This window comes from Protopterus annectens, chromosome 2.part1 (assembly GCF_019279795.1).
Source record: "Protopterus annectens isolate FY-2018-M chromosome 2.part1, PAN1.0, whole genome shotgun sequence".
NCBI lineage: Eukaryota > Metazoa > Chordata > Ceratodontiformes > Protopteridae > Protopterus > Protopterus annectens.
Window position 1 is genome coordinate 321814501 of NC_056729.1, and position 72089 is coordinate 321886589.

Sequence of the window (72089 nt, forward strand, 5' to 3'; positions counted from 1 at the left end):
CGGTCGCGGTGGTGCAGTGGTTAGCATTGCCACCTCACAGCAACAGGTTCTCTGGTTCAATCCTCGGCTGGAGTGCCTTCTGTGTGGAGTTTGCATGTCCTCCCCGTGGTCGCTTGGGTTTCCTCCAGGTGCTCCGGTTTCCTCCCACATCCCAAAGACATGCTGTAGGTGGATTGGACACTCTAAATTGGCCCTAGGTGTGAGTGTGTGTGTGTGTGTGTACCTTCTGTGGAAGGTTGGCAGTGGAGTTTTACGGTGTTGAGTTGCCAGCCTGGTGCCCAATCATGAGCGGACAGGTGATCCGCTGTGGCGACCCCCTAACTGGGAAAAGCCGAAAGAAGAAGAAGTTTTGAGGCCAGAGTTAATGGCTAGAATTTACATGTATAATTTCTTTTATTGCTCTGGCTTCCTGACCAGCTGCAAGATCAAAAGGGCTATTAACCTCCGAGTTTCTGTTAGCCTGGGAACCAGAAAGAAATGAATCACTGGTACCGTGTTATCAATTTAAGGACAGAATGAATGAGGGCATTGAGCATTTGTCTTGAGAACATCTAACTCACCAGCACTTTGCCTGTGTTCTATATGTAAGTTTATTTTTGAACTGTGTTTTCTGTTAGGTATAGCTAGGAACTAGGAAGATTAGATTTCTTTTTTCTGTATTGATGTCAGAACTTTTCTACTGTATTTGAAGCATTTCTCTGTGATCTCTGAACTCTTGACTAGCACTGTGTAGTAAGAAGTATTGTCTTGTGTTTTTATTATTTATTATTAAATATTTTTAAACTTTTCAACTGTGGCTGTTTTGTGTAGAGATAATTTAAGCTCTAAGAGTACACTGCATGATTTAGTGATACTGGCCAAGCCACTCCAATAAGCCTTGACTGTTCAGTTGCACTTACCATTTGGATAACAATATTGCACAGTAATAATTGGACACCCTTTGTTAAGGGCCTTTTTAGTAGCTGATAAATATTAGTGGCTGGTGGCAAGTGGTACTACCGTACAATTTGGGTAAAAGGGGCACAGCTGGAGAACCTGTGCCAGCCTTCCCCAGGAATGTCTGTGTGGTTGTATATAACTCTTATCTCAAAGTGTGTGTGTGTCAGCTACTTGGGCTGGGACACGATGCACTGGTTGGACAGAGAGGGTGCTGGAGGCTTTAGCTTACCGAATAGGCTGAGATCTGGACCCTATAGCTGTGCCAGTTGGGAGTCTTATTGGGGACCTGGAGAGAAAGGAAGAAACCAGCCCCAGACTGACTGTGATCTCTGTGTGCTCTTAAGGGGAATTGTACTTTACTGTGTGTGTATTTATTATCCTTTCCATATATGGACGTCCCTCAATGGTGTTAGTGGTGCGGATTGAGGCTCCTTGATTGCTGGGCCAGTGCATGGGCATCACAATTGACACCACAATGATGACAGTTAACAATAGGACTTGACTTGGGTTTTGCTGGCTCACCCTGATACTGTACTGAGTATGCCCTTTTTACTGAGCTAGTCTTGGAACTTGTTAGAAAGCTAGAAGGTTTCCTTGTCAGTTCCGCAGGGGTTGCAGCTGCTTAGGCCTGTTTCTGCTTGCCACATGTTGCATGCTGTCTACGTTTGCTCTAGAGGCTACTGAAAGTATGCTCTTATCACTTGTAAGCATACTGGTGTGCCTTTCTGTGAGCTCATGCATTTGACACATTTCTATGGCTTTACTTAACATTAAGTCACTGTCATGAAGCAAAATCTTTCTCACTGCAGCACTATTAACACCACACTCAAGCCTGTACTTTATTAGCTCATCTTTCAAGTCACCAGATCTGCACATTATATCTTTATTTCTCAAGTCAGTGACATAAGCTGCGAAAGTTTATCTGGCTTTTGGTCTCTTGTATAAAATAAGTGTCTCTCTAATGTAACATTTGTCTGGGGGTTGGACGTTTCTCTAAATTTATATTTTAAGCACTCAGGGTCCTCCCTTGACTTAGCTGGTATCATAATGTGGTGGTTTTCTCCCTCTCCTGCGTATACTGCTGGAGCATAGACAAATGAACTTTCTCTTTCAATGGCCTCTGACACAGTTAAGCAAAATTAATGCCATTGTATGTGCATCTTTGTCAGAAAAAGCTGATTGTATGAAAATATATTCCTGCTCAAATATTCCCCAATTCTCTGCTATATTATGATCAATCACAAGTGGACTTGGTCTGAGAAATGCCTCTGCCATAGCAACACACAGCAGTGAAGGTGCTTGAAATTATGTATGAACATACACACACAAATATATATATATATATATATATATATATGCCAGAACTTTATGCCAGTTCTTGTAATTATGCTGAGTAGCACAACAAACTCTTTGAAATAACTGCACTTTGCCAAATAAATCTCAGTAGCGCAAGAACACTCTGAAATCACTGTACTTTGTGAAAGCACTCCTTATCAGTGTAAGAAATACTTCAAAATGACTTTACTTTGCGAATAAGCTGTACACAACAGAAGAAACTCAGCGTAAGAAACACTTTGAGATGAATGCACTTTGCAAATAAACTGTACACAGCACAAAAACTCTTCAAAATGGCTGTACTTTGTGAAATAACTCTGCACAGTGTAAGAAACACTCTGAAATGGTGGCACTCTATGAATAAATGCACACAGCACAATAAACTTTTCAAAATGGCTGTACTTTGACTGCACTTTGTAATATAACTCTACTTTGCACATAGCAAACTCTTTGAAATAATTGCACTTTAATATAAAGTACTCACTCTGCAAACACTTTGCACACTCTGAGATACTTCAAACTCTAGTTATGCTTTGAATGACTTTGGTCAATGTGAAATAGTAGTTTGTGCCCAAACACGTTCTTTTACTAAAATCATGCAGCTGCCTTGCTCTAAGCTTATTTTGCCCTTTTATTGTACTTATTATGCCCTTTTAATCTCTTATTATGATCATTATACTTTTCTTGGCCCGTTTTACTTCAAACATGCTTGTTATGTAAGCCAAAGGTAATTCTGAGCCCCATATGAATATCTCTGCTAGTTTTATCACATATCACGGTATCAAACATTAACTGTGGTGGTGGTGCTGCAGTAGCTTTGTCGCCTTGCAGCAAGACATTGTCCTGTTCGATTCTCAGCTAGAGCATCTTCGTGTGGAGACATGCGTGAGTGGGCATACCTTCGGTGACGGTTGTGCATCAGGGCCAGCAACTCGGCATGTAAAAATATACTACCAATCATTAGCGGACCAGAGTTCCGCTGTGGCGACCCCTAACCGGGAAAAGCCAAAAGACACAACAACGGTATCAAACATTTCATTTAATTAATAATGAACTTTGTGCCCCTCATTTGATTAATAATACGTTCTGTGCTACTTGTTTGATTAATAATACGTTTTGTGCCTTATAAATGCTATATTCCATTTTCTTTTCCAAACAAGTCATTTGTGCAGTTTTTCATTCCTTAAGTTAATTTCTGGCCCTTTTTTGTTTGTCTGAGCTCCGTTTCACTCAACCAGCTTAATATGCCTTCACCTTCAACTCTACACCTCATGGCCTGAAGAAATTGCTCTCTTAATCCCGGTTCTGACACCATGTCACTCATCTGGTCAGGATAAAACAGACGAACATCAGTGGGTTCAGTTCAAGCAGCTTTATTACACAGAAACACATCAGGAATGAGACTTTGTAACTTAAACTTAAATAAACTTATAAACAGACTACCACACTCACACGTGTTAACACTCTGGTTGTTCTTTCAAAATGGCACAGCTGTCTGCACGTGCTCACTATTTATATGCACGTGCTTACATCAGGAAATGTTTTTAAAGGTACATATACATGCTCTGATCTACAGAAGGTGCCAGCCATACTCAAATGGAAGTAATAGCCAACCTGCTAGATGACAGATTTAGAACCCCCCCATCCCCTCCAGGCATCCCCCAAAGTATACCTGCCACCATTCCTCAGCCTATTATTTCAAAAGAGCAGGTCATCTTGACACTCTCCCAGGCCAAAAACATGGCATCAATGGAACCAGACAACATCCCAGGTTGTCTTGTAAACAACTTAAACCATGACCTAGCAGACCCACTTGGACCCCTGTTTAACCAGAACCTGCGAAATGGCTATGTTCTAACAGAATGGAAGACAGCAACAGTAATCCCTCTGCACAAATGGGGACCATCAACTGACCCCGTGAATTATAGGCCCATAAGCTTGACTAGCCTCATCTGCAAGGCCATGGAAAGAATCATTATGGACTTTATTAGCAAGTACATAGGTAATCTCCAAACTCTGGACCCAACCCAGCTTGGATTCATTAAAGGTAAATCGTGCCTGTTAAACATGGTTGACTTCTTTGAGAAGGTCACCAAGGCCCTGGAAGAGGGAAAGACAGTGCTTACCCCCTATCTTGACCTAGCCAAGGCATTTGACACAACCCCTACTCAGGTATTATAGAGAAACTCTCCCAGTTGTGACTTAACCCCTACATTACCAGATGGGTAGCCAATAGGCTCACCAACAGGACACATGCTGTCAAATTGGGTGACTTCACCTCTAGCAAAAGACCAGTCATCAGTGGCATACCACAGCATTCTGTGCTGGACCCCTTACCATTCGTAATTTATTTCTCAGAAGTCCAGGCAAACTTGGACAGCCTGTGGTTGACCAATTTTTCTGACAATTGCAAATTGGGAGCAATCATTGAGTCACCCAATGATGTTAATATACTGCAGACAGGGTTAATACAGACAAATTATTGGTGCCAAAGCCACAGATTAAATTGAAATGCAAAAAAATGCATTATTATTCCCTCTGGGAAAGCTGACATCCCTGCTAATTGTATTATAGACAGTCCCCCAAGTGTAGACCCAATGGTACATGATCTGGGTATTCAGGTTGATAGCAAACTGTGACCAATACATACCCATAGTAGTAAGGAAATCATTCCGTGTGGCACATCTTATAAGTAAAGGTATTACATCTAAATCTAAGGATGTTATAATTCCATTATACTTGGCCCTTATCAGTCCAGTAATTGAGTACAATGCTCCCTTTTGAGTATACCTCACCAGACACCTGCAACAATTGGAGAGACCACATAGGTTTCTCACCAAGAAATTACAGGGTACACAAAACAAGTATTATGCAGAAAGACGGAAAGCCCTGTCACTGTATTCTGTCTCCTACAGGTTGCTAAGGGGTGACCTGTGCCTGCCTTACAGGGCTGTCTCTGATGCATCCCTGATGCAAATGCTCCACATTCGTAAATCAAACTGCTGGAAGGTGACTAGCTCCAGGGTCTTAACCTAGCCTTTGACATGAACAGGTAGGTCATGCTGGAGAGATAGATACATCTCCCAGAGACTGCAAGTTATCTGGAACAATCTTACAATTCACATGCAACAGAGCCACTTCCTGACCCTCTTCAAACGCAAACAAGATCAATGGATGAGTGACCGCAAATTTACTCCTGGGATGGTGCCCATGTTTCTCCTAGACAAGTTAAATCGGTATTGACTGCCATAGACTCTTACCTCTGTGAACTTCACTCACCTAACCACAAACAATTGGGGCACCTTGGGATAAATATGGCTAGGCTTGTAAGGGATCTAGAGCTGTTAGCCTAGTAACTTCCTATGAACCTATGAACCTAGTATAGGAAATGCCATTATTAAAGGACATAGCAACCTGGAGGGATGTGTAAGGGAATTAAAATTCCTCTCTTGGACTAAGTCTGAAAATGGACAGAGCATATCATTAGGACTGTGGGAATAGTTAGATATAATTTCGTCTTTGGGGAAAATTGACATTAGATAACTGAAAAAAGAGGGATTATAGAATCACAGGATAAGTTTGTGAAATTGGTGAGAAATCATAGTAGCATTTATAATAACTTTCATGAACTACTAATAATCTGTGGAGTATGTGAAATTAGATTACTTCATTATATTAAACTCAAGTGATAGCTGAAAAAAGTTTGGAAGTACACTTGCAGAGATGTAAGATTATAAAACTGTGCTAGCTTTGACATATCCAATAGGTTAACCAGTATCTTATATAATACATAATACGTTTAAATACTTTACTGGCAAACATTTAAGTTGGCATTCAATAAGATACTTTAAGATGCAGAGAAAACAGGATAATTAGTAAGGTAAATGCCAACACAACAAAATGTGGGAGTGGAAAGGCAGGGCAGAAAATAGGAAAGGGTAATGGCAAACATATGGGAATGGGGCAAAAAGTGAAAAAGCATACATGTATGGGAATGGGGCAAAAGGGATACATGTGTAAAGTAACAAGTTCATCAGTGACTGTTTTCTGGGTAATGTGTTTGCAGAGGTACTGGAAACGGTATGTCTTGATGCTATGATGGTCACAGAAAAGAGGTACTCAAAAAAAATCATGAAAGGGGCATCAGTGACCCAGACTACATACTGTAATCTGCAGAATGGGAAAGAGTGGGAATGAATTACATAAGTGAAAAAGGATAAAGGGAACAGATATATGAAAAAAGGTAAAAAATAGAAAGAGAAGTGAGAGAAACAAAGGAGGAATTGTATGCCACCATAAAAATTGATAATGGTACCTCAGTTCACAGCATACCTCCAAATCCACATCTCAGGGGGAGAAATGGTTAAAAATGACAGAAGACATCTGCAGAGAAAGGGGAAATGTAACAAAATACATCAGTAGGCTACATTGTATTTGGAACATCTTGGCTACAGCATACAAAAGCAGGATCATTGCTGATTATAGGGCCATGACTGAAACAGGCAGCATTTGCATTTAGTTTGGACAGAACAGTATTCTGCATTTTTATGTCAGAATGAAGTAGCATTAGTCTAGAAAGGGGTAGCCATCTAGAAACAAAATATTGTCTATGGCATGTGCTACAATAAGTATAATGTGGAGAGTGAATATATACAAGGGTGAGCCTTTATCATGACTGACTTTACAAAAAATGGATATGCTAAAGTTAAATGTGTACTATAAAAGTATAATATAGTACAATAATTGGAAATACACAAAGGGCTCCCGAGGTGAACGGACTGAATGGGAACCTGTAAATGTAAGTGTCCCCTTTTACTTTGTGCCACTATTAAAGGAAAAAGAGAATGGAATTGGTAGTTGTAGTGCAAGTGAATTTGTTAATAAATTAAGCAGAAGGAATGACCAGGCATTCTCTTTGTACTCAGTGGTTGTATTCATTTTGCTCTTAAGGTTTGAACACATTTTGCACCTGTTTTCATTGGGAACTGCATTTTGGTGCCATTGGATTGTTTGAGCCATTTACAGGTTCCTGTTCAGTCCGTTCACCTCGGGAGTCCTTTGTGTATTTTCTGGTTTGCTTGTTTTTCATTTTTTGGCATAGTACAATAATTAGTACTTTGTGAGCTATACCCTGTACCACACGCTCCCACCCCTCTTAATGTCTTTGCACAAGAATTCTGAGATCAAGCCAAGAACGCTGTTTGTTGGGGGAGAGCCTAGGCCCAAAATCAGGGACAATTTTTAAATATTAGGCTAATTCACATAAAAAAAGTTAACAGAGCAACATGTTTTGCATCAACATATATTTTTTGAACAATAAAAAGTATGGAACTCTAATGAGTGGCATTACTGATTGACTATAATCCTTGGTGATTTACCAGAAAATCAACAATGTTATGAGGGACAGGGAAAAATATGATGCACAATCAGGAACATTCTGCAAAATCAGACAGCCGAGAGGAATGCACACTCCCCTGAATTAATTAATGTTACGTCCAGGCTCTTGCAGTCTTGAAGTAAATACAAGTTGGAGGAAGCTAGCTTGCTCACTAAGAGTTCTGATTGAACTAATGCCCCCTAAACAGCTTGGAGAAATGAGCTTCTCAACTAGCAGCTCACTGAAGCAAGTGTACAGCGTCATTGCAAAGCAGATGACATGCATATGTTTCCTTTGCATCTTGGCAGCTGAACTTTACCTGTTTTGCTAATAACAGAAACATTAGACTCTAGACTGGACTAACACAGACTGATTATCACTAATTCCTACTAAAACACACACATATATATTTTTGGTCTGCCACCACTGATTTCAGGCTTCCTGTATTACTCATCACCCATTGTGGCTACCCTTGGTTTTTTGAACCCTGGCACCACCATGTGGCCCACACCTGGGAGATGTCCCTACTGGGAGGGACTATACAAATCCCCATGTGCAGCTTCTAAAGGGTACATGATGCCAGTTTCTGAGAGTGGAACAAGTTGAGCAAGTTACTATGAAACTGCAGCTAGTAAGAGCTTTCTGATAGCCCTAAGTCCCTCCTCTCTGTGATGACATAATTGTCAGGCTGGGAACGCAACAGGGTATAGCCTGATCATATACTGTGCCCTGGATTCATAAGGCAACCACTACTGCTCTTATTCTCCTGCCCCCAATCTGGTGTCCACTCTCTGAACTCCACTAAAGGGACAGTCAGAATGCTTCTTCTTTCAGGATAGGCACAGCCATCCTCCCTGTTTGTGCCATTACGTGTCTAAGCTACTAATACAGTTCATCTCGCCTTAGCTGTAGTCAGGGGTTTATGTCTCTATGCCACCCTTAAAATTCCTGTTAAGATAGATGTGATGCAAGTGCACTAAGCTATAGAAAGATCACTGTCTCCCACGACACCACAGTATCATTCTGTGATGAGCTAGACCAAGGAATATGAAATTAGTTTATCACCTGGCGATGTTTTTAGATACTCAAGTGACTTTTTCAGATCAAGTGGCAATGATTTTCAAGTATTCTTTCTATAATTTGAGAAATACTCTTGCAGACCAAACACATTATTTTCTGTAACCTTATTTGCCAACAACTCTTCATTTTTTGTTTACTTTCATTGTGATTATTGCAACGATCTCTATTTCAGAGTACCTGGGATGGAAGTCTGATGTCTAATTGCTGCCTTGTGTTAGGGATGTTGTATTTGGTTTGGATGATGGATATTCAGAAATAAGCTGATACTATTGACAAATATGGTCCTGCATGACCGGAGTCATCTCTTTTGCATGACCTGATTTTCCATGCTTTCTGTCTAATTAGATGCATCCAACTTGCAAAAGTCTATTAGACATAGTGAGAATACATTTGCAAAATTCTGTTCTAAGAATATATATCACAGCTATTCTTTCTCTGGAGTATTCTCCTTCTTATTAGTTAAGTGAATCCCATGTTCTTTTGCCTTTGAAAGTCCAGTTGTACATTTTTTTAGTAAGGAAATTAATTTATAAGCTGCCTTACACAACTGTATCTGTGTAAATAGAGTGTATTGCACTGGATGCTTTTTTAAACATATTACTTTGCATTTATTGTTGTATTATCAGTTTAATTCTTTGGTTTACTTATGAACTATTTAAGTACTTTTTTCAATATTTTTTTTTAGTAATGTGCCATGAAACGTTTGCATGCCATATGAGGAATAAAGCTTGATGCATTTTGAATAAATTTATGAAATCTGTAGAAACACAAAACTGTAGGGCAGAGAAGTATACAACAGAACATATGGAGGGCAATCAGAATAGAAAGACCTAAACCAAGGAAAAGATAGTCTACCTGACTGAAATGCAGCCATTCATAGATGTGAAGAATGACAAAGTGTGAGGTAATTAAGAATAACAAAGGGGACAAGCATGAGCAGAGAAAGATATTAAAAATACAGAGGTATTGAATGGAAGCATCTGTGTGGGAAAAACAATGTATTTCTACAAAATCAAATAATTGTCAAATAATAGAAAAGATATATAATGTCAGTCCTGTCATAAAAACAGGATTTTGAAAGCTCTTCTGAGATTTAAGTTGAGTAAGACAATAGGAACAGCTAAGATTTAGGCCAGAGTTCAGAAACTGTCCCAGCCACAGCAGGTAAGGCTGCAGCAAAAAGTGTAATTTAGCACAATCAGAGAAATCAACAATTCAGAGGCACATTAACCACAAAAAGGAAAGACCTCATTATCAACTAATTTGCATTTCTCTGAATCACTTGATGACTATTGCAATTTTTAATTGGCCCTCTTCTGCTGCATTTGCCGTAATCACGACTGGTGACTGATGCATTGCATTAGTATAGACATCCCCCTTCATTCACTCCATAGCAGGCATACACATGTCAAAACACACACACATGACCACTATGTCTCATACCTGTTTCTGAGTTAACAGAGGGTCTCTGATGTTGACTGTCATTTTCCTGTCTCTTGTAAATCACAGATGATCACAGTCAATCAATAATACCAGTCATTAGTTTCATTGTTCTTATTGTTCAGAAAAGTATCATAATGCAAGAACTGTTGCTCTAATAATTATTTAAGTAGATTAGAGTAATATGTGGAAGACTCCCTGGTGTCATCTAGTGTTCCTCCCTGGCATTGTCTGAAAGTCCTGAACAAAAAAAAAAAAGAACATTTTCTCTCAATGGCTTTGAATGAAAGTCTTAAAAAAAAAAGTTATGTCTCCTTGCTTGTTTCCTGCCTTTTCTCTAACTAGAATAGTTCAGATCTCATATTTGCTGATTTCAGGACTATATTGTGGTTTCTGTGTTGTCCAGACCTTACTGAGATAGAAGGAAGCTTCTCTTCTTATCAGTGGGAGTGGTAAGCTCTGAGTAGCCTATCTGTCACTATAGGAGTGATTCCAGCTCAGGAATTGTATTTTTATTGGCCATTTTGGGCTTTTTCTATCCCTTTCAACTTTCTGACTTAAAATCCATGTTTGCACTGGTTTTGTGCTTGTTTAACCTCAGCAGATCCTGTTGGGTGTCCTGCAGAGTTCTACAGCAGCAGAAAGAAGAAAGAGAGACTTTACCTTACTTAAGTACCTCCATTTGCTTGCTAAATATTGCTTTTGCACTTTATTTAATTGCTTTACAATTAAATTCTACCGTATTACTGTTGTAGGCTACACACTCAAGTGCTCTAGCCATTTTGTGCTTTAAAAAGTGTATTTACTGTATTTTTGAAAAAAAAAATTTCTATCTCCGTGCTCGTTTCCCACCTTTTCTCTAACTAGAATAGTTTGGATCTCAGATTTGCTGATTTCAGGACTGTATTCTGGTTTCTGTGTTGTCCAGACCTTACTGAGATAGAAGAAAGCTTCTCTGCTTATCAGTGGGAGTAGTTAGCTCTGAGCAGGCTATCTGTCACTAGAGGAGTGGTTCCAGGTCAGGAATTGTATTTTTATTGGCCATTTTGCTTCCATCCCTTTCAACTTTCTGACTTAAAAACCCGTATTTGTGCAGGTTTGCGCAACTTGCAGCGCCGCTAAGCTAAGGTAAACCATTACCGGTGCCTTAAAGTCTGCTCTTCAAAATTTCCCTTAGATCTTGGTAGTTTTCATTTCTGAGCACTCAAATTAGACCTGCAAATCCAGCACTTGCTCAGAACATCTTGTAGCATTTATTGTAAGCACACTCACTGCTAGTAGAACTAAAAACTTTCCATAAAGGAAACAAAAAAGCCTCAGTACTTAAAAGAAAGCAAAAACAGCTTCAGTACTTAAATAACTGATCAACTATCCAGGCAATGTCTAAAGGTCAATTCCCTATGCTTTCTCCTGTAAACCTGGTGAACCTGGGCATCCTGAGGCAATGTAGCAATTGCCTCATGTACACAGACAACCCTTTCCTCCTACCTCCAAACACATCCACTTGTGAGAGATGCCCTTACATACCAAAATTGAGGCTACACTCTCTCCAACCAAGACTGGTTCAGCCAGTCAGGAGGAGAAGGTTAATACATGCATTACAACACATAGAACACATAGCTCCTCTGATCACACACCACCACAACTATCACATAGTAACACAAAACACACACCCACTTTCGTGGAGGCTCTCATAAAAAATCTTCCCAAACAACAAAGACCTCCAAGGCAGAAACACAAGCAACCATCTCATCCAAACATAACCCTCAAGACACATATCCCTCACAAACAGTGTGCCACTCAGGCTAAGCCCCTAAGGCAAAACAATTTACCCAATACATTAGTCATAGGTGACTCAATAGTATGGCACACTAACGTACTGCTCACCAGGCTGAATATGGAGAAAGTTATGGTCAGCTGCCTGTCAGGTGCCAGGATTTGCCACATAATGCATGCACTTCGGTATCTCCACAAGTACAAATATGACTCTGTCATTGTACATGTTGGTGTAACCGACCTAAGATGTACCACTCTGGACTACATGAAAAGAGACATGGAGGAGCTCTCGGATCTTGTAGCCCAGGCAGGTATGATCCTAGCCTTGAGTAGCATCCTACCGTCACCCAGAATGATGCCACAGTACAAGCAGAAAATGATTGACTTCAATAATTAGCTAAGTTTCTGGTGCCACTCAAAGGGGATCCAGTATCTGTCTGCCTGGGATGACATGATCGACAGACCTTGATGCTTTGCCAGAGATGGTGTGCATCTGTCTCCCCTGGGATTCTGGATACTGGCCAAGGCTCTTGCCACCCCTACAGTGCCTTTTTTAGGCAATGGCCTGAAGACAAATTTACCACCGTAACAACGGCAAGCAACTCAATGCCAGAAGTCTAAATCTCAAAATGCACTCACTTGAGTTAGTCCTTAAACTGGAGAGCATCAACATCTGTGCAGTAACAGAGACATGGTTCAAGGCTCCTGAAAGCACCCCTGCGCTACTAGGCTACAATGTATATCACACCTTTCAGCCCCTAAATCTGGACCAAAGCTCAAAAGAATGTGTTGACAGAATCCCCAAAGGTGGAGGTGTGCTGCCCGCCATAACACATCAGAAATACTTCAGGTACAACTAACACTGAATAAAACTGCAATCCATGTTGCAGCCTGCTATAGATCCCCCACAATGTCCCAAGACTCCTACTTTGCATTCCTGAACACTCTTCAAAACATCAAGGTTCAACCTAATACCCTTATACTGGGAGACTTTAACTACCCCTCCATTAGCTGGGACAACTACTCCTTTTCCAGCTCATTTACCTAACGTTTTCTGGAATTCATTAATTGCAGCTGCTTTTTTAAATGGATTTTGCTTTAAGTGATCTCATAGTGTTTGCGTATAGCGTAATACACATTATGACGCTGAGTTGGATTGCATTTTTTCCATTAATCAAATGCACATGTGAACAAATTAAATATGTAAGTATAAATTTTTTTTGTCATTTTATTTGTATGGCCTGATGAAGCCACTTGTCCGGTGCTGAAAGCGCTAACCTTATTAAATGCAACTTATTTTATTTGGAGATCTAAGCGTGCTGTTTATGAATGAAAGAGCCATTCTTCATTTCACTGTTGGCATTTTATCTTTTTGGATTGTTTTCCTGTTTTTGTGGAGTGGTTCGTTCATCCGTTGGGGGATTTGTTTGTTTTACTATTCTTTAGTTATGTCAAGAATCTGCATAACAATACACAGATTTGCTCCAAGATACTGCACAACTCCATTTATACTGAACCAACTGATATTGCCAATATCTTGGCAGAGAGGTTTAGTGCAAACATTACCCCCCTTCACCCCCTAAATGGCCCATCTCAATACCCGAGGAATGCCAAATACCTATTATCATGACTGCATAAATAGAAACCGCACTGGCCAAAGCCAAGAATACAGCTACAGCTTCCATGGGACCAGATAATATACCTGGATGTGTCCTACACGATTTACAAAAGGAACTGGGACCACATCTGAGTGCCCTGTTCAACTACAGCCTCACTTCAGGCTTTGTTCCTACCGAATGGCGCACCACTACAGTCATCCCACTCCACAAAGGGGGAGCGACTACTGACCCTGGTAACTACTGCCCCATCAGCCAAATGAGCTTGATCTGTAAGGCTATGGAGTGCATTATGGATCTTATAAACAGGGATATAGGGAACCTTTAAACCCTGGACCCCATGCAGTTTGGGTTTCTGAAGGGCAGATCATGTCTGCTCAGTCTGACAGACTTCTTCGAATCTGTCACAGAGCGGTGGATGAAGGCAAGGCTGTCCACATAGCCTACCTAGATCTAGCCAAAGCCTTCAACACCATCCCCCACTCTGGAATCATTGATAGACTCACTAATCTGGGCATTAACCCCTACGTCACAAGATGGGTCGCCAACTGACTCACTGACAGAACCCACACGGTGAAAGTAGCGGGTCTATATTATATTCTTGAATGTCGACAATGTTGAATCTGACATTAAACTTGTCCAGCAGGAAAAAGTACACAAGGCGAAGCTATAATATGTCCTGTTTAATATGAATAACTCAACCCAACAAACATGAAGGTACAAAACCACTGGTTCAAGAAAAAATAGTAAACGGATCAAGCGCTTTCATCCACCAACATGTGGACTTCATCAGAATCAATTAGTTAATTAACTAAGACCTTTTTAAACACTTTTTGGCGCCAACACAGCACTTCCATTTAAAGAAATACATCACTAAAAAATGTATCAAAACATCCATCCTATTTAAAGTGCAAAACGTGCTCTAAATATATAAGCTACAGCACTTTTTACATAAAAATGACATGAAATAACAAGATATACAAAGATAAAAATAAAAATAAAAACTATAGCAAAAACATTGTATGTACATATTAATCAAATATTAATATGTCTATTGTTCGCTGATTCTGATTCGAGTAAAAACCAATGCAATTTTCATAATTAGCTGTCATAGACACAATAAATAAACAATATTCCTATAAATATATTCCATATTAATTACCCAATAAGTGTATATATGGGTATACATAAGTACAATCATGTATAGCAGCAATGAATGAACATTAATAATAAATATTATAAATACTAAAAATGCAAAAAATCTTAAATATAAAATCAATTTAAAAAGGAATTTCAATATTATTGTAAGTAAATTGATCTGTGGCAACCATAGTTATATGGAACCACTAATCCACCTAGACATGTATAGGTAACTATAATAAATATAGTACTACTGTGTCCTCATCACTGTTTATGGAATGTATATGGAAGATATCGTCAGGGATGTATATACAATAAATAACAGACACCGAAAACACATATTTAAATATTTAGTAAACACTTGTATTTGTGCATTCTTGTATTTATACTTAACTACCATAGAAAGGAAACCTTGTAGGTGATATGTCTTATAATAAATAACTACCTTCCACTAAAAAGATATATAAAATTGGTAAACAGCCAAATACATAAAAAGATAAAAAATGTAAATATATATATATATATATAGCTTCCAAATTTTATAAATACCAACATGACTTATATGCTATTGTACTTTTTGTAAAAAAGGCTTGATAGTAATATAGTCATTTAGTCCAGGCATTGTGGAAGCATCAGTTAAAATTTGCCATCTCACCTCTTTCTCTACTAAATGTATGCTGATGTTACCTCCTCTATAATTCTCAGTAACATGTTCCAAGATGGCAAATTTAAAATTATGGTTACTGACAGTATTCATTACATGCCGATAAAGTGCATTAGTGCTATCTTTTTTCTTTATTGCGTATAAGTGTTCATATATACGCTTCTTGAACATACGTTCAGTCTCTCCTATGTAATAGCAAGTGCACTTTAAACATTTTGCCATGTAAATGACATTTTTTGTGTTGCAATTACCTCTCCTAAACGTTATTCTCATCCTATTAATGTTATCCAATACTACTCCTTCATCTTCTAATATGACCTGACAATACCTGCAGCTTCCACATTTTCTAGTTCCTTTATATTGTGTATTCATGCTCACTATCCTGTTGTTTCTTTCAAACATACTTTTTAAATTTGTACCCATTTTGTAAACAAATATGGGTGTATCCCCTACAATCTTCTTCAGTCCGCTATCTAAAGTCAGGATGTTCCAATATCTTTTTAATATTTCTTTAATATGTATGACTTGCAGAGTATATTCCAGAATACATGCTCTTTTATATTCTGTTACTGTATTATGTGCAATATTCCTATTGGTTAATGGTTTCCCCAATACTGGGAAATACTTTTCCCCCCATTCTCCTATAACATAAGTTTTGACTTCATTAATTAAATGGGGGGGGTATCCCCTATTTCTAAACAAACTACTAATAAAATCAATCTCTTCTATCATCTCATTATAATTAGAGGTCATACGAGCTGCACGTATGCATTGACCTTTGAAAATACTCCTTTTGGTTTTATAAGGATGATTACTTGTAAACTCTAAATAATTGTAAAAGAATGTATTCTTCCTATGGATATGGGAAAGAAAACCATCTTTACTATTAGATATAAATGTATCTAGGTATGCTATACCTTCCTTACTACAATTATACATAAATTTCAGGAAATGACTGGTACTGTTGAGATAACTGATAAATGTTTCTATGCTCTCTTCCTGTCCCTCCCATAAAATAAAAATGTCATCTAGGTATCTGGTATAGTATCTTATATATTTAAAGTAATCACTTTTAAAGATTTTTTCCATTTCCCAATCCAGCATGACTAAATTGGCGTATATTGGGGCACAGGCAGCCCCCATGGCCACTCCACGGGTCTGCCTGTAATACTCGCCTTCGAAATAAATAAAGTTGTAATCCAAAATAATACCCATTAATTCAATAATAACATTAGTATGTTCCCAGTCAAGACTAGAATACTGTTTGATACTATTATAAAAATTGTCCAGACCCTCTTCATTAGGGATACAGGAAAATAGATCAATAACATCTATCGTTATAAAAAACAGTCCTTCTTTCCATATTAATGATGTTAAATTCCCCAGAAACATCCAAGAATCTTTGATCAAGAGTGGTACCTTACTATAAATGTGTTTCAACCAGGTGTCGATAACCACTCCCATAGGGAATGTCTTAGAGTGACTTCCTGAAATTATAGGCCTAAATGGAGGATCTGTAAGATTTTTATGTACCTTAGGCACCCCCACAATAGTAGCAAGTGTGGGATGATCCACCATCATAAAATTATATAAATCTACATTGATCCTTCCATCTAGTAGCACGTCTTCTAAAAACATATTGATACGTCTGTATCCTATGTTGATTTCATTCAATGATACTGAAACATAGTTCTCAGATTGTACTAATATATCAAACATCTTGTTGATGTATTCATTATAATCATATAGTACAATCCCACCCCCTTTATCCGGCTTCATAATTTTCACAGATCTGTCTTCAATTAATCGTTGTAACAAAATTAGTTCTCTCTTATTTAAGTTACTACTATCTTTATTTACACGAATGTCATTCTTTAACATATATATTTCTTTAGTAACTAATTTTTCATATAAAGCTACATTTGGATGAGAAGGTGGAATAAAAATACTTTTTTCTTCAGTTTGCTATTCTCTCCTGTGTTGGACATGCTATTAAAATGTATAGCCAAATTTATTTTCCTAAGATATTTTTTTATTTCAGTTATACAATCCACTACCCTAAATTTCTTTCTAGGAATGAATTTCATTCCCTTAGAAAAAAAGGGTAAAAAACTCATCACTTATATCCATACCAGTATGATTGAATATATTAAATTCATTTTGTTGAAACACTATATTTTCGTTATCATTAATGTAAGTGCTACTAGTACTATTCTCTTCACTAAAATCAATACATAAATTTGATGCTTCTTTATAATCAGCTGTTAATATTCCTTCCATTCTTGGTTGTGGGGGTATCTCTGACAGCTAATTATGAAAATTGCATTGGTTTTTACTCGAATCAGAATCAGCGAACAATAGACATATTAATATTTGATTAATATGTACATACAATGTTTTTGCTATAGTTTTTATTTTTATTTTTATCTTTGTATATCTTGTTATTTCATGTCATTTTTTATGTAAAAAGTGCTGTAGCTTATATATTTAGAGCATGTTTTGCACTTTAAATAGGATGGACATAATATATGTTTTGATACATTTTTTAGTGATGTATTTCTTTAAATGGAAGTGCTGTGTTGGCGCCACAAAGTGTTTAAAAAGGTCTTAGTTAATTAACTAATTGATTCTGATGAAGTCCACATGTTGGTGGATGAAAGTGCTTGATCCGTTTACTATTTTTTCTTGAACCAGTGGTTTTGTACCTTCATGTTTGTCGGGTTGAGTTATTCATATTAAACAGGACATATTATAGCTTCGCCTTGTGTGCTTTTTCCTGCTGGACAAGTTTAGTGTTGGAGATTCCTTGTGGGCTTTACACTATCCTTTCGTTTGAATTTAATCTGACATTGTCGACATGAGAATATCGAATGCTCAGAATCTCGAGCATGTAAACGGAAATCTGTGTAAGGGGAGATTTCCATTTACTGCAGTGTAGTGCAGTCTCCGAGTTGGTATATTTAAGTAGTCAGAGGTGTGGGGGTGCAGGGGAGCTTGGCCCCCTTCTTAAACCCGTTAGGGTACTTTTTTCTTTTTTTTTTTTTTTTTTTTTAAACGCTCGAGATTCTGAGCGTTCGATATTCTCATGTCGACAATGTTAGATTCGACATTGTCGACATTTGAGAATATAATATAGACCCAAAGTAGCAGACTCCAAATCTGACTACCGGGTAGTTACAAGTGGAGTCCCACAGGGATCAGTTCTGGGTCCTCTCCTGTTTGGCATCTACGTCTCTGAAGTTCAAGCCAACACAAAGGGACTCTGGATAACCAAATTCATGGACGACTGCAAACTGGGAGCTATTATTGATTCTCAAGCTGATGTAGACATCCACAAAAAGGCCTCACGGAGACCAACGAAAGAAGTCATAATCCCTCTCTACTCATCCCTCATTAGACCCATTATAGAGTACAATGTCCCATTTGGCATGTACCTTGCTAGACACCTCCAACAGCTGGAGAGGCCACAAAAGTTCCTCACAAAGAGGATCTTAGGACTCAAAATACGTACCTTATACAGAAAGACTTAAAAAACTCCAGCTTTACTCCATCTCATATCGCCTACTTAGAGGTGATCTCTGCTTGACATACAAAGCCATGTCTGACCCAGTGTTGCTAGACATGCTTCATCTGAAAAAGTCACAATCCCTCCACTCCACAATCTCCAAAGTCCTCAACCTCATCACCACATTAAACAAAACCTGCTGGAGGGACAGGTGCCTAACCCAGAGACTTCCCATACTCTGGAATAAGCTCCTCATTCATGTCAAGCAGAGCACCTCACTAGCCCTATTCAAGAAAAATCTTGACGAGTGGATGGGTAATAGGAAATTCACCCTGGGGATCACTTCAATAGCCTTACTTGATAGGGGCACAAGGAACTAATGTCTGGCAGCCAGATGACTGGGAATAATCTTGGGCTAGGCTTGCATTGGCTCCAGGGCCGTTAGCCTAGTACCCAGTACCTATGAACATGGCCGCCTCCTTATATGATGGACAGTTACATTCAGTCACTAATGTCAGATATTAGAGTTTTATATTTCTTGGCATTCCATTCTTCATGCTCCAAAACCCATGTTCTACTAACTTTGCAAGTGAATTAGGGTATCATTCAAGAGTGCCCCTGGTGCCTACTGCCACCCCCCATGTCTTTTGTGCAGCAAAACCTGTTTTTCTGTTAATTTTTGAAGTGAGGGAAGCCATATTTCAAATATTTCTCTGGAGTGTAGTGCTCCCCCTCCGTATTACATCCAATGCTTTAGTCTAGGGCAAGTTAAGAGGTATGGAATCACACACACACACACACACACACACACACACACACACACACACACACACAAGCAAACAATCATTCACAGACACTCTCCATGTATCAAGCACACATCTCCACCTGATAGCACTCATTCACACACACATTTTCACAGACATTTTCCATGCATTAAGCACACCCCACCTGATAGCGTGCATGCGTATATATACATACACACACACACACACACACACACACACACACACACACACACACACACACACATAAAATCACACCTGACACCACTCACACCTCTTCACACATGGACACATGCAACTACATACAAAGACATATGCACATACCCTCCAAAACTACCTGCACAATAAGCTCCCCAACAGTTACCTCTGACATGATCTCATCCACTGAAAGTAATGGGGGAACGTGAGCTTTTGCAAGTTAATTACCACAGCTGGTGGTAATGACTTACACATACAAGCAGTTCTATGAATCACTGAGCTGTGTAAAGCACTTACTGGTGGCATTTCTGGGAGAGAGAGCATGGCTTGTTAGCATACTGTTCTTCCCTGAAATGCCTCATTAACATTTAAAGTAGGCCAGCAATATAGTCTGCCATAGTGTTGCACGTCTTCCAGGTAAACACTGTGGTTGGGCTGTCTAAGTATTGGAAATGGCTACTGCCAGCAGTAAAACAGACTTTCTACTAGTAGTAACATTTCTGAATCCCAGCGTTATACCATAATTCTAAATGAAGCAAGTGCAAAATAAAGACACCACTGACTACCCTTCCATACAAATCATGGGAGGAAAGTAATTTGTCTAATAACTTATTTATTTATTTGTCTTTATTGCCCAGGAAAGTCTGACTGGACAAATCCCTTTTTCAGCAGAGGCCCAGAGAGAATAGCTGCACCAATGTTACATGGTTCAGTTACATATTCAAAATTATATGGATCAGTTACATAAGAGAAGTGAATGTAATTTGTTTTCACAAAACTAGGACCAAGACCACGGCACTGATTTCCGGACCTGTTATTTTGGTATCAGTATGGTAAAGAAACTCATACAATCCATTATGAACTGTTGTCCGTAGGGATGTGAGTGGGACACAAAACTAAGGGAGTATGGTTCCAAAAAGAGGATGCATGCTCATTGAATCAACACAGCACAATGACTGGGTCACACTAATAGAAGATAAGATATATACAGACTTCAGTAAGGCATATGGCATAGTACAACACAGAAGGTTAATGAATAAATTAACCTAAGAAGAGGCTCTAGTTCCTGAATGTGTAAAGTACTAATTAGATGACAGATCACAACTGGTAACAGTAAATAGGATCAAAAGTAATACCGGGGTTTCAGTGGCATGCCTATTCCCATATAAGTTTAATATGGGTTATATTGCATGGATTGTAAGATAAAAGTATGTTTATAGATGATGTAAATATCTATAATAAGTGGGTTACAAAGTAAGAAACAAATCTTTAAAAAGGACACAGTAATGTCTAGAACTATATCATCTTAGTTTCAGTGCAAATAAGTGCAAAGTAATTTATCACAGAAAACAGAACAAACGATCAAGAAGCATGTTACTCAAAAATAAAGTAAAAAAATTGGAGAACAAAAGGATGTCTTGTCAGGGGAGGGGGTATACTGTTTACTAATGAAGTACAGTGATGGTCAGCAGGTTTATCTCCAAATTGTAAAATGTTTGTTTGTTGACCAAAACACACAGTAATTAATCAACTCTGGACTGTAACTTAATTAAAGCAGTCCATGCATGCATTTACAACACTTTTGTTTCACTGTAGTTATATGTAGTATCGCTTGGAATAAATGCCTGCAGGCTGCATAAAGGAGATATCTGGGGAATGCAGCAAATACATGGTAGAGAGAGCGATGGTATTTCAGAGCACATTTTTGTCTAACAAGGCTGAATGAACCTCTGAAATCTGATAAACCATTACAGGAAGAAAGAGAGAGAGCTTTTTTGGCAGTTGAATCTGAACTGGAAATCCACAAAAAGCAGGAAATGTATGCCTCAGTCAATGGAAATGGAGTTATATATTAGAAAATGCTCTCAAAAAACCTGTCTTTTCCTCAGTTAGCATATCATAAATGAAGAATGCAGACATTTAATTCCTGAATGGTTTTTCTCTCTCTCTCTATCTCTGTTATATTGCTTGCCACTAATATGCTGCTGTACAGCAGAAAATATTCAACAAATAGAACTAGGAAGTAAAGCAAAAAAGGCTTGCATCCCACTGCAATTAAATTTCTCTTTCTCACTTTTGACTGATAAGCTATCATCTCTTTCATGCATTAGCATAATTCATGGAAACAAAGCCTCTGTGACTTGAATTCAGAAAAAAAATCTGTGAAGGCTTCCTTCAAAGTACAGCAAATGTGTAACTTAAACTAATTAATTTTGCCAGACCTGATGCTAGAAATTATTAATTAAAAAATGATCAATAGAAACAGTATTCAGAAATGCCCCAAAGGTAATATCTATTTATTCCTGATGCAAAGGATCGTCCTGGCCTTTCTCTTATAATGCAAAGCTTATCCAAGCAAATAACGATAAAACAAGCCTAAACCTCCAGTGGGTCTAATGAAGACTAATCAAGTTGCAGTTTTGCAACCTATTTTGCTCAGACCCAGGATATCTCTATAAAACCTTCTGTCCTTACCAACCGAATACAAGTGTGATGGAGGAAAAAGTTTGCTGCAACACTTAAGATATAGAAGATAAGAACCAACAAATTTATTTGAAATTTAACTACAAAGTTATATGAATTTATGGACACCATTAAAAATTATAGATTTTATGCAGGCCAATCAGTGCTTAAAGATCAAACAGCCTTTCGCAAAAAGGCTTGGTATGGAAGACATGAATTCAGTTGTAGGAACTCAAAGAGAGAATTTACATATTAACTTCCAAGGTATATAACTGGGCTAGACTAGACAGAAATTATATGACACACGAATGTGCATTTAATTGAATACTTTGGCACACATCCAATCACTATTTTATATCATGCAACAACAATTAATAAGATAAAATGCATGGTAATTGTTAAAAAAAGAGGAATTTAAGGAAAGGGTAGTGGAAATTATTTGGGAATTATTAGGGAAGATAGAAAGTACTCCAAAAGTTATAACTAGTAAATTAGATAAAATGAAAGTAGAGCTTAAAAACAGAAAAAAAGAAAAAGAGATATGGTTAAGAAGTAACAAGAACTATTCATAGGGGCTAGCAAAAGTTAAAAGTATTGCAGAATAAGGGAATATTGCAGAATATAAAGTCACAGAACAAGAACAGGTGCAAATGCAGAGTGCTAAAAAAAAGGGAGCACCTGGATATACAGCTGGATCATGGTCAAATAGGACCCTAGGCAAGGTAATGGATCAGCCACACAGCAGCCCCCTCCCCAGCCATTCCAGTTACTTGGCTATTTCTCCTAAGTTACCATAAACACTGTTCAAACCTGTCAGTGGGCATACTACTTTCTTCAATACTACTACAATGATTAGATATATTTAAAACTTTTATTTCAAATTCTGCATTTATCAACAGACTGTAAGCTGTGTAGGTCTATTATAATCTTCTCTCTGTGATACTCCTACTGATTCTTCTGCTGTGCACACTACTGCCTCCCCCCCTTTTTCCTCCCCTTTACTGTAACAAATATATAAATTTTTCCAAAGCTTTGCATTTATTTTATATTCTTATATTTTATTTATTTTGTATATCACATTTCTTTTATATTCTTATATTTTATTCTCCCATTTATTGTAACAAATCTATTCAGTTTCCCAAAACTTTATATTTATTTTATATTCCACTTCCCTGATGCTCTACTAAATCTGCTTTTGAATTCACACAGTTAAACAGACACCTTTAGCTACTTACCTGGGCTAGCTGGTTGATTGTTTTTCTCATCTCACAGCTTTCTCCAAGTCCTGGACCATAGTCCCCCTCCCCCTTTTTGTGTTCTCCTAACATAATTCTAGTTGAAGTTTCCTAGCCCTGTCAAACTGGTTTTCTCACAGCTTTCACCAAGCCCTGGCTCTTAGCCCCCCCCCCTTCTCTTGGTCTCCTAACATAATCTTATTGTAAGCTTCGCAGTCCTGTCAATCCTGTCTATTCCCTCCCTTTTCCTCTTGAGAGTTTACTTATTCACCCCCTGAGCTGCGGCGCCATCTTTAAATACTAAAAACCTCTGCCTGACTACACTCTGTTTCTGTCTGTCCCTCGGGCATCCCTCAGTAGTGTGCACAACTGTAAGTACCATTTGTAATGTAGAAGAGTCAATGGAATCTGTTTCTGTTTAATTTATTTTAAGAGGCTATGCACTGGTGTGTTAAAACTTCTGCTTTGCGACTTGCTTAAGTGTATAACCCCACCTGTACAATTTCTATGCGGTCTCGGTCATTTCCTAATTAGAGTGCAGTTGTAGGTTTGCTTACTTTAAGGAAGTAATCACCTTTTACTGATATAAACTTGCTGCATTTCACTGTTTACAATTTGGAAATACACTGTTTCAGCTTGACTTAGTCTGATTTTATTAGCTTACTAGAACACATTGCTCTCACTGCTTTTAAATTGTTTAAGTGTACAACCTCACCTGTAAAATACCTATACTGTCTTGGTCATCTCCTATTTAGTGTGCAGCTGTAGGTTTAATTACTTTAAGAAAGTAATGACCTTTTACTGCTAAACTTGCTGCATTTTACTGTTAAACCTGTTGCATTTTACTGTTTACAGTTTGGAAATGCACTGTTTCAGATTGACTTAGTCTGATTTTGTTAAAAAGCTTACTAGAACACATTGCTGTTACTGCTTTTAAATTGGTACTGAGTGCTCTGCTGTCATCAGTATTCGGCTGCTGTGCTGTTTCAACCTGTGTTAGATTTTACTACTTAGCTTATTTTGAGTGCCTATACTGTTACTGTATCATGTGTAAATTGAGTGATTTTAATGTAATTTTATGTCCTGCCACCATGTTGCTCAGTTCTGTTGGCATGCATTACCAAGTAGCAACAAATAACCGGAAAAGTGTACTGGCAATGAATTACTCTGCATTTTGTGAAATTAAGGTGGCAATAGACTGAATTTCATATTACTGAACAGTGTGACTTATTAATTATCACTGCTTGTTCCTTATCTAATTCATTTGATTAAGTACTGCTTAGCTGAACTACTTAAATTGTGGTATTTCCTTGCCTCTCTATTTCCACTTATTTACTTCACCTACCCCCGTTTCTGGCTTGAAATTAACATCTCTCTCTCTCTCCTTACAGTCCCTTAAACACATTCAAAGGTCCAACAACAAAAAAAACCTGAAGCAACTGCCTGCATACAAGAACATTAAGAGCGAAACCCCATACAAACCTGTAAAAGCCACTACAAGTTTTACTTTTATCAACAGACTGTCAGCAGTGTAGGTCTATTATAATCTTCTCTCTGTGATACTCCTACTGATTCTTCTGCTGTGCACACTACTGGACCCCCCCCTTTTTTTCCTTCCATTTACTGTAACAAATATTTGCATTTTTCCAAAGCTTTGCATTTATTTTATATTCTTATATTTTATTTATCTTGCATATCACATTTCTTTTATATTCTTATATTTTATTCTCCCATTTATTGTAACAAATTTATTAATTTTCCCAAAACTTTACATTTATTTTATATTCTACTTCCCTGATGCTCTACTAAATCAGCTTTTGAATTCACACAGATACACAGACACCTTTAGCTACTGACCTGGGCTAGCTGGTTGATTGTTTTTCTCTTCTCACAGATTTCTCCAAGTCCTGGTCCATAGCCCCCCCCCTTTCTTGTTCTCCTAACATAATTCTAGTGGAAGTTTCCTACCCCTGTCAAACCTATTTTCTCACAGCCTTCTCCAAGCCCTGGCTCTTAGCCCCCCCTTCTCTCTGCCTCCTAACATAATCTTATTGTAAGCTTCTTGGCCCAGTCAATCCTGCCTATTCCCTCCTTCTTCCTCTTGAGAGATTACTTATTCCTCCCCTGAGCTGCGTCACCATCTTTAAATACTAAAAATCTCTGACTGACTACACTTCGTTTCTGCCCTTCCCACAGGCATCCCTCAGTAGTGTATACAACTGTAAGTACCATTTGTACTTATGACTGTACTTACATATTGAATTAAAAAACTGAAGTGTAAAGGCACTATCTTTTGACTTAGCTTTTCTGCCCTTGCTTCATAGGAATCCCCAGTAGTATACTTGCTTATACCATATTCCATTCTTTTTTAATTAGTACTCTATTGAGTCATAATTTGCTGCATGTCCCTTTCTAAAACTCCTGGCATAACAACATTATTTTCCTATTTCTCAGTGTACTGCAGCTCCCCACTGGTGCATAAATGATAAAAACAAACAGAAAGGTAACATCCAAACCAAAATGATAGGCTTCCATATTTCTATAGTTGCTAATCTTCTCACTGATTGTTTTCTGTTTGGTGACTGCTGCTCCTCCCAGAAGGTGTAACTCGCTCTGTTCACCTTTCAGGTTCACTCTGCTCTCCTACCTTGCCCCCAAATACCACCCGCCCCAATACCTGTACTTTTATACATCCCCTGACTCTTCCTCACCCAACACCTCTTCAATCACAATATACCTAAGCCAAACCCCACCTACCTGTAGCTCTACATCACCCCAAACATCTACCCCTTCTATAATGCTCTACATAACATCTCTCCCTATAACCCCATTTGCTCTACTAATCTATCTCTCCTCTCTTACCTATCTCACACTTTTTCCCAACCCTTGTCATAACTCTCACACACACTCCACTACATCTTACCTTCAACCTCACTTCCCATCCTACTCATCCATCTCACATGAACTCTTTACCTCTAACCCAATCTATTTTTTTAAACCAAAACTGCTCCCGACCCAACACCCCCTCTACTCCTCTCTTAAATGTGGTACAAAAAAATCACTACTCTCACACAACCCAAGCTACCCTTGCCCAACACACTGCCTCACTCTTCTACTCTACCACATCTCTCTCTCACTAGATAGCGACATCCACCCCAACCCCAAACCCATCCCTAACATCAATCTCACCAAACCCACATACTCAAAGCCCATTTGCCTTACAACACAATGCACAAAGCCTAAAAAAACAAAATCCCTAACCTCCATGCCTGGCTCTCCCATAACCACCCCATTACCACCATTTCTGAAACCTGGCTGAAAACCTATATAAAAGATAGCAAAATCCTACCAGCAGGTTTCCAAATCATTCACAATAACTGAGCCCACAAAAACGAGGTGGAGTAGCAATAATCTATGCCACCTCCCATACCATAACTCCCTACTTCAATAAAATACCAACCTTTGCCAATGCTGAAATTATAATAGGTTTACTAAAAAATAAACAACCACAAGTCCATATGTATCGCTGCCCTCTATATTCCCCATGGTGATAATATCAAATCTCTTGAAAACATCTTGTACTGGTTGTCCTCTAATATAAAAAAATGAAACCTATATACTCGGTGATACCAACATCAACTGGAATACTATTAACTCTAAAGCCCCATCCCACACAATCAACCTGTACAACTTCTCCCAACTAATATAATCTCCAACCAGACCAAATAAAGATGGTACCTCTGGTACTATCATTGACTGGATCCTAACAACTCACCCAAACCTTATCACCAAAGCCGGAACATTACTTGATCCTCTCATCAATCACCTACCAGCTTCGCTGACCGTCTCGCATTTCCACTGCATAAACAACACCACTACATCCAAACCTACAACCTCTCCTCTTTCAACCCTCTAACTTTCTCCAAAGGCTTAAAGCATACTGACTGGTCCCCCCTCTAAAAACTCTTCCTCTAGATGATGCCATTTCCTACTTTAACCACTCATTCCTAACCCTTCTCAATCAGCAAGCCCCTCCTTAAACCAAACGCATCAAAACCAATCCCTGCCCATGGTTATCAAAAGATACTAAACTAGCCTTGCACCAAAGGGATAAAAGATGAAACAATATCAAAAACATAAAAACCCTAACACCCTCCTAGAGTAAAAGCAACTATGAAACTCTGCAAAAAAACTAATAATTAAAGACTGCAAAGCCCACTACTCCAAACTCCAATCCTTGCACTCAACAAATCCCAAAAAATTCTGGGACTACATCTCATCCATGCTGTATCCTGGCAACAAAGAAAACCCCTGCCCAGACCCCAACCTCTCCATCCTTGAAAAAGCCAGCCAGTTCAACTCATTCTTCATAGATTGCATAGCTAAACTATTGTACTATACTCTCCAATCTCAATTATACTATTACCCTCTCCATGCATAATATTTTCCTAACCTACTTATGGCTAGAAGCTATATATTTTGAAATGTTAAACCTACAATTGAGTTTATAACAAAAAATATTCACATTATGTAAATGTTGAAATTTCTATATTGAATTATGTCTTTTTATTTTAATAACACTGTGACAAGTCATTGCAAATATCATGGAGCTTAGCTGTAAATGTTTAATTAGCTGTATGAACTATGTCCTTTTGTAACATATGAAATGTAACTTGCAATTATTGTGGAGCTTTTCTCCCTAGGCCTCCACTGAAAACGGGCTCTTCTTGGCCCAGTGGACTTCCTCGGTCATCAAACTTAAATAAAATAAATAAAAAATAAATAAATAAATTTTATAGCACAAACACTGATAGACATTTGTTAAACAAAACAATACAGTCTCACAATGAAAATAGACTTAGCATGAACAGTAAGCATCTCTGCCCTTGAAACTCACATTCATTGAAATGACATTGAAACCCACATTCAAAGAAAATGCATCCGCCAGTGGGGGATTAAGTTTATCTTTGGGCTGTTTTAAAACCATAAGCCCCTTGCACACTTTTTAGGATCACGCATGCATGCATGCTTGTTTCTTAGATGCACCTTCCTGGCTGTTTTAAATTATATTCCTTGTATAATACACAACCACTTGTTAAAGTGTGTTTTAAATTTGTAGTTTTTTTGGAACATTTTTCAAGTAGGCAATGAAACAAAACTTATAAACCGATAATGACAAAACTGCCCATTTTGGAACATTTCAACCACAAAAGGGCATTCAAACGTTTATTATTACAATTGACCAGTATCAGTTAATATACATAATCTCTGCAGAAGTTAAAGTCATCTGAATAATTCCATATTAAAGAGATCTCTAACTAATGAAGAGATTGTTGCTGGCAAGCAACTTTACATTTCAGTGTTTCATATGCAAATATAGTGTCTGCTGCCCTTGAAGAATAAATTGCCTATGTTACATTTAAAAAAAAGATTGGTAAGCTGGTAATATTGCAGTAGGGAGTGGCTGTCAAACCAGCAATAGGTTCATAGTTACTAGACATCTCATCCAAAGGAAGACACACTTAAGAGCCTAATACCTCATTACGCACTTAAAAGACACTGCAATATTAGAACTCCATCTTCATGGTCCGGGAGTAGAATCTACAGCCTGCTGTACCAAGAAACAAGTATACAACCTGTTGTGATACTAGCACTGCTTTCAAATTTTATAGCACAAACATTGATGATGGGCATTTGCTAAACAAAACAGTTACATATTGAAAATAGCATTAGCATGAACAACAGTAAACTTCTCTTCCCTTGAAACTCAAAAACTCAACATTCCTTGAAAATGCACTGAAACTCAGCCTTCCGTGAACATGCACCCCTGATGTACACACACACACACGCACACACACACACACACACACACACACACACACACACACACACACACACACACACTTCCAGTATTTGAATTTGTGTGTGTTTTAGTACCATGCACACATTCACTACTAAAGATGCATGTAGAGTGTTCCTTAAAGAAGGAAATGTGTTTATTTGTTTAAATATTGTGTCAGCCCCTCAGCCCAACCCAGTAGGCTCTAGACAACTGCCTAGGTCCCCCAGTGTTGGATCTAGCTCTGTGTAGATAATATGCATGAGTTTAGAAAGATAATAACTCCAGAGCACAAAAACTTTTAGCACAATGTTTTAGGCAAAGTAGTAAAGGTTGTTGCGATGCCTAGAGAGCCTATAACAACAAAAATAGCCAGAAATCCTGTAGAGGTATTTATTAGAGATATTTTGGAAATGTTATGAAAATTTGTATAAGGCAGGGAAATGGGGAGATCAAGAGAAAGTGCATATGGAAATATTTATGGAAGACTTACAGTATATATGCCATAGTTGAAAGATTAAGTTTCACTTAAAATGTATTTTGTTAGACATAAATATAGTATTCCCTTTGCACAGACCTAAAAATGCAGACATATTAAAGCAGACATATATCTTCATTTTATGTTTTCATGCAGATTCAACAGAAAGGAATGTTTCAATAACCTTCAGTCATGAATACCAATAAGAATAAAATGTACTAAGAGGCTGTGCAGCACATTAAGTACAACAAACAGGCTTGGGAACCAAGGTTAAAGAGATGTGTAGAAATTTACAGGGTTTTGGTATTATTAGGAGATAATTCAGACATAGTGATTCAGTTAGTTTATTTGGACTGACAAGCAGAAATTCATTGCAGTGCAGTCCACAGATGTTCGGTAGAGACACTCAAGAGTGAGAGCAGAAGTCAGGTCAAATATCCAGAGTTCTAGAATATTAATTATATTATTCAGGAGGAAAGGAATAATTTTGAGTATAATGCAGGAAGGAGCTACAGACATTATAATTTAGTCTATTTCGGTTTATTAGCACTGTTATTGGAGACAGTAAGATCTGACATTCTGAGAACAGAATTTAGAGACATTATAATGAGTGCAGAAGCTACGGACATTATAATTCAGTCTATTTCAATTTATCAGCACTGTTATTGGTGGCAGATTTGATTCAGATATTGTTGACATCTACCTCCACTGCACATAATAAAACATTCTTAACCAAACTACAGTGTATGCAAACTTTTATTCTGAAAGGTACAAGAAGATTTGGCACATAAAGGAGAGATCGGCACCTATTCAGCAAAGTACTGGTAATTAAAAGATAGATATTCATTCCCGTCTCTTTCCACTTTCTTGCAGTTATTACCAGTTCATTTCAGTATTCTACTGCCTTTTCAATTCTTACAATAACCAATATTAAGGAAAGCCTGTAGGAATAGATAGTATTGTGGTGGAAGTTTGGAAGCTAGGAGGGAAGAGAGTGATAAAGATCTGGAAGGTTTTGTTTAACAGTTTTTTAAAAGGAGGAAAAGCACCAAAATCCTGGAAAAAGCTGTGGTGGCTGTAATACCTAACAATGGTAAAGACCAATCAGATCCAGTTTCATATAGGCCCATTCCAATTTTAAACCATGATTATAAAGTGTTTATGTCTATCATGGCTAAAATAATGGCAAAATTGATAGATATGGATCAATGTCATTGTGTGGAGGGGAGGTAAACATTTGACATTAATAGAACAATGATGATTCAGAAGGAAGCAGAATGTAAGAGACTACTAGTGTTGTTAGTGGGTCTTGATGGAGAGAAATCATTCAAAAAGTAAGACTGGGTTTTATGAGTAGGGAAATGGAAATATCTATGTTCCCTGATACAATAATAATGTTAATTAGTAAGATGTATGAGGGATTGGAAGCAAAAATTAAAGTGGGAGGGTTCCTGTCTGATAAGCCAAGTCTGAACCGAAGAACCAGGCAGGGTTGTCCTCTTCTCCCTTTGTTTGCATTATGTTTAGAACCATTGGCAAAGAAAATAAGGAACTCAGGAAATCAAGGATATAATTGGTATGGTAATCAATAAAAGTTGGCCTTATATGCAGATGATATTATTTTGTACCTGATAAAACCAGAAAAGTACATCTTAGTGTTGTGGAACATTCTGAGACAGTTACAAGTTTTTTCAGGATATAAAATTAATGACTACAAAACAAAGGCTATAGCTGTAACCTATGTACACACACATGAATTGGTCTAACAATGCCCATATTTATAGTGACATGATAAAATGAAGTATTTAGGAGTATGGGTTAAAAAGGATTCTGCTATGGCAGATAAAGATATGTGGGAAGAGACTAAACAAAATATAATACAAATGCCTATGGATATGGATAGCAAGATACAAGCAGTAAAATGTTTTTAATTCCTTTAGTTTTATACACAGGTCAGGCATATTTTTATCAATCAGAGGAGAGATTGTGGATAGTAATTAATAAAGAGTAGAAGGATTTTATCTGGGAGGGTAAGAGGGCAAGTATCAAGTGGGATAAATTGAGCCATCCAACAGAACAATGTGGTTTAGAATTACTTGATTTGAAAGTTAAGGCTCTTATACATAACACAAGCAGAAAGCTACAATCCATAGTGAAAAGGGATAATAATAAAGTAGGGGATATTCAAGAAATAAGGAGAGAGCGGGAGTTTGGATGCAGATCCTTAAGGGGAATAACAGTCATACAAAAGATTATATTCATAAACACACAGAAAGTATTCTAAGAACTAAGCCAACAGCAGAATGGAGAAAAGAGATTCTGCTGATAGGGATGGTTGCAATTAGGAGTACAGACAATAGGCAAGAGGGGGAGGAATTTAGTGGAGGAAACTGGTAAAGGAACCAAGGTAATGGGAACAAATAATTAGAGGAGGAAAGATAGTAGAATGGGAAGAGGCCAAGAAAGCATTTGGACTGCAGGCTTGAGACTGCCTTGGCTTGAGACTGCCTTCAAGGATTGATATCAAAGTATAGACAAAGAGTAAGGGATAGGGGAATCCTAAATGAAAGATCTGCACTGGTTGAGATTGTGATGCCCCACCACTAGCCCAGTAATCAAGGAGCCTCAGTCTTCGCCACTGGCAGCAGTAGGGGATGTACACACTGGGAGGATAACAAGTACACTTAAGAGCACACCGAGACCACAGTCAGTCTGGGGCTGGTTTCTCCCTCTTTCTCTAGATCCCCGATAAGACTCCCCACTGGCACAGCTATAGAGTTGAGATCTCAGCTAAGAAGCCAAGCCAAGACCTCCAGCACCCTCTCTATCCAGCCAGTGCTTCGTGTCCCTGCCCAAGTAGCTGACATACACATACTTTGAGATTTGATTTATGCACACATGCACACACACCTGGGAAAGGCTAGCACAGATTTACTAGCTATAACCCCTTCTGCCCAGACTATAAGGTAGTTTTGACTGCCACCAGCCACTGCTTATCAGCTACTTTAAAGCCCTTAACAAAGGGTGTTCAATTTTACTGTGTAATGTTACTATTAATCCAAATGGTAGTTTGACCAAGAGCCAATGGTATTAGGAGTGGCCCACAGTATCACCAAATAAATATGCAAGTACTCCCAGAGCTTAAATATGTCTCACAAATATCAGTCACAATGATAGGTTTAAATATATTTAATCTTCTTCTTCTTTCAGCTTTTCCCGTTTAGGGGTCGCCACAGCGGATCACCTGTCCGCTCATGATTGGCAGTAGAGTTTTACAGTGTTGAGTTGCCAGCTCGGCGCCCAACCTTCCACAGAAGGCACACACACACACACACACACACATGCACTCACACCTAGGGCCAATTTAGAGTGTCCAATTCACCTACAGCATGTCTTTGGGATGTGGGAGGAAACCGGAGCACTCGGAGTTAACCCACGCAACCACAGGGAGGACATGCAGACTCCACACAGAAGGCACCCCAGCCAAGGACTGTACCAGGGAACCTCTTGCTGTGAGGCGACAACGCTAACCGCTGCACCACCATGGCCGCCAGTTTAAATATATTTAATAATAAACAATAAAATAACAAGAAAACTCTCAGTAAATAAACAGTTACATAAGAGTTCAAAATCACAAGAAATATTTGAAACAACATTGCAGGACAGTCTCAAATAAATAAGTAAAACTTCTAAATTAAGCTCAGCTTTATTTCTGACTATATCTAAAAGAAATTACTGTACCCTAATTAACTTACTATTACAGCAAGGCAAGTGTGGTGAATGGATCTTCTAGCTGATGTTGTTGGGTCCAAGTCAGAATACAGAACACTCTGTCTGTCTCAGAGAGTTCTTAAATTAATATCAATTATCACTGCTATGATAGCTTGCAGGATGACAAGACGTCTTGTCATTTGACTTTAGTTCCCAAGCTAAACCTACATCACTAGAAATTGCCAGAATTTAGCATCTCCCTGTGAAAATATACAGCCTTCAGATATTTGCAGGTACTGGAAGACATAAAACAATAAAACACTTACAAGACAATGCAGAAGGTTCTCTAATTTTAGACATCCTGTCTCCTTGCTGCACTGAAACCATCTTTTATGGTGCAGTTATAAAATAATTTAATTTCAACTATTTTCCTGATGTTTGGCAAGTTAACCCTCTATGTTTCAGTTTCCACTGTTAAAATATATACATTTACACATTTACAATAGTGTATATAAATTTCTGTTCTTTTCCAGTAGGATACACTATGGATACATCTTTAAGCTCAGTACTTTACCAACCCTTTCAACACACACTTCTGTACCAGCAGTTTGATATACAGACAATATACATTTCTAATACATTTATTACGTTTGTAACACAAGCATATGAATCATCTTAATATTCACAAATGACATATGATTATTTACAAAATTCCAGCTAGCTGTGCTGGCAGTACCTCCTTTTGTCACACTTCTCCCCCCCTCAAAGACTCAAGCTAGTTTTTCAAGTGACCCTTGGGAAAAATTGCTTGAGAGGGGTGACTATCTAGGAATACATTACCCCATTCTCTGTCTTGACAGCCCATCTGTGTTGGCATTGCTAACCCCACTGTGGTTCTGCACTGTCATATATGCCAGCAACCCTAGGCTCCACCTTAGTAACTTGGCATTTTGCTGACTGTCTCAATGTAACCATGTTAAGGGATTGTGGTCTGTAACTACAGTGAATTTCCTTCCATACAGATAAGGCTGAAGTTTCTGCAGTGCCCACGCTATGGCTAGACATTCCTTTGCTACAGCTGCATAGCATTCCTCCCTGCGTTGGAATCTATGACTAAGATATATTACTGGGTACTCTTCCTCCTCTGGGGAAACCTGGCTGAGTACAGCCCCCAACCCATGGTTTGAAGCATCCACCTGCACAACAAATTATTTGCTGTAATCTGGACTGGATAACAAAGGGGGTCCTCCCAAAGCTCCTTTAAGCTTCTGGAATGCCTGTTCACATGCTGTGGTCCACACTACCTTATCTGACTTGTTTTTCCTTGTCAGGTCTGTGAGGGGAGCAGCTATGGTACTATAACTGGGGGCAAACTTTCTGTAGTATCCTGCTGTCCCTAAGAATGCTTGTCACCTGCTTTTTGGTAACAGGGAAGGCTATGCCTGCATGTATTCCACTTTGGCAGGTTCTGGTCTGATCTTATCACTCCCGACTATATGTCCCAGGTAGGAGACCTCTGCCATACCCACCTGACATTTACTGGGCTTAATGGTCAATCCTGTCCTCTGTAGTCTGCCCAGCACCTCCCTGACATGCTGAAGGTACTCTTGCCAGGAATGGCTAGTGATAGCAATATCATCCAGGTAAGCAAGGGTGAAATCTCTGGGTTTATATTAGCAAAGCAAAAAACCCTATGTGCGAATACCAACACATCGACCCCTATACTGCGAAAATCCTGAATGCACTAAACCGTGAAAAAAAAATATCGAACTGTCATAGTCGGCCAACCCCACCACCCGCTACATACTACCTACTCAAACAAAATAAATAAACCACATACATACACTAACCAAACGCTACTTCTAACCTAAACTAAAGCACCAAAATCCTACTTCCAACACTACACTAAACCCCACAAACACAACTATCTATGCACTCCCCTTAACCCCTCCCTAAACCTAAGGTCCATAACTACTGCACACGTCCCCTACAGACATACACCTAAACAAAATAAAAGCACCAAAACCCTACCTCCAACACTACACTATACTCCACAAACACAATTATCTATGCATTCTCCTTAACCCCTCCCGAACCCTAAGGTCCGTAACTACCGCACACATCCCCTACAGACATACACCTAAACAAAACAAATAATACACATACATACACTTAAAAAACCCTACACCTAACACTGCACTAACTCTTATACACAGTACCTATCTATGCACTTACCTTAACCCAAATCCTACCACTAAAGTCCTATCTTTCGCACACTTACCTTACTGTACCGCAGACGGGCCAACCAAAACAAATCGACATTTCGAAATTCACGGTTTTGACCATTCGGGGTTCACGTACTTCTCGCAATATGGTTCAACACCTTCATATTCGCCTAAAGGGATTTTCGATTGCATAATAGGAACCTGAAATCTCCTGCCCCTGCTAGGATATGATCTACCAGCCTCTGGAAAGATGCTGGGACATTCTTCTTCCCAAAGGGCATCTTCATGAACTTATACAAGCTGAAAGGAGTCATAAAGGCTGACCTCTCTCTAGCATTGGGAGTCAAGGGCACCTGCCAATAACCCTTGGTAAGATCAATAGTTGTAAGATACTTAGCCCCACCCTGCTGATATAAGGCTTCATCTGTCCTAGGCATAGGTAACATTTGAATCAGTGTGACTATTTAATTTCCTGTAGTCCACACAGAACCTGGTGCTGCCATCCTTCATTGGTACCAGCACCACTAGGGAGGCCCAGGGACTGCTGGACTCCCTTATTACCCCTAGTTCCAACATTTCCTGTATCTCCTCCATCACAGTCTGTTCTTTCAGGCACCCTCTAAGGGGTCTGCTTAACAGGCCTTTGAGGTCCTGTATCCACATGGTGCTGCACCAGGTGGGTGCACCCTGGTATCCCAGTGAACCTGCCCCCAACTTCCTGTAACACTGCTTGGATTTCTTGAACCTGGGTAGGGGATAGCTGCTGGGACATTGCTACCCCTTCCGCTTAGGTGTCAGTCCAAACCTCACTGAGGAAATCAGTCAGCAGATCCCCCTGTCTCCTCCTGCTATTCACTGCAAATACTCAGCACAAGGGCTTCTCCATCATGGTAACATTTCATCATGTTAACATGGTATAATTTGTGCCCCTACCTCCTGCCTAGCAGTTCTACCATGTAGTTAACATCACTGACCTTCCTTACCAACTTGAAGGGTCTCTCCCAAGCTGCCTGCAGCTTGTTGTGTCTGACAACAATGGGCACCATCACCAGCTGCCCCACAGCATGCTCTCTAGCTCAAGCATTCCTGTCATATCAGACCTTCTTCTGCTGTTGGGCTTCTGCCAGGTTGTCCTGGGCCAAGCCCAGGAGTTCCCTGAATCTTGTCCTCAGGTTTAGGACATATGCCACAACAGACTCCTTGTGAGATTCACACTCACCCTCCCACTCATCTCAAATAAAATGTAAAGGTTCCCCTCACCATATGCCCATACAGCAACTCAAAGGGTGAAAAACCTGTGGATTCCGGGGCACCTCTCTGTAAGCAAACAAAGGATGGGGCAAACATTTGTCCCACTCCCTCTTAAACTGGACTGCAAATGCCTGTAGCATGGTCTTTAGTGTAGAGTTTAACCTCTCAACCAGACCATTAATCTGGGGATGTTAGGGGGTGGTCTTTAGGTGCTTCCACCACAGTGCTTCCACAGACAAGACAACAGGTCTGACATTAAATTGGCACCTCTGTCAGTCAGTATTTCTTTTGGGAAACATACCCTGCTGAAAATCTCTAATAAAGCATTTGCCACCTTTACTGCCTCAATGGATGACAGTGCCACTGCATCAGGGTATCTGGTAGCATAATCTACTACCACTAGGATATACTTCTATCCTGTGGAATTTGGGGTACTCAGAGGTCCCACAATATCCATAGCTACCCTCTGAAATGGCTCCTCAATCACAGGCAAAGTCATCAAAGGAACTTTGACCTTGTCCCCTGCCTTGCCTACTTTTTTGGCACTGCTCACAGGTCCTGCAGTATCCTGTTATATCTCTGGAAATCCCAGGCCAATAAAAGTTCTGCATAATATGTCTCTTGGTACACTTTATGCCCATATTATCATGGATGATGGCTAGAAGTGACAGACCGTAGGCTCTGGGCACAACCAACTGCTGTATCCTCTAATGCTCTAGCCCTCCCTCAGGGGTCCACTCTCTATACAGTAACCCTTTGTCCCAGTATACAGATTCCCCCTTCCCTTGAAAATAAGGTGCCTCACTAGCTACCTCCCTCAGGCCTTGTAATGTAGGGTCTAAGCTGAGACTGTCTCAACTCTCTCTTTGTAATCCTTCCCAGCTCCCCTTCCACAGGAAGTCTGGTATTCTCTGACAGTGGTGCTTCACTGTCAGCCTGGGTACTACTACTCACCTCTGCCCTTACAGTCACTCTGCCCAAGAGAACATCAGTACTCACAAGCAGCTGTCACTCACCTTCATTCTTACTGCTACAGGGTAGCTCCCTCTCTGACGTACCCAGCACAACAGTCCTGGCTTCAAGTCTCTGGTCTGTCTGGGCCCCCCCCCCCCCCCAGGCTACCAGACCCACATACTTGTCTCCAAATCTGACTGCATGTCACTGCATGCATGCAAAGTACTACATTATTAAAATCATTCCCTATTAGGACATCTGCAGGGATATCCTCAAACACACCTACTTGCAGGCTTCCTTTTCCACCCTCTCAGTCAAGGTGAACCTTAGCCAAAGGTATTTGGAATGGGGTCCCTCCTAAAGCTCTGACTAGAGTAGATGACCCAAGCAAGTAGTGCTCCTCTTTAGCCATTCCAGGCTTCACAATGGTTAGTTCAGAGGCTGTATATCTCTTAGCAGTGGCCTGTTTCCTATTTACTAAGATTGAATATAACCTTTTGTGGTAGTTTGGTACCCTTGTTGTCTCCAGACAACTTACTGCTGGCATTCTGTCCTCTCCACTTACTGGGTCTCCCACCTTTTGTTCCCCACCTTGCCTCCATGGACATCTATATGCTACATGGCCCCGCGTGTTGCATTTAAAACATTTAACCCTTGCTTCTGGATGTGTACCTGGACTAGTGGCTTCTCCTGCTACTGGCAGACTCTGTTGGGGCAGTCTAGGCTGCCCACCATGGATTCCCTTAGACCCATTAGCAGCACTAGGTATCCCTTTCCTGTGCAATGATGCCCTGCTTGCTAGGTATAGGTCTCCCTTTTTCCCCAACTCATCTGAGGCATTGCATTGCCTATCTGCCAACCAGATTCTTATACCTTCAGGCAAAGTGCTAAGAGCTTGTTCCCTCACCAAAAGCTCTGCCACCCCTTCAAAAGTGAAATAAAACAAACGCGGGTAAGCACCAGAAAATAAAAAATAGTAAAAATAAAAAACTAGCACTTCAGTAAAAACACACCATAAGTTCCATACCCGAACTCAAATAGGAGCAACATCTTACAATCCTTCGAAAACAAGATGCATTTATTAATTAAAAAATAACACAAGTTAAGCACTTTCATCCCTCAAACTATGGAGAGACTTCATCAGAACAATTCAAAAACTGAAAGCTATACATATATACATATATATATATATATATATATATATATATATATATATATATATACCAAGCAGCAACTAATTAATCAATTACATCACAATTAAATATTAAAGTGCAATTGCCAGTAACATAATAAAATAATAAAAAAGTACACAATACATAAAAATGTGTTATCCAAAACATCATTTAACTTCTAAAGTTCTCTTCTTTAAAACAGGAACTAATGAAATATATTCATTAATACCTGGTGGAATGTTAGAACACAATTTGGTAATCCAATAAAAGTTTTAAAGCTATTTCCCACCACCCTCTCCTTGGATTACTTGGGACTTGTTCCAAAATACCAAATTTAAATTTAATAAAATATTGACACTGTAATGTGCATTTGTATAAGGAATTATTAATATTCCCTTTTGCTATTGCATATAAATGTTCATATATTCTAATTTTTAGCTTTTTTTCTGTCTTCCCAACATAGCAACATCCACAAGACTGGCAAACTGAAATATATACTAACTCTTTTGTATTACAATTGCCTTTTATTAAATTGACCTTATAACCCGTGCCCCTTAAAGTAATAACAATTGACTCTAAAATATAGGGACATTCTTTACACATACCACACTTTGTTATACCTTTTTTAAGGTAAAATTGTACAATACACAGAGTGTTCAAAAAGGTAGTTAAGATTTTTGCCAGTCTTAAAAACAAAATGAGATTCACTACCAAGAATATTTAAAATATCAGGGTTACCCCTAAATATAGTCCAATTTCTAGAGATGATGGTTCTAATCTCATTCCCACCATTACCAAAAGGTTTAAGATGAACATCCACTCCTTTTTTTATTGCATTTAGATAAATGGAATATTTTACTAAAACACAATTGCTTTCGGATGCTGTACATCTAGCACAGGCAGATCTAAAACAGCTGGTTTTATTAATTAAGGTGGCAAGAACTTTTATCGCTGTAATAATTTTCTGACCTATTTTTATGTCAGTCTCACCTGATTTTGGTCTTTTCTGGACTTAGGTGATTTCAGTAATAATGGTTCAGCCTTATTTTTTTTTTACATAAATGCTGTCTTGATAAAAACCTTTAAACACAATCAAATCAAGATGCATTAATGTTGTACTCATATCTTTCATTGGAAAAGTTTCATTATAGCTACTGAGCAATAGCTTTATTTCATGCATGATTAGCTGGAAAAGAGTGGTTAACTGAGGGCAGTTGTTTCAGCTACCAGATTAGATATGCAACAGAAAGAGATACATTGGAAGAAAATATCTGGGTGTGATTCTAAACTAGAGAGATTGTATTTTAGCAGGACATAGAGCTCCACACTGTTTTTTTTTTTAATGCAAACTGAAATAGGAGTTTCTGCAGGAAAGATATTGATGCATTTTTACTGGAAACTATAATAAGAGTCGGAGCAAGAAAAGGACTTCCTGCTGTGAGAAAGAGTGAAAATTCATTCTCTGGAAGGAACCTGGAGATATTGGCAGTTTGGCGTCACTGGTTTCTCTGGGATGAGCTAGAATCCTCTTCATTTTGGAAAGTATTTTAATGGGTAATGAAACCATGCTTGCTACTGTGAAAGTAAATGTATTCATGCTACCATGACCATAATTTATTTCTACTACCAGAACTGCTTGTAAGAAATGTAAGAGACTATTTCACTGCTTTTAACATCTTGATTACAGATGCTTTTGGGGCTGCTAATTTATCTACATTGTATGTATTTGTATTAGGAGACAATTGTGAAAATTGTTCATTGTCTTTAAAGACCGCCAGAGACTCTAGTCATGGCTTTCTTTATTTTTGAGAGAAGCAACTCAGTCCTGCTTTACAATCACAGCATTTCAAGGTTTAGTAAAATACTGCTTTGCTTAAAGTATAAGACAAGGCTATTTCTGTTTTATTAACAAATATAAAGTTGTCACACATGGTGTTAGATGCTAGAAAATTGTTAACTGTAACAGAAAACTAATACAGACCTAGAATATGTTTGGGGGAAAAGACAGTGAACATACAGGCACTTGTAAACTGTTTGAGGCCTTGTCAACTGTAGCTACAAACTTCTCAACTCACACTGAACATATATTTGCTAAAGGAAATCTTTTCATTACATTCATAGTGTTCTCTTATATTTATAGCACACATGTGTACACAGGAATGTTGTAATTAGATTAAGCCAAATGCATTAATCCAGATATTAACCTATGCAAAATAAAGAGAAAACATCGTAACTCTAAATATTATAATCAGTGAACTTTTACACCCCCCATCCCAACAACCCAAGATTACAGCATAACTGGAATATACTTTTGTCAAGCCCTTCTTCTCTTTTTGCATTGTAATTGTATTCATTCAAGCTTTCTCTGTTTTTCAAGTATTTGCTGACTTGTGTTTTTGTCAAGTACAAGATTCTCCTGATTCTTCTAGTCAACTCCTGTAATTTTTTTTCTGTCTCTCAAGCATTTTCCTTTGAAGCACTGGAAAAGTTTTTACTGCCAAAGTCTCTTTATGGGCTTTATTATCAGAAGAATAAGAAGCAGAGACCCCTTCTGTTTAATCACTCACTTTCTGTTGGACAGACTATTTTATTTCCACCTTAGCTTGCTCTGCATCAAAAAACGACTTTGATCTTCCAGGAAAAATATTCTGAAGACAACTGGATACAACATCTTGAATCTCACACTTATCTCTCAACCTCCCTTGATTGCAGGGATAAATTTGCTTCTCTTCTGCTTGGTGAACAGAGAATAATCATTTTCCACAAATGCTCTACTGTCCCCAGTTTTAATACTTTGCCCTTCTGCACCAGTTTTGTCAGGATCAACTCTATCTGCTGGTATGATTGCATGTTTACTAAAATCAGTCTCAGTTGCTTTCTCAAGGCCAGGTTTGTAGCATTTACAACGTGCCCTTTCAATTAACAAATCCTGGTGTGGAATACCAGTCCCACTGCTTATTTATGCTTTCATAAATTGAATGCTGTATGTTCCTTACAGTTTATCTGGTACAGCAGAAAATCTAATTTTTCCTGTATGTTCTGTCCTCTAACTACCATTTTTTGAAACAGCTTTTCTTGAGGAGTATCCTACTCAGCCAGCATTTACTTCATTTTGCCCACTGATTTTTTTGCAGTTTTATCAGTTCTTCTGAGTAGTTGTTTAAAGCTTCTTCCATTTCCAGCCTTTTGTTATTTGAGTTGCTATACTACTTTAATGTTTCATTTATTTTAATTTGCACTGAGCACATTTGATTTTTTTCCCTCTAAATTACAGGAAACCATCTCTTCTACCAAAGCTGGACCTTGAACTGTTTTTTCTTAACAGCTGTAGGATTCTTGCCAGTCAATGTTTTCTCATCAGCTTTTGTAGTTTGTTTTATTTTAGGCTCTCTAAGTTTTGCATCTAGGCAGTGTGCATACTAGCCAGTAACTGAAGTTTACTAAAGCTGTCAGAATTACTAGCCTTATCTCTCAGTTTCTTTCTCCATGCTGGGAAAGCTGAAGTTAAGCCACTGATGAGTGTACATCCATCTTGAAAGTCTCAGGAAGGCTCATTCCTTATTAAAACTTCAGTCATTTGACATAAAAAAGATAATTGTTACAAATGGAATCAAGAAACAACAGTGGTTAAATGAAAATTATTGATTTTTAAGTTAACCATTCAACTTCTTTTTACCCACATTAACTGTAGCTTCCTTTCTCTCTATCATTCTGTTTTGAAAAAGAGAAACATGATTCTTTTGCTTATGCTGCTACCTAGCACCATTTGTAGATTCTCCTTCTTTAGGCATATTCCTCAAATGGAGTGCAGTTCCAGGGGAATTTTTCAAGTATCTCCTTGATAACTGACTCTTCATCCTCAGCTGCATAAAATGCCACTGATACCCATGGCAGATTCATATTTAGGTTTTCAGGAAATGAAAACAGAATTAGATTTTTTTTGCCGCCCATTTAGTTTAATGACTGCTTCAAAGGTAACTCTTTTCTCTTTAATAAGGGTGAATAAACATGGTCACACTAGACTCTAGAGTCCCTGATCTTCACCACATTTTCTGGAGACCATATTTTAGAAAGAACTTTCTCTTTTATGGTGTATTTGAAAGTGTACTATGAACAGTCTAGGGATCCTTGACCTTAGATGTTGACAGAAAAATACTGATAAGCTCTCTGTATAAAAAATAGTTTGGCAGGTATCCTACTCTATTCAGCTTTATTTCCAGTAATAGGTTCATAAGTAGGTACTAGGCTATCTGCCCAAAGGCATTTATAAACCTAGCTGGAATTGTGTTGGCTTTCACCACCCCCTTAGAATAGTTCCCTGTGCCTCTGTCCAGCAGAGCCATTGAAGTGATCCCCAGGGTAAACTTTCTGTTTCCCATCCACTCGTCAAGGTTTCTCTTGAGTGTTAGCAAGGAGCTCTGCCTAATGTATATTGGAATCTTGTTCCAGAGCATGGGAAGTCTCTGGGACAGGAATCTATCCCTCCAGCACTTCCTATTTATTGTTGTGGTGAGGTTTAGATTCCCAGAGTGTGTGGCTCGAGGGGATATAGTTTTCTATAGGTGGAGCATGTCCATCAATTCTGGGTTGAGACATGGCCTTGTATGTCAGGCATAGATCACCTCTTAGTAGGCAGTATGCAACTGAGTACAGCTGGAGTTTTTTCAGTCAAGCTGCATAGGGCATCTGTTTGAGGCTAGTGATCATCTTGGTGAGGTACTTCTGTGGTCTTTCCAGCTGTTGCAGGTGTCTTGTAAGGTGCATCCCAAATGGGGCATTGTACTCTATGATGGGTCTGATGAGTGATGCATAGAGGGGCACAATGACCTCTTTTGATCTGGATGCAAACCCTTTTGTGATTAGGTGGGCCACACAGAAGGATTTTCTAACCACTTTGGCAATGTTATTATCAAAGGAGAGATTACTATCTACTTGGGTCCCCAGATCCCTTATTATGTCTTCCGTATTTAGGGGGCTACCACCTGTGTGATAGTTTGTGGGTACTTTGTTAATTCCAAAGGGGATGACTATGCACTTTTTGGCGTTTAGCTTGAGGCCATAGTTTTGACACCAGGTATCTGTCTCAGTGAGACCCTTTTGGAGGATGTCTGTGTCAGTCAGAGAGTCAATTATAGCCCCTAGTTTGCAGTCTTTTGTGAACTTGGTCAGCCATAGACCTCCTGTGCTTGCCTGTACCTCTGAGAAGTATATGCCGAACAGGAGGGGTCCTAGGACTGAGCCCTGGGGAACACCACTTGTAACAGGTTTAGAGTCAGACCTAGCTCCTGCAACTCTTATCATGTGGGTTCTGTCCATGAGCCAGTTGGCAACCCATCTTGTGACGTAGGGGTTTATGTTCAGGTTGGTGAGCTTGTCTATAATACCAGAATCGGAATGGTGTTGAAGGCCATTGCAAGGTCTAGGTAGGCTGTGTGGACCACCTTTACCTCATCTATAGCCTTGGTAATTGTCTCAAAGAAGTCCACCAGGTTTAGGAGGCATGATCTGCCCTTAACAAAGCCGAACTGGGTAGGGTCCAGAGTTTGGAGGTTCCCAATGTCTCTGTTAATGAGAACCATGATGATGCACTCCATAGCCTTGCAGACCAAGCTAGTCAGGCTTATAGGGCAATAGTTCCTGGGCTCTGTTGTGGTTCCACCTTTGTGGAGCAGAATGACAGTTGCTGTGCACCACTCTATGGGCACGTAGCCTGAGGAGAGGCTGAGTTTGAACAGTGTGTTTAGGTGAGGGGTTAGTTCATCTTTGAGCTGGTGTAGGACGCAGCCTGGGACACTGTCCGGTTCTATTGATGCTGTGTTTTTGGCTTTGGAGAGGGCTGTTTTATATATCCTACATACCTGGGGCCCTCTTCCCACTCAATTATCCCAGCAAACCATAGAGTTTTTCATCTTCCTCTTTCTTCCATCTCTAGTATTTTTTATTCCAAAAGTTCAGACTTCATATCTGAGGAAGACTTCCTATGTAAAATGTCGTTAAAACTCCCAACTCCAATAACTTACCTGAATGCGCAGACAAAAATACTTCTGTATATTTTAACATTTTGTCCAAAATAAGCAACATTATCTGACAAAGTGGAATTAACTTTAATGAAACTTAGTCATAATTGTTCATTATCAGTCCTCTGTACTTTCTATACATTTTTCTCCCTGGTGTGCAGGGGATGACAGTGAACAGTCCCCTGCATTCTGCATGCAAGCTTATCCTCACAACAACTCAGTTTTATCAAAAAAAAAATTAACTGAGTAGATTTAGTGTTATCATTATTATTATTATTATTGTTATTATTATTATTATTATTATTATTGTTATTATTATTATTATTATTGTTATTATTATTATTAAGCAAGACTCACCATACATGAGAGAGCAACACAGAGCCCATGCAAAACTGCTGGTTAGGCTCAGAGCTCAGAACAAAGGTCAGGAAAAAGTAATTGGTCAACCAGTTCCAGGTGCGAAAAAAAAAACAAACAAGAAAAATCATAAGCGCTAGAGGACGAAGAGAAAAGGGAGCAACAGCAGGCAGAGTTTAAAGCAGTTCCACAGGTAAACTATGCCAAAAGCTGATGGCAGTTGTAGATGATATAGGCCTAATGAGGGAAACAATAGACATTCTACAAAAAGAAGTAGGTAAGTTGAAAGCAATAATCCAGGACTAGCAAGGTAACAGAGCAGCTCTGAGATCAAAGGTGCAGGAACAAACAAAAGGCTGGCAGAAAAAGAAATAAGCAATAATACCAAACATGAAAACTGGATGACTTAGAAAACAGATCCAGAAGACACAACATAAAGATAATGGGAATGCCACAGTATGTTCTGGATACAGAAATGGAACAAATGCTGATGGAATTGCTTTAAACAAACTTCCACTTGCCCAGATTACAAAAAATGATAATATGAAGAATCCACAGAGTTGGTGGAATGGAAGGTGCAATAGAAAAGTCAAGACACATACTGTATTAGCATGCCTGCACAGCTATAAACATAACATTCTAAGACAAGTCAGAACATTTAAACTGATACCTTTTAATGCATGTTAGTAAAACTGGTACAGAATTATCTTGATTTGCTGCATAAACTAAGAAAATGGACAGCTGACTTGTTTAGGCCACTGAAAGCCCAGGAAATTCCTGCAAGGATTAAGTACCCTAAAAACTTAACTGTAATGTGGAAGGGAAGCAGATGCAGGTTCCACACAGATGGAAAAGCCCTTTTTACAGAAATTCTACACAGTGAAAGCTGAAGCAACAAACATAAACTAATTCAAATATCTCACCAGAAATAGGCTGCAGACAAACAGGCACAGGGTCAGAGAGGAAGAATTAGAATTACAAGTGTCATTGAGAACATCTCATGTAGATGCACCTGTATGAAAAAGAACTAAAGAGAAATTAAACAGTGGTACACTGAGTGATGTCAACAAGATAAATGGTGTGGACAAGATTCTGGACATAGCAGATGACAGAAATTAAAGAAAGAACATGGAACACAGGATAAATATGAAGGGAGTGCAGGAATAAAGATACTGAAAGAAGAAAAAGAAGCTGGTAAAAGCAAAACAATGGCCGATCAGGAGTCTGATAGCGACTGCAGCAGAAACAGGAACAGATACAAGAAGCAGAAGAAGAAGAACAGCAACATACCATCAAAGAGGAGACATTGCAACTGAAGCCTTAGGGAATTCACACACCCAGTGTTGGACACCAGAGTGCTTGAGAAGGCTGGACGTATCAAAGAAGGAGGGAAGAAAAGCAAAATGTAACAGTTGCAAGAAAACTGGACCAGAAGAGGCTGAAAGGAGGGAAAACATCAAGAACTGGGCAGCCTGGTCATATAAAAAGAGATGAGAGAAGAAATGGGAGGCAGTTCAAGAGAAAAAAAATGAGTGGATATACTCCATAAACCCATCATATGTAGGCTATTGCGTCATGACTGCATGTTAAAAAAAAACAAAAGAAAACATGGAAGTGACAGGACAAAGGTTGGCAAATGAGACTGAAAGGACTAATAGGATCTGTGAACATGGGGCACTATTCAAAGGTATAACATTTTACTTTAATTCCCTGTGCTCCAGCAGTAACAGAAATGTAAGGGAAGGGTCACAAATAGGTAGATTGCTGTTACACAATCTTCTGTATTTTCATGTAAAAGTGAACTGGTGGGTCCTAGCACAGTTTATGGACAGAGATAAGAAAAAAAGAGCTAAACGCAGGCAAGAATGGTCTTTTTTGACCTAAAAAAGACCTTTAACACAGTCAAATGGGAATTCCTCTGGGAGATACGAGAAAAACGACAAATGGAGAGAATGTTATAGGATTAATAAAGGCAATTTACAATGCGACACAAAAAGAGGTAAGGGTAAATGGAGAAGTTTCCTAGGCACTAACGGTACCTACATTGGCTGTTACAAACTCTGCATATTGTACCTACATTGGCTGTTACAAACTCTGCATATTGTTTCTGCGCATATCTCAAGTTAAAGATCATCTTAAACTCTCTATTTAATTTTTATGCCTTTACTGTATCAGCTTGAAAATGTTAATGTTTTGTTTATAATACTATGTTCATGGGCAATTTTGTTGTAATTGCGTGGAGCTTTTCTCCCCAGGCCTCCACTGAAAAAAGGCTATCAGCTCAGCTGAACAAACCCAATCAACAAATGTAAAATAAAATGTAAAATAAATAAGTAAGTAAATAAATATATAACTTAAAATTAATTGTGGACATACACCAGACAGAGAGGAAAGGGCTGCAAAACAGGGAGGAAGCAGAGACCCAGGAAAAGAAAAGAAAGGACAGAAGAGAAAACAGAGCCCTATGGGGGAAAATGGGAAACAGGGAAAAGGTAAAAGAAAAATGATTTATGAAGGCCTTAGCTGGAAGAGTGGTGGAGAAAGTCACAAAAAAGATAGAGGGAAAGGATGGGAGACGGAAGAAAGGTGGCAGACCCATGAAGCTGAATGGCAAAAGTCTTCAAAATAACATCAGAGATGCAGAAAGTGCAGAGAGTGGGAGATCAGTTGTTGAGTGTTGCATCAATACAAGGAGACAAAGAGAGCAGGCTCAATATGCTGCAGATGCAAGAGAGAAGAGGCAGGCATGAAACATATATTGAGGGAATGTACCTGGGCACAAAAGATCTGGACAGAGACTCTGGAAATCTGGAAGAAGATGTATGGAAAAGGGAGGCAAGACTCCTGGGAATCTTGCATGTGAGGTATAGGGATTGAAGAGGGAATTAGAAGGAAAAAAGAAATGCTGGCAGTAAGACTAATGGTAACCGAGGTGAAGACTATAATAGTCAGAAAATGGAAAACAAGGGGCAAGTGTCATATAGCGGAGGTGGACAGGAGAGCTGTATACATTGTAAGGAGATAAATAAAGTAGAAGAAAATGAGAGGATTGGGAGATGAAAGGGAAGAATGGAGGAAGGTGATGAGTCACTGCCTGTCAAAAGGAGGGATGGGGAATAAAAGCAGGAAAAACAGTAATAAGGAGCAGCAAACCACTGGTGTAAAATAAAAAAAGTGCACCATGTATAATGATTGCAAAGTATGTAATTGTGAATGGATAAGAAAAATAAAGCAAATAAAAAAGTGAAGGAAAATAAAAACAGACAGCATCCAGAAATGAACTGTCCTGCTGAAAAAAAGAGAGCTTTAAATCTTAGTTACTTCATTCTGACACACTTTTTGTTTATAAGTATGGCAGAATGAAGTTCCAACAACCTTTAAAAGCTGGTTTACTTTCTACCATTTTTCTTTGCCAGCTGATACTGCCCCCATTCCTCCCAAGCAGGGGACAAATGTCTTACTGACATCAGGAAGGTGATTAAAATCCTTGTCTTGTTCCCTATATTAGAGTGCAATTACAGTGCACGATGCACTACAAAAGTTGTTACGATCCTTTGAAAGATCTTATAATTGGGTCTTGCATTGAAGGACAATATAAATGGCTTCTGCTGATTTTGGAGTATAATTAGCATGCTCCACCTATTAATATTTGTTTTACTTCACAGGTTATTGCATTTTAAATTAGAAATAAACAAGTAAACTAAAGTATGATGCAGGGATGCAAAACTCTGTCACTTTTCAAGGTTTGTTTAATTTCTCCATGTCTTTTGGGTTTTTAATACCATGAGGGGAACAGACATTATTCCTAAGTCAAAGTATTAAGGTTTGTGAAATTAGTATTGTTTCAGTCTTTGATGTTAGACAAAAGTGCTATTCACAGCACCCACAATGTGCCCAGAATTGACTCCTTATGCAATTTATATGGAGTTACATTTATCAATGCCATATCTAAATAGGCTCAAAGATTCATAGGATGTTACTAGGTTATTGAACTGAGATTCTTTACAAGCTTAGCTGTTAAATCCCAGTATAATACTAAATGAGGGATATCGTCTAAGCCCAAGGCTTTCCTAGCAAGGACTACCTATATCCAGGAGAGAAGTAGGAGCAATCCCCAGCAGAAATTTACTGTTTCCCATCCAGTTGTCCAGGTTGCACTTAAACAGGGTCAAGGAGGTGATTTGCTTGATATGGATTGGAAGCCTATTCCAGAGGAATGGTAACCTCTGAGAGATGTCTCTCTCTCTCTTGAGCAGATCCTGTTTATGTCACAGGCTAGACTGAGGTCCCTGGAATGCCTGACTCTGGTCCCATTTGACTTGCATATGTGCTGCATTTCCCTGAGATTTGAGATCAGCCCTGTAAACCAGACAGAAGTTACCTCTAAGTAGTCTATACACTACCAAGTACAATGACAGCGACTTCAATCTGTCTGTATAAGATGTGCTGGAGACCCTGAATTTTCTTAGTTAGAAATCTCTGAGGTCTCTCAAGTTGTTGCAGGTGTCTGGTATGGTACATAACAATGGCAGCATTATATTCAATAACAGGCCTGATGAGGGATGACTACAGGGGAGTTATAACCTCTTTTGTTCTTGAGGTGATGCCTGTGCTAATCAGGTGAGCGACGTAGAATGCCTTCCTCACCACAGTAGACACATGGTGGTCAAAGTTGAGGCCATAGTCAACTTGTGTTCCCAGGTGTCTCACTACTGAATTGGTACTTAGGGGATTATTGTTTATTTTATAATCAGCAGGGACATTGATTTTACCGAAGGGAAGGATGATGCATTTTTTAGCATTTAGTTTAAGACCATGGCTTTGGCACCAATCATTGGTCTTTGTAAGCCCCTTTTGAAGTACGCTGACATTGTTAGGGGATTCAATGATAGCACCTAATTTGCAGTCATCCACAAATTTGGTTTGCCACAGCCCCTCTGTTTTGGCCTGGACTTCTGAGAAGTATATGCCAAACAAGATGGGGTCCAGCACTAAATTTTGCAGAAACCCACTAGTGACAGGTCTATCGGAAGAGGTAAAGTCTCCCACTTTGATTGAGTGTTGTTGCTCTGTGAGCCAGTTTACAACCTATCTGACAACATAGGGTTGGTATTCAACTGGGTTAGTTTGCTAATGATGCCCAAATGTGGGATAGTGTTGAAGGCCTTGGCTAAGTCAGTATAGGCTGTGTGCATGGCTTTGCTGTAGTCTATTGCTTGGGTTGTGTTCTCGAAGAAGTCTACCAGGTTTAGCAGGCATGACCTTATATGGCTCAGGTTGTGTTCTCAAAGAAGTCTACCAGGTTTAGCAGGCATGACCTTACCTTGACAAAACCAAACTGGGATGCATACTGGGTTTGGAGGTCACCTAGTCACCTATATCCTTATTTATGAGGTCCATGATGATTCGTTCCATTGCCTTACAGATGAAGCTGGTTAAACTTATGGGTCAATAGTTACCCGGGTCTGTTGCCGAGCCGCCCTTGTGGAGGGGGATAACAGTCACTGTTTTTCATTCAGTGAGGACAAAGCCAGTACTTAGGCTGTGGTTGAATAGAATGCCTAATGGAGTAGCCAGCTCTTGTTTTAGAACATTAAGAATGCAACCCATAATGCCATCTAGTCCCATGGAGGCTGTGATCTTAGCCTTTGAGAGAGCATTGATGACTTGCTCTTTGGAGATGCAGGGAGGAGGAGATGATGAAGACATGGTTTGTAGTATGCTTGGGGGGGGGATTTTCACAAAACCTATTTGCTAGCAGATCTGCAATTTCTGCACTGCCAGTTTGTGTGATGCCATCCATAATTCAGCACACATCTGAGTCCTACCTTTTAGGTTGTGGAAGTAGCTGAAGAAAGCCTCGTGGTTATGCTTGGATATGGTTGCTAATTTTTTCTCATGGTTGCTCTTTGAAGATTTTACAAGTTGTCTTATTCACTTGTTTAGGCTGAGGAGGGTGTTCTTCCAGTTTTTGGATACCACTTTTGTATTTTTAGACACCAGCTTTTTTCGCTTATTGCATAATTTATTATTAATGCTAGATGTCCACCAGGCTGGTTTGTTTTTTCTTGAGGCTCTTGCTTTAACCCTATCTGGCATGGCTTTGTCTATACATTTGTGTAGATGTTTATACAGGTAATCAGTGCATACCTTAGTATAGTCGTCAATGCCATCCCTGGAAATTTGAGCTTGGAAGTTGATTATCCCTTCCCTTAGGGGGGTATAGTTAGCTTTGGTGAAGTTTTTTAGCCTGATTTCTCCTTTGGAGAGTTCTGGTGCTATTGCTACTTCAAAACTGACTGATTTGTGGTCAGAATTAGCCAGTGTGGGCTCTACATTTGAGGAGTTGCATTGGTCACTCATATTGGTGAAGACCAGGTCTAGAATATTGGAGCCCCTTGTGGCGTGGTGCACTATTTGTTCTGGGGCATATGAATTAACAAAGCCCAGAAAGTTTTGTGCAAGTGAATTTGGGCTCATATGTTTCCCAGCTATGGAAGGATAGTTGAAGTCATCCACGGCTAGGGTGTTAGGTTCTAGCTTAATTGTCCCAAGAAGACCTAAATAAGCTGTGTGGGCACATTGGTTCATGGAAGGGGACCTGTAACTGACAATGACCTGAAGGGGGGTCTTACCCATGGTAATTTGGACTTAGCGTATCTCCATAGAGGTTTTTGTCTAACCAGTTTAGAGGTGTAATTATCTTTAATGAAGATAGATACTCCACCTCCTTTGATTCTCACACCTTCAATTTGTGGTCTGAAAGTGTAGAAGGCATTCTGGCCTCGCAAGGCTGGGGTACTTACTGCAGGGTTGAGCCAGGTTTGTGTTACTGCACAGATATCAACATCTTCCAGGGAGAGAAGCAGTTCCAGAGAGTGCAGTTTCTGATTTAAACTCCTAGCATTTAGCAGCGTGATCCTTAGTTTCTTTGTGTTTGATATTTTCACATCGGGAATTTTGCTATTGTGACCTTGTCTAAAAAAGGAATTATGGAGAAGCAAGTGTCTTAGCCAGCAACCAGAAGTGTAGAGGTGCCAGGTGAAGACCATCACTGGCAAAGCAGTATGGTCTATCCACCATGTCATCCCAGACTGACAGGAACTGGATCCCCTTAGAATGACACCAGAAACAAAGCCAATTATTGAAGTCAATCATTTTGTGTTTATATTGTAGTATAATCTTAGGCAAGGATAAAATGCTGCTCAAAGCTAGGGACATACCCACCTGGGACACATATTCAGAGAGCTCAATCATGAATCCTTCACATAGTCCAGAGAGGTACATCTCAAGTCATTCACACCAGCATGAACTATGATGGAGTCATAACGTTACTTGTTGAGCAACTTGAGTGCATGTGTGATCTGGTGAATTCTTACACCAGACAGACAGCTGACCATAACCTTCTCCTTGATCACCCTGGTGAGTGGGGCATCTGTATGTCTCACTATAGAGTCACCTATAACTAAAACATTGGAATAGCTGTGCATAGCTTAAGGACTTATTTGGTGAGACATAGATGCTAGTGTTTTTATGTGTATTGGGTGCTTTTGGTTGTTGTGTTAGGTGTAGTATGTTTGTGTTTTGTAGGTCTCTGGTGTTTAAGTAGGTTTCTGGAGAATACCTCTGCATAGTAAGGTTTATGTATCAGGTGCATATTATGAATAGGAATTGTGGTATGTGAGCTGACAACCCATTTAGTGTTGTTGTTCTGGGCACGACAGAACAGTGATTCCAGATTTTTAGTGTAGGAGCATCTCTTGCAAATTGTACTTGAGTGATTTAGGAGTAAGGGGTTGTCAGTGTACATGAAGCAGTTGCTACACTGCCTAAAAAAACACACCCACCAGGCTGTCAGGATAAACAGAGCGAAACTGACAGTACATAAGGCAAGGTATGAACTTGGTATCTCAGCAGATAAAGAGAAAAAGATGGGGGTTTCAGGCAGGGAGCTGTTTTCGGGTGACTAACATATGGGGTGTTCAATAGGTCTATAAAAGAGGAGATATATAGGGTCTGATGTTGATAGGTAAGAGGTAAAATCTCTGCTGGGTGGTTCATTGAACAGCTGATAGCTATTCAAGAACTGCTCTGCTAGATAGCAGCCACTTCTAAGAGAAAATACTTCTGTTGGTATGTTTGTATCTATAATGGCCAAGAGTTACTTCTCTGTGCAGTGGTGCATGATGGTATACTACATGCAAGCGAGAGCAAAGCAGTTAATACGAAGAAAGCAAAGAAAAAGAGTTACTCCTCTGTGCAGTGGTGCATGATGGTGCACTGTAGTGCACACATGCAAGAGCAAAGCAGCTAATACAAAGAAACCAATGAATAAGCTCAAACTGAGTCCAGCACCAAAGAAATAGCTCAAACTGAGCCCTGAACCAGTAACCTTTAACTAGACAGTCCTACTGTATGCTCCTGCTACAAGGATACAGGGAAGCTTCTCCAAAAAAACAGATGTCCTGATTTTTTAATGCTCAGTCTTCAAACAGAACTTAATTCAGCCAATATGAATCCAATCTATACTATGGCCAACAGAAAAAAGCATGATACATATATTTTTGAAATTAAATAAGCAACACTGTAAAAAGCAGCACAGTTTTTTCTTGAATTAGTAACAGCAACAGAATAAAATAGCAGAAACAGATCTTTTTTTAAATTACGTAAAAGCAGTTGGTGTGAAATACAGTCAAGGTACAATAAATGTAGTAGTAAAATACAGTGCTGCAGCACTAAACAGTACAGTTTATTAAACTGCTTTAGTCCAGTCACAGTATATAAGAGAAGTGCAAAGAAAAAATACTTAGAGCCCTCTTGTGGGTTCCCAGCTCAGAAAGACCAGGTAAACACCTACAGCCAGTATGTGAATAATCCTAGTCTTTCTAATGTAAAAGCACAGTAAGTGTGTGTCTGGAGTGAAGTGCTACCACAAACAAACTTAAAGATATGGATACAGCAGTGTACCTTAAACAGCTCATAAAAGTGTAATTATTCAATAAAAGTACTTTGTTTTGTATAAATGAGACAAGAGCCACTCAATTGTACAGAATTTATAAAGGCACTAAAAAGATAAGCTGATTAATAAGCTTTCCAGCCAATAAAACTACATGCAGAAATCTCAAGTGTTTCCTCAACCTAGACAGACCAGGTTACCTCCCAGTACACTAGAAGCAAAATCTACTGACCTTAATGAGAAAACAAGTGCTTGAAGAGTGTGTAAATACACTACTTTATCCAACAGCTAGCTAGATAATGAATTCACATGAAGTAAAGCAGTACATCAGACAATAAGAGGCAAAATGCACTTTTTAATATAAGCACAATTAAAGGCAAATAAATAATTCAAATAAAAAATTCAAGATAGCAGCAGCAGCAGTGTAGAATGGGAGAAGCTTATTAAGTTCAATTTACAGTAGGGGTGGGAAGCTTAAAATCACCAGATTTAAAAAGACCAACAAATGACAGGGTGGGTGAGAAACTCTAGCAGGGAATAAACACCAATGATATAACTTATGCAGGCTTGAAATCCTTCAGACAAAGACAATGGCCCAGAGTTTTACTTTGTATTTAAGTTTCACTCAGGAGACAATTCAAACTTACCAACTAAAAAAAAAAACGTGAAATATGAGATTAGATAATTTGTGTCTGTCTCTCACAAAGAATAAAATCACCAGGTCAAGACTTCTTAAAACAGAAAACAAAATGGAGCAGGTAAGACAGAAAGCAGCTCTATCAATCAAAGACAAACAATATAGGTTTACTGTTTCACCCAGCCGGGAATCACCAGCAGTGCTATACCTTACGCAGGCTTGAAATCCTTCAGACAAAGACAAAGGTCCAGAATTTCACTTTGTATTTAAATATCACTCAGGAGACAATTCAAATTAATGAATGAAAGAACATGTGAAATATGAGCCTATATAATGTGTGTCTGTCTCTCACACAGAATAAAATCATCAGGCTAAGACTTCTTAAAACAGAAAACAAAATGGATCAGGTAAGACAGAAACCAGCTCTATCAGTCAAAGACAAAAATATAGGTTAACTTTCTCACCCAGCAGGGAATCACCAGCAGTGCTATACCTTATGCAGGCTTGAAATTCTTCAGACAAAGACAAAGGCCCAGAGTTTCACTTTGTATTTAAGTATCACTCAGGAGATAATTCAAATTAACCACTGAAAAAACATGTGAAACATTAGCCTAGATAATTTATGTGTCTGTCACACAGAATAAAATTACCAGGCCAAGACTTCAGAAAACAAAACTGAACAGATAAGACAGAAAGCACTATCAGTCAAAGACAAAAAAATATAGGTTTACTTTCTCACCAGCAGGGAACCATCAGCACTGCTCTACCTTATGCAGGCTTAAAATCTTTCAGGCAAAGACTGTAAATTCTTTTTTATGAGAACCATTGCTCCTTCTACTATTGGGACTGTCTGTGTATCCTTCTTCCACATTGCCGTTGTTTCTGTCTTCAAATCCAGATATTTTATGACTTTGTGTCTTTCTGTACATAAGATGCTCTAATTACTGGGTGTAGCAATATCATTGATCAATGTTACTTTTGTCTTTTTCTCGTGGAGTACTATATCTGTTTTCTCGCACCTGTTTTTTGAACTGTTGGTAATGGGTAATCACGTGTTATAAACTTCATCATTCTCTATAATGCATTGTGACTCATAATTCCAATGCTTCTCAGCTACTTTAATACTGTAATGTTTGCACAATCCACAGTGCACAGTCCTGCCACATTATTATGCCTTTCAGTATACAGGCCCTCTACCATTAGTGTATCACACCCAGCAACAAGATGTGTGACTGCTTTCAGTTCTGTTTTACAGAACCTACATTTGTCTGTTTCACCCACATATTCAATGGATTTTGTAAACCAAAGTGTAGGTAGTCCACTATCGTGGACTGCTAATATTAACATTTCACCTTTTGGTTTAAATTCACCTCTCCTTAAACATTCTTGCATTAGATCCTGATCAACACGAGGCTGTTCCAGGAGTCTTTTGTACTTGAAACTATATTTATACCTTTTCCACATTTCTTGCCTTCTCATCTGATCCTTCTCCTTATGTTATTTATTTTGTTTTTGGCACATTCAGTTGCTGCCTGATTTTTGTCTGTTTTTGGTTTATTTTCCATTTCTGCTTGATACTGATATGATTCTCTTAAAGTAAATAGATAGGGAAGTCATATTATATTTGTTGTCTTCATGTTTCAAAACTTTCACTATGTTTAGATCTGGTGAGGGCAGCAGATATGTATGCAGTTCTACAATTGCAGATCTATACATATAATCAATTTTGAGGAGGCCCATACCTACTTCAGAAAGAGGAATATATAATCTTGGCATATACTGATTTTTATATATCATTTGAAAAGCATGAAGCATTTTTTTGTTTTCCTGTCCAACTGATCTAGTACCTTGTGGAGCCAGTCAATCACTCCAAAATTATAAGTTAGAACAGGAAGAGCAAATTGGTTTATAGCTTGGACTTTGTTCTCAGATGTAAGGGCAGTTTTCAGCATTAATTTTAATCTTGTATAATATTCCTTACTGAGTTTTGTTCACATCCGTCCATGTTTTGTTGTAGATCCTTCATCAATTCCCAAATATTTATAAATTCTCTCCTGCTCAAGTTCTTTTATATTACACTCCTGTCCCAGACTGATATTTTCTTGGTGCTGCAGTTTTCCTGATTTAAATGTTCCTTTTGCACATTTATCAAGATCAAATTACATGCTTATATCATTTGAGAAAGTTTTGACCACTTCCAATTGTGCTTTTAGGTTCACAGGTTCAAAGGTGTGTACTAGGCTAATGGCCCTGGAGCCTTTACAAGCCTAGCCCATAGGATTACCCTGGCATCATGCCACCCAATCTTAGTTCCTAGTGCTTCTGTCGAGTAATGCCACTGGAGTGATTCCTAGGGTGAATTTTCTATCCTAGGGTGAATTTTCTATTTCCCATCCACTCATCAAGATTTCTCTTGAAGAGGGCCAGTGAGGTGCTCTGCTTGACATGTATGGGAAGTCTATTCCATAGCATGGGCAGTCTCTGGGTTATGAACCTCTCCCTCTAGCATGTTCTGTTGATTGTGGTAGTGAGGTTGAGGTCTCTGGAGCATGTGGTGCGGAAGGATTGTGATTTCTTTAGATGTAGCATTTCTAGCAGAGCTGGGTCAGACATGGCTTTGTAAGTCAAGCAGAGATCGCCTCTAAGTAGGCGATATGAGACAGAGAATAGTTGGAGTTTTTTGAGTCTGTCCATATAGGACAAGTGTTTAAGGAATAGGATCCTCTTTGTGAGGTACTTTTGTGGCCTCTCCAGTTGCTGCAAGTGTCTAGTGAGGTACATGCCAAATGGGGCGTTGTACTCGATTGTTAGAAAAACATGTATTAATATGTGTGCATTAGTGCCTTTTTAGAAACCCAAAAGGGTTAATACATTTATTCTGCTTTATGCTGAACGAATCCATATTAATGGCAAATGCTTTCTGACCTTGTATTTTGTCAGCGCAGCTAAAATCTTGTTTATGTCTTAGGAAATTAACTGAGAAGCAGATGATTTTCTGCTAAGTTAGGAAAATAATGAATAGAACAATACTGCTTTCTATAATGTTATTAAACTTAGACAATTAGCCCTGTCTGTGTTATGAGAACATACACAGCTGCAGGAAGGATAGATAAAGTAGAACAAAGACCGCTTGAAGAATATGAACTATAATCTGTGATTGCTTTGTGCTCGAATGAGTAGAGTACCTTGAAATGTAACACAGCACTGTAGAAATAATTGCAACTAGCTGCAAGGCCATGTCATTTTTCCAAAGCTTTCTCATGAATCTAGAAATGTTATGTCATGTCAGCAGAAAATCATGAGCAACATCTGCTGTGAAAAACAATATTGTAAACTTGTAGTTTACTATGTCAGCTTCAGTAGGCAATGTCTTGTAAGAATAGTATAAGAATGGCTTCACTTCCTGATTTTAGTTAGACAGACTCTGTATTTTTGCATGCATGTTTTGTCTCCTTGCTGCAAGAATTAAAGTGCCTTAACCTGAACCTTACGTATTGGTCTTTTAAGTTTTTCCTTTGACAGATTGGTCCTTCGGACCGGAAACCTCCACTCTGACCAGATCAGACAGGCCAGGTGGCTTGAGACCATACGGGGAAGAAATCACATCGGTTCTTCTTATTTGAAAAGACCTCCGACTGAATTGTCATCCAAAAGAGGCCAGCCACTGTTCTGATCTGCGACTGAAGGGCAGGTTTACCTCGAACCAGACGATCAATCACGGAGGCTCAGGTAAGGTGAGATTTACCTTTTTCTGTTTTAGATCAGGGACTTGATTTGCATTGTCTGTCAGGGGATTTGTCTTGTACAAGTCAGGGACAGGAAGATTGCAGTCTTGTCATAGATCAGGGAAACAGAATAGGTAAGGCAGTTATTCTAGATAGACTGTGAAAAAGAGAAATCATGGTACCATGTAAAAATAAGAAGGGTTATGTAACATTTCAAAGGTTAGAATAAAATGGGAAATAAGTGCACAAAAAAGATCTCAAACTCCGCTGTTAACTGAAGATGCGAAATTTATGCAATTACAACGTGCCGATAATGTTAAATACTACTCAAAATGGGTTAATAAGTATGAATTTGATGGTAAATTAGAAAAATCCTCTCTTATTAAACTTATCAAACAGCTTAAAACTGATTCCAGAGGTCAGGTAAAAAAGCAACGTAAATTAGGAATTCCTCAGGCATACAGGTGGATTGAGGAAGCAAACCGTAGGGAGCAAAAAAGTAATAATTCAAAAGCAATGTTTTTAGATAGAGAGGACAATAACTTAGTAATAGCATCAGCCCCTCCACCTCCCTTACCAGAATATGAGGCAAGTGAACAAGTTAGTCCACCTCTGCGATATCCTGCTATCACTGTAAGCAGAGACACTACAAAAGCAACACCATTTGTTAGAGATCCCGTCGAGACCAGGTCTTGAACACGGGCAGGAAACTCAAAAGGGGACATTGAGTTATATCAAATGGGTAGAAGTTCATGATATATGAGTGAAGAAGAAATATGCCCACTTATAGAAGTATCTAATCCTCAGGCAGGACAAGAAGGGCAGGACCCAGCTCTCTTAGTTTACAGACTGTGGACACCGGAAGATATCCGGAAAGCCACTGAGGGAATTCCCCATCCAAAAGTTAATTTTAGAAAATTTTTAGAAGACCTACAAGGCATGAGGTTAAGTTATAACTTAAACGGAGAGGAAGTAGAAAAAGTAGTCAGACAAATCGTGGGACCAGATTGGCACATGATCAGTGGCAACTGGAATCCCCGTGACGCAGAACACAAACCCCTCCCACATAGTAGTGAAGAACTAGACAACAGAGTGAAAGGTCTTGCAGACCGGATCTCTGAGAAATGGAAACCTAGGGCAGACTGGACTTGCATTAATCAATGCATCCAACAAGAAGGTAAAACTGTTGACAGATATTATGCTAGATTATTACAGTGTTTTAATAACCATTGTGGAATGCAGGTACCTGAAGATCAAACACATGATTCCCCATATGAGCAGCAGTTAAATAATGCATTTTTAAAAGGCAGTATTTTGCCTATAAGCAGCTTTATTACAAAGCACATGGTAGATCATCATACAAGTAGACTACAGTCACTACTTGAATATGCTAGACATGCCGAAAGGCATTTTAACAGTAAAAAGAAAAAGAAAGCCCAAGTATTCTCTGTAGAAGATGGAGCATAAGTTTATGTAGTACAGTCCGGGAAAAAGGGCAAGAAAAATGTCCAGGGAAACAAACAGTCTGATCAACAATCAGAGGACTATGAAGGGCGAAAGAAAAGGGGGGGGGTGCTTTAAATGCGGTAAGAAGGGACACCTGGCAAGGGATTGCGGGAAAAACAAGAAGGCAACTACGGAAGATAAAGAGGGTGAGGACTGACTATATGGTAGTCAGGAATCACTAGAAGGGGATAGTGGAGAAAGGACAAATGCAAATGTGATAGAGGGAGCAGAGGATGTGATAGAAGAAATAGAGGAAGTACATGAAGTCACGGATAGTGAAGAAAATGAAATTTTAGACTTAGCTTTATTGAGCTTGGAGCTCTATTTAGCAGACACAAAACCAAAAGTTACACTCCTGGTGGAAGGGAGGGAAGTCACATTTTTGTGTGACTCAGGGGCATCACGGACCCTGGTACATCCCTCCAAACTGCCAGAGAACTCAGAGTCACCTGATTACATATTAGTGAAAGCAGCTAATGGACAGCTGTATCGGGAGCCACTCTCCCAAAACATTGCAATAACTGATCCTGTTTCAGGATTAACCCAGAAAAGCAAAATTGTCATTTCTGCAAAATGCCCAGTAAACCTCTTGGGCCGAGACCTTATGCAGCTATTTGGCATAGCAGTAGTTCCAACTATGTAGCGTATGGAAGCACAGTGACAAATTGATACTTTTGCAGTGCGATCGGAGGGTGAAACATTTTATTGGTACAGCCAGGACTTGGTTACGACTGGTCCAGGGGCAGTAACCGAAGAGCTGATGAACGTAGCCATCAGCAAGTTCCCCTCCCTTGCCACTGACAAACAACAATTGTTGCACTGTACTCTATATTATTGTAACATACCAGGACCTGACAAGGAATATGAACAAGAGTTGTTTAGAAACCGTGCAAAGAGATTAGTATTGCGTAATCTGTACTGGGATATGGAAGGGAACAGTGTAGTTAGCTGTTCATTACCCCAGGAGTTCTTTGCACTTTATAAATCTAATCGATTACCACATGTAAGCTTAACCAAGGACAAAAATGTGAAATTGGCAGGCCTAGGAGAAAAAGTCACGAGGTGGGAAAAACAGACAGAGTTAGAACTGTCAGAACAGGGAGTACAAAAGCAGAAGTTAAATTGGATAACACAGACACACCCAGCTGTACACTTGCAGTCTAGCGAGGACAGCTGATTAGCACTCTTATCAGAAGAGGAAGAAGATGCCTTACAAAGCATACCAGAAACTCTCTGGTCAACAGGCAAATCAGATGTAGGACTTATTCATACAGCAGGACCAGTTACTATCATGCCAAAGTCAGCATTTAGACTGCAAAAGAGACAGTATCCCTTAAGAAAAGATGCAGAAGTAGGAATCAAACCTATTATAGCAGCTTTACTTAAGGAAGGAGTACTGGTGGAATCACCTGATTCACCATGTAACACACCCTTATTTCGTGTTAAGAAAGCAAATGGAGAATGGCGTATGGTCCAAGATTTACAAGCTGTAAATGATGCAGTAATACCAAGGGCACCTACGGTGCCAGATCCACACACCCTGTTGAATGATTTGAAACCTCAACAGAAATATTTTCTGTGGTAGATATCAGCAATGTGTTCTTTTCGATACCGATACACCCTGACAGCCAACATTGGTTTGCATTCACATTTCAGGGGAAAAGGTATACATACACGCAACTACCACAGGGATATTGTGAAAGCCCAACAATATTCTCACAAGAAATGGCAAGCAACTTGGCGGGATTTACCCCACCGAGAGGCAGTCAGATTTTACTTTATGTTGATGACATCCTGCTGGCAGCCCCCACCCAGCAAGATTGTAAGGAAGATACTGTAGCATTGTTACAATTTTTAGCTATTCAGAGACATAAAGTAAATAAAAACAAATTACAGCTTTGGAAAAAGCAAGTTAGATACCTAGGATATGTAATATCCAAAGAGGGTGCTCAAATGAGTAGAGTACCTTGAAATGTAATACAGCACTGTAGAAATAATTGCAACTAGCTGCCGGTCTCCAAGGCCATGTTATTTTTCTTTTAGTTATGTACTTACCATAACTTTAGATGTTTGGGATCCATCTCGCCTACATTCTGTACTGATGGGGCTCGGAGCCGATCCCTCGGCTCCGACTTGGCACGCTATGCTATAGAGCGAGGCCTCTTATTGGCTGAGCTATTTCTTATCCCAGGATGCACCCACCACCACTAATCTGCCAGATCTTGTTTGTCCGCATTCATGCACACATGCACCACTTGTTTATATAACATTGTTAGATGTTTCAAGATGAAACAACAGGATTCGGACCTTCTGATATCCTCTGATCTCCAAGGAAGGGGGAAGGAGGGTGGGTTATTAGGAATGTAGGCGAGATGGATCCCAAACATCTAAAGTTATGGTAAGTACATAACTAAAAGATGTTATGTGATCCTATCTCGCCTACATTCTGTACTGATGGGACAGCGTCCCTAGCACCTAAATCCTGGGTGGCTCATTGGAAAACACTCCTGAGCACTGTGGAACCAAATGAAGCTCGTCCTCTAGATGCCACATCCAATTTGTAGTGGGAAATGAAAGTGTGCGGGGAAGATCATGTAGCCGCACAAATGTCACTAATGGCAAGCTTAGAATGAAATGCTATCAAGTAGCCATAGCCCTTGTAGAATGAGCTTTGACAGAGGTGGTAAGCTCTTTGTTAGAATAAGAATAAGCTTGAGTAATACAGTCCCTGATCCATTTGGCAATAGTGACCTTTGTGACAGCTTTGCCCAATTTATTGTCTGCAAAGGATACAAACAACTGATCTGTTTTCCTTGTTTGTTTGGTCCTGTCTAAATAAAAACGCAACTGCCTGTGGACATCTAATGTGTGGAATATGAATTCCGCTTTGTTAGAATATTTTGGAAAAAAGACTGGAAGTTCTAACGATTGTTGTAGGCAGAAACTGGAGCAAACTTTAGGGACAAAGGAAGGATTCGGCCTGAGAGATACTCTGTCTTTGTGAAAAACCAAGTACGGGGGTTTTACAGACAAAGCTTGAAGCTCTGAAACTCTTCTGGCAGAAGTAATCGCCACCAGAAAAGCAGTCTTCCACGATAGAAATTTTAGATCACTTGTAGCTGCCGGTTCGAAGGGGGAGGAAGTTAAGGCGCGTAACACCACATCGAGATCCCATGGAGGAGCAGGATGAGAAATCGGAGGTCTTAACAGCGCAGCACCTTTCAAGAAGGTCTTACACAATCTGTTGCTCATTAAAGGTGGGTTTATAGATTCGTGAAAATTGGAAATCGCTGCCAATTGAACCTTGATGGTAGAGACTGAAGAGCCTTGATTGAAAAGAGAAGTTAAAAATTTTAGTACTTCTGCCACGGGAATAGAGATGGGATCCAGGCCCCGGAGTTGAGCCCAAATAGCAAATCTTTTCCATTTGCTAGAATACAGTTTCTTTGTAGCAGACTTATGGGCCGAAGATAATATGTGTACAACCTCTGGATCCAATGTATGACTCCTGACTATAGTCGGAAGAGGAGGAGCCAAGCCGTCAATTTTAAGGTGTGCAGGGACTGGTGGAATAGCCCCGACTGATGAACCAAAAGGTCTGGGATCTGATTCAGGAACCATGGACCTTCCAGAGCATATTTCCGAAGATAGGGAAACCATACTTGACGAGGCCAGTAAGGAGCAACTAAGATCATTTTGCTCCCCAAGAGAGATGCCTTTTGGATCACCCTGGGAAGGAGAGGAACTGGGGGAAGGCATAAAGCAAGCCGGTGGACCAAGTACGGGCTAGTGCGTCCATGGGGCGCTTCCCCGGAGCCGGGGTTAGGGAGAAGAATTCTTTGCACTTCGCATTTAGTGGAGTCGTGAAGAGGTCGCAACACGGAACTCCCCATTTGCTGAAAATCTGACTTGCAACTGTCATGTTCAGAGACCATTCGTGAGGAGAGAGGATGGTTCTGCTCAGTCTGTCGGCTATCACATTGGACTTGCCCGGGATATGAGTAGCCACTAGAAAGCGTTTGGTCGAGACTGCCCATTCCCAGACTCTCATGGCCTCTCTGCAAAGAGGATAGGATCTGGTCCCTCCCTGTTTGTTCAGGTACCAGACAACTGACATGTTGTCTGAGTGAACGGCAATTACGCCCTGAGGGAGGTAATCATGAAGGGCTTGAAGGGACAGAAGCACTGCCCTCATTTCTAGGATGTTGATATGAAGTAGGGTCTCTTCTGGGTGCCATTTGCCTTGGACTGACCTGCCCAGGGAATGCCCCCCCCATCCCATCTGGGAGGCGTCCATGGTCAAAGTGGCCGCAGGAGGAGGTGGAACAAAGGGTCGTCCCTGATCCAAATTGGAGGGCACTAGCCACCAGCGAAGGTCCCGTTTGCATGTTTCCATGATCCATATGAGGTGACTGAGAGGGAGTTTCTGAAAGGACCACTGAGCTGAAAGAAGCCAATGGAGAATTCTCATGTGCAACCTTGCCAAGGGGACTAGAAGAACCGTGGCGGACATGGATCCCAATAGCTGCAGGACCATTCTGGCTGGGGCTTTGGACCTGGGAAGTAAGGCTCGAACTTGAGTCTGTATGGTTTGTATTCTGTCTGTAGGTAGATAGACCCGCATTCGGTTTGAGTCTATCTCTACCCCTATGAATCTTATTCGTTGAGATGGCAGCAACACAGACTTTGGCCATTTGAAGGTGATTCCAAGGGAATTGCCCAGTGATATAGTGGCTTGTAGGCTCCGCAGTAGTAGATGCTTGGAGGTGGCAGTTAGGAGCCAGTCGTCTAGATACAGAAACACCTGGAATCCTAGACTTCTCAGGTGAGCAGTCATGACTGCCAAGCACTTGGTGAACACCCTGGGGGCTGTGGTGAGACCAAAGGGCAGCGCTGAACTGAAAATGACTGCCTCCTAGGCTGAAGCGCAGATGTCTCCTGGACACTTGATGTACCATGATATGGTAATAAGCGTCCTTGAGATCTATGGAGCACATCCAAACACCTTTCTCCAGCAATGGGAGAATGGTTTGTAGGGTGACCATTCGGAACTTGGACTTTCTGACTGAACGGTTTAGAATGCTGAGGTCCAAAATGGGCCTTAAGTCCCGGTCTTTTGGCACCAAAAGAATCTTGAGTAAGTCCCTAATCCGATCTGGTCTGCGGGGACCAGTTGGATGACTCCTTTTTGCAGCAGCTTTGAAACTTCTGAGGCTGCAGTATCCCGTTGACTGGGTGGCGGGTCCGGGATTTTTTTGGACTGAGGTGGAGAGTGAGAGAAAGGGATGGTGTAACCTCCGGCGATAATTCGAAGCACCCATCGGTCCTGAGTGATACCTTCCCAGGCTTTTAGGTGCTTCGAGAAATGACCCCCGACTGGCTCCGGAGCTGCACAGTCGGGCAATCCCTCAGGGACTGTGAAAGGCTGAAGAGCCACGAAAGGACTCACGGTCTCCAGTGTTGCAAGGGCCTCTGCAGCCTCTGGGACGGCGTCTTCTGGAAGAATTTCCCCCTCCCCTGCCTCTGGAAGGGGGATCCTCCTGCTGAGAGGGGTAAGGCTTCTGAGATCTACGGAACCACATTTTCCCTCCTCTTTTAGCCTTGGGATAAGGCCGAAAGGGAGTGGAAAATCATGCCCCTACGGAAGTCAGAGTCTTACCCTCCTGTTCGCAGCGGGTCAGTGTGTCCTTTACCTTGGGTCCAAACAGGGAGGACCCATCAAAGGGGGCATCGGCAAAGGAAGACTTAAAGGCCTCCGCGAAATGACACAGGCGGAGCCAGGCTTGTCTCCGTAGAGCAATGCCTGTACCCGCCGCTCTACTCGCCCCTTCGGCCGCATAAGAAATGAGCCTCATAGACGAGTTTGAAATGGATGACAATGTAGCCAGCTGAGAGCCAACCGTCTGGGCCAGCTCCTCAGGCAGGTTACCCAAGAGGGTATTGGATAGTTCTTTAATCAGATCCCTCTGAAATCTAGTAAAGTGTGTAAGGTAGTTCAAGGACCTTAATGTAAAGGCTGCTGAACTTAGGGTGTGCTTTCCGTACCGATCCATGCTCCTAGACTCCTTATTAGGAGGATGGACGGATGTCGAAGCCTCTGCTACATCTTGCTGGGTAGCAGATGCCACCACCAAAGCATCTACAGCCACACCTTTAGTTAGAAACTCTTTTTCAGGGGGTGCCGAGAGGAACTTATTCGGATGAGCAGGCACCGGTTCCACAGAGTCTGGGTGTTCCCACGCCCTTCGACAGATCAAATCCAAGAGCTCGTTGAAGGGCGGAGACACCCAGGAGGTGGAGGGCTGAGCCCTGAAGCCTTAAGGTACACCGACTCATCAGCAGAAGGGGGTTTGGACTGCCAGCCGCCTCATTGTTTAAGGGCTTCCAGGATGTCTGCAAAGGAGACATCATCCGAGTATGACTTAGGGGACCCTTCTGCATCATCGAGATCAGTGTCTGATGTAAGAGACTCATCAGGGGAGTCAACGTGCTTCCTCTTGCATGTTCTTTTCCTGGGGGGTTCTTCCGAAGAGGCTTCAGAAGGACCTCCAGGAGGGGGGGAAACCCCAGTGGGGGTAGCCTCAGGCCCCGGGGCTCCGCTGTCTAAGGACAGGGGGACTGCCAAAGACCCAGTCTCGGTATGCAGGGAAGGAGCTGGGGAGACCGTGGAGGTAGCCAAAGATGATTTGGCTAACGCACTCCTCATAGCCCTGAAGGCGGGACCACCAGAATCCTGGGAGGGTCCCACCTCCGTGGCCACGACGGTAGACGGCACCCCCGCAGCCGACGCACCAAGAGGAAGACTTGGGACCGAAAACATCAGTCCCGAAGCATCCCCCCCGGGGCCGATGGAAGAAGTCCGCGTACCGAACTCCGACCCAAGAGCCGGAGTTGGAGTAAGGGTCGGGCCCGACCCTAAAACCTCCACCGGTTCCACCAGCACCGGCTCCAACGGTGCCGTGGCTGTTGGAGGAGGAACCATTGTAGCAAGGTGGACCATCGGCTCCGAAGTCGAATGGGCTGGAGCCAAAACTAACTTTTGGAACACCGGAGACTGGAAGAGTCTTAGGAGCACCCTGTCAATGTCCGAATCAGACATCTTGGATGATCTGGACGATACCGATCGGGTCCGACCTAATTTCTCCATCGGCTCCAAAGGACTAGGGGACCGGCTCCAAATGGATTCTATAACTATCGGCTCCGAGGGAGATCTCAAGGCAATTTCCCTCGGTGCCGATAAGGACTTCGGCTCCAAAGGGGAAGAGTCTGAGCCGGCAACCCTCATCGGCTCCAATATCAGTGGAGCCGATGAAGGTGACCCGCCTCTCGATGCCCCAGTCCTCGGCTCCGAAACCAGAGGGGTCGAGACTGGAGGCATCGAGGCAGACCGTTCCGCCCTCGGCTCCGAAGTCCGTGGAGCCGATGGAGAAGTCTGCCTAGGTTTTTTGGCAGTCGGTTCCGACTGACTGGTCGGAGCCGACGCTTTCTTCTTTTTTGAAGGAGAGGGAGAAGAAGATAAAGCCTCCTCAAAGGATGGCTTAATTAACCCCTTAAGAATTAATTTGTTTTTCCTCTCCTGGAGGACCCTTGATGAGAAGGCGTGACACACGCTACATGATTCTTGTAGGTGCTTGGCGCCTAAACAGTAAACGCACGAGGAGTGGTCGTCCGTTATGGACATCTTAAAACCACACCTCGTGCATTTTTTAAACCCGGAGGGTTTATGCTCTTTGGACATGACTAAAGAGAAAAACACAGCTATCTAAGACAACACGAAAAACTAGCTAGTTTAAGTTCAAATTATAAAGTTTTTTTTTTTTTTTTTTTTTACAATAACACAGTTGCACAAGAAAAACACAGAAAGAGAGGGTCAAGACCCTCTAACTAAAACGGGTACTTGACCCACAAATAAACGCTAGAATAGCAAAAGGGGAAGGCCCCTCTAACTAAAACGGGAAACCTTCCCTTAATAAAAAGAACAAATTTCTCAACAAAATCACCAAATACACACATGTATCACAATAGCTGTTAAAACAGCTTTTGGGTTGAAAACGAGCAAATTCCTGACAGGAAAAGTCTAAATAAATTAGTACTTAACCCAGCCAAGTTGAGACCACGTCTAAGCTTGTAAGCAGCAAATGAGATCTGGGGGATTAGTGGTGGTGCATCCTGGGATAAGAAATAGCTCAGCCAATAAGAGGCCTCGCTCTATAGCATAGCGTGCCGAGTCAGAGCCGAGGGATCGGCTCCGAGCCCCATCAGTACAGAATGTAGGCGAGATAGGATCACATAACATCCAAAGTTTTCTCATGAATCTAGAAATGTTATGTCATGTCAGCAGAAAATCATGAGCAACATCTGCTGTGAAAAACAATATTGTAAACTTGTGATTTACTACGTCAGCTTCAGTAGGCAATGTCTTGTAAGAATAGTATAAGAATGGCTTCACTTCCTGATTTTAGTTAGACAAACTCTGCATTTTTGCATGCATGTTTTTGTCTCCTTGCTGCAAGAATTAAAGTGCCTTAACCTGAACCTTACGTGTATTGGTCTTTGAAGTTTTTCCTTTGACATCGATGATTGGCCTAATGAGGGAAGAGTAGAGGGAGACAATGACCTCTTTCTTCCTTGATGCAAAACCCTTAGAAATGAGATGTGCCACATAGAAGGACTTTCTGACTACAGTGGCAACACAGAGGTCAAAACAGAGGTTGCTGTCAATATGTGTTCCCAGATCTCTTATAGCGCCTTTTGTGTTCAGTGGACTACCATCAATGTGGTAATTCAGGGGAACCATGTTTTTCCCAAAGGGGATGAAGACACATTTTTTGGCATTGAGCTTAAGACTATGGTTCTAACACCAGTCATTGGTCTCATTGAGTCCTTTCTGTAGGATGTTAGCATCACTTGGGGAGTTAATAATAGTTCCCAACTTGCAATCATCTGCAAACTTTGTCAGCCAGAGTCCCTTCATGTTGGCCTGGACTTCAGAGAAGTAGATATCAAACAGGAGAGGACCCAGAACAGAATCCTGTGGGACTCCACTCGTGATGGTCAGCAGTCTGACTTGGAGCCAGCTACTTTCACACTGTGGGTTCTATCTGTGAGCCAGTTTGCAACCCACCTAGTGATATAGAGTTAGCTCCTCATCTGATGAACTATACAGTTTTAAATCATCCACAAAAATAAGATGTGAAGTCTTTACAAGTTGTTGTCTGGGACTTAAATTGTAACTATGAACTAATCTGTTAAGTAGACACCTTAATGGCTTAAGGGCAAGACAAAAGAGCAATGGTGATAAAGATTCACCGACGAATACCTTCTTTGAATTTTTATACCTGGGATAATAATTTGTTCTTTATCATGGCTTAGCTGCAAAGTGGGTTGCCACTGTTTCATGGTCAATGCAATATAACTGATCAATGCAGGGTGTATCTTTTACATCTGTAAGCACTCCTTTATTCATGAACATGTCATGCTGTCAAATACTTTTTTGTAATCTAGCTGTGCCATACTCAGATTTTTCCCCTTTTTACAATCCTCCATTATGACTTCATTTAAAAACAAATGATCCTTTGTTCCATTTGACTTTCTTTTGTTACCCTTTTGTTCTATTGCTATGTTTTCCTCTAAATGACTATAAACTTTGTCAGCATCAGTTCCAGTATACAGTTTGTACATCGCTGGAAGGCAAGTTACTGGTCTATAATTTTTAGAATAGTTTGCAGGTTCACTCTTAAGGAGGGGTATTGTTTTTCCTGTTGTTAACCAGGTGGATGTCTGTTCAGGGTTCATATATAAATAGTTATTACTCAAGGCTAAATCTTTGTGTTAAGATGCTGATACTTTTAGCCAGACATTAGGCACTGCATCTCGGCCCGGGGATTTTCCATTTAGGAGCTTTTCTTAATTTTGTTTCAGTTACGCTGGCCATTACTTCATCCCATTTCATGTCCTGTACATTTGAACTTCTTACTGTTTCTTTCACTTTTCCATCCGTTCAGCATCTTTGCTATGTTTCACAGTCTTTATAAATACTTCTCCAAAATGTGTCTATTTCTTTTTTTTTTTTTTGTGGCATTTCAATTCCTTTTGCTTTGTTTCCCAATTCTGTATAAAATTTTTGGGTCATCATTGAATTGCTGGTTTTGTACTTTTCATTTATATTTATCCGCATATCTTTTACATATTTCTGCCTGTGCTGATATCTTTAGTTTATTATTTGCAATAGTGTACGATAGATCCCAGTCTGTTCTAATACTACGCATTGCTTTTATCATGTCTATCTTTCTAGGTATTTTTGTTGATCTGTTCCCTCTTCTATGGATGGCACAGTGGTGTAGAGGTTAGCACTGTTGCCTCACAGTAAGTGGTTCTCCCGTTCAATTCTCAGCTGGGGTGCCTTCTGTGTGGAGTCTGCATGTCCTCCCTGCATTCATGTGGGTTTCCTCCCACATTCCAAAGACAATCAGTAGGTGGATTGGACACTCTAAATTGGCCCTAGGTATGTGTGTGCATGCAAGTGTGTGGTGCACCCTCTGAGGAGGGTTGGGCATCAGGCTAGCTACCCGATTCAACCTGTACCTGCTACGGAAACAATGAGTGCCGAAGGTTGCTCTTTCCCCAATGTGCTGACTGGATGGGAGCAAATCCAGGATCCAGGTTCCCTCTTCTATATTATTCTAACATTGACACTTCTTGTTTTATTTACTTTATAGTTTTCTTTTTTTGATACCTCCGCAATGGCATTTGATTTCTTATCTTCCTTTCCTTTATTGCTCTGTATTTTTGTGGTAAGACTTTATGTTATTAATTTAGCTGCATAGTAATATATCCTACTTACTTCTGTTACATCACATTAATTTCTGTTAATAGTGTTGATTACTGTGTTAATTTGTTTTATCAGACTTCCAACAATTCAGGTCTTATGACTTTCTCAGAATGAAAAGAAGAGTGTGAAAGAAATTGGCTGAAGCAAAAAAAAAAAAAAAATAATACTAAAAATAAAACTTTAATCAAATAAGATTAAGTGCATTCATCCCACGCCTGGGACTTCATAACAATACATGTTACATAACATCACTTCCTTTCAAAATGTTCCTACTTATCATTTAAAAGAACATGACTAAATTCATTGAGAGTTGCAGACTTTTTCTTTTTCTTTTTACCAATGCTTAACAGTATAAAAATATACAAAAATACTAAACAAAGTAAAATGACATAAAAACGTCCACCCCTGTACTTAAAAACAATATGTCACTAAAATGTGTTATCCTAAAATTTTGAGTGCTAGATAAATAAGAGGTTTAGAATTACTGACATCCTCATTAATAAAATATACATTATCATTTTGCAGGTCTTAACATAAGTAATAGTAATTAATAAAATTTTTGTGGGAGAAAAATGCTTAATCTTGTTTGAATAAAGTTTTCTTTTTATTATTTTTTGGCCTCAGCCAGTTCCTTTCACAATCTTCTTTTGGTTTTGAGTTTTGTTTGAAGTTCTCATCCCTATTGGATGGTGTGACATCCCCACTCTGGGCCAGTAATCAAGGAGCCTGAATCTTCACCACTGACACTGGAGAGAGACGTTCACTTGGAACAAAAATGGATACATCCATCTGGAAGCTGTAAACAGTTTTAACACTTCTGCTCTTCCTACAGAGACTAACAAACCATGCTTCTTACAGACATTGCATCTCTGGCTTCATT